This window comes from Salmo salar, chromosome 22 (genome assembly GCF_965601325.2).
Source record: "Salmo salar chromosome 22, fSalSal1, whole genome shotgun sequence".
Lineage (NCBI taxonomy): Eukaryota > Metazoa > Chordata > Actinopteri > Salmoniformes > Salmonidae > Salmo > Salmo salar.
Genome location: NC_138312.1, coordinates 36562340 through 36633245, shown reverse-complemented (window position 1 = coordinate 36633245; position 70906 = coordinate 36562340). Strand labels below are relative to the sequence as shown.

Below are 70906 nucleotides of genomic sequence, written 5' to 3'. Positions count from 1 at the left end.
CATTAGTGTGTAATCCCACATCCCCAGTGATAGAATTAAATAACTATGACGCGTTCCTAAACAATTTCCTGATCTTCACAGGTGGACCACTTAGAACTTAAATTATGGGGACATTTGTTTTTTTACCCACTGATTGAACATAGGCTTTCACCAAATTGACAGGAGTTGAATGATTTTTATTTATGGGAGTGGATTATCCCTTTAAGACTCCATAACGTTGTGTCTGTAGGTGCTACAAAGCAAATTTAGTGTCATGTGAAGATTTACCACTTGCTCTCTAATACACTATATACAGTGCATTGGGAAAGTATTCAGACCCCTTGACTTTTTCCAGATTGTTACGTTACAGCCTTATTCTAAAATTGATTAAATTGTCCCCCCCCCATCAATCTACACACAATACCCCATAATGACAAAGCAAAAACAGGTTTTTAGAAATGTTTGCATATGTATAAAATATAAAAAGCAGATTACATTTACATAAGTATTCAGTGATTACAGCCTTAATTCTTCTTGGGTACATGCTTTGATTACCTGCATTTGGGGAGTTTATCCCATTCTTCTCTGCATATCCTCTCAAGCTCTGTCAGGTTAGATTGGGTGCGTCGCTGCACAGCTATTTTCAGGTCTCTCCAGAGATATTCAATTGGGTTCAAGTCCGGGCTCTGGCTGGGCAACTCAAGGACATTCAGAGACTTGTTCCGAAGCTACTCCTGCATTGTCTTGGCTGTGTGCTTATGGTCATTGTCCTGTTGGAAGGTGAACCTTCACCCCAGTCCTGAGCAGGTTTTCATCAAGGATCTTACTTTGCTCTGTTAATCTTTCCCTCGATCTTGACTAGTCTCTCAGTCGCTGTCGCTGAAAAACATCCCCACAGCATGATGCTGGCACCTCTACCACGCTTCACCATAGGGATGGTACTAGGTTTCCTCCAGACGTGACGCTTGGCATTCAGGCCAAAGAGTTCAATCTTGGTTTCATTAGACCAGAGAATCTTGTTTCTCATGGTCAGAGTCCGTTAGAGGCCTTTTGGCAAACTCCAAGCGGGTTGTCATGTGCCTTTTACTGAGGAGTCGCTTCCATCTGGCCACTCAACTATAAAGGCCTGATTGGTGGAGTGCTGCAGAGATGGTTGTCCTTCTGCAAGGTTCTCCCATCTCCAGAGGAACCTGGATCTCTGTCAGTGACCATCAGGTTCTTGGTCACCTCCCTGACCAAGACCCTTCTCCCACGATTGCTCAGTCTGGCCGGGCGGCCAGCTTTAGGAAGAGTCTTGGTGGTTCCCAACTTCTTCCATTTTAAGAATGATGGAGGCTACTGTGTTCTTGGGGATCTTCAAATGCTGCAGAAAGTGTCACTGTCAACTGTGGACCTTATATACAGGTGTGTGACTTTCCAAATTATGTCCAATCACTTGAATTTACCACAGGTGGACCACAATCAAGGATGATCAATGGAAACAGGATGCACCTGAGCTCAACTTCGAGTCTCATAGCAAAGTGTCTGAATATTAATGTAAATAACGTAGCTGTTTTTATTTGTAATACATTTGCAAACATTTCTAAAAACCTGTTTTCTCTTTGTTATGGGATATTGTGTGTAGCATCATGAGGAAAAAATTTATTCAATAGATTTTAGAATAAGGCTGTAACGTAACATAATGGGGATAAAGTCAAGGGGTCTGAATACTTTCCGAATGCACTGTGTGGACACCCCTTCAAATTAGATGGTTCGTCTATTTCAGCCACACCTGTATAAAATCGAGCGCACAGCTATACAATCTCCATAGACAAACATTGGCAGTAGAATGGCCTTACCGAAGAACTCGGTAACTTTCAACGTGGCATCGTCATAGGATGCCATCTTTCCAACAAGTCAGTTTGTCAAATTTCTGCCCTGCTAGAGCTGCCCCGGTGAACTGTAAGTGCTGTTATTGTGAAGTGGAAATGTCTAGGAGTAACAACGGCTTAGCCACGAAGTGGTAGGCCCACAAGCGCACACAACAGGACTGCCGAGTGCTGAAGCGTGTAGCGTGTAAAAAACACTCACTACCGAGTTCCAAACTGCCTCTGGAAGCAACATCAGCACAATAACTGTTCTTTGGGAGCTTCATGAAATGGGTATCCATGGCCGAGCAGCCGCACACAAGTTTAAGGCTGGAATTGGACTCTGGAGCAGTGGAAACGCGTTCTCTGGAGTGATGACTCAAGCTTCACCATCTGGCACTTCGACAGATAAATCTGTGTTTGGCGGATGCCATGAGAACGCTACCTGCTCCAATGCATAGTGCCAGCTGCAAAGTTTGGTGAAGGAGGAATAATGGTCTGGGGCTGTTTTTCATGGTTCGGGCTAGGCCCCTTAGTGCCAGTGAAGGGAACTCTTAATGCCACAACATACAATGACATTCTAGACCTGTGTTTACCAACCGGTCGATCACGATCGACAAACTCTGCTTACCCGGCGGACCGGCAAATCTGTGACTAAATCGAGTGCACCTACTGCGCTGCCCAATCAGATAGCTCAAATCACCATGGACACAGAGCTACCATGACCCTGGCCACAGCCAAGTTTAATAGGCTACTAGCCTACATAAGATTTAATCACTTTTAAAACCATGACCACAGAGAGACTATCAACGAATACAGCAAAGAGCTGCTGTTTATATGAGCGAGTTTAAGTTAATAATCAACACTGTCACTGTTTTTATTCAACACTATTACAAAACGCTCTTCTCCGTACTTCTGCTTGGGCTGCAGCTGCAATGAATGAGTAGCCAATTATCGATATCGTTTTATTATTATTAGCAGCTTGTCTTGTCGATTTTAATATTAACGAACATTTAACTTTCTCCGGTCATAGGAACAACATGAATTTGTGCATGAGGGCAGATGCAGTGCGACTCGAGTTTCACCATCAGGTGGAAGACGGTGTCCCCTCTCTCTGAAGGAGAGAGCAGGGACCGTGAGAGGCGGTTGGGAAAAATAGTTTTGAATAGTCATCCAACTCGGAATTCCAAGTCGGAAACTCGGCCATCTTACTAGAGCTCAGACTTTTCAACCTGAAGATCACTGACGTCGTGGTTTGACCTCGTTGACCATCAGATGCAGTCCAGTAAAACAAAAAAAGCTAATTATTTCAATTCATGCTCCTCAGTGCCTCACAAGTGCTAAACCAACTGATCTATTTTGTTATCAAAGCTCCAGTTTTTAAATATAATATGGTCTGATTAACAATATTGACAAGGCGATTATATAGCCAATATGCTGTGATAATGTATTAGGCCTACTGCCCAAACCTCATTCCTACAAAATTGTTTGTGTGTGGACAATGTAAAAAAAAATATGAGCAGTAGACCTGCGAAAGTGATCTTGACTCAGAAAAGGTTGGTGACCACTGTTCTAGACGGTTCTGTGCTTCCAACTTTGTGGCAACGGTTTGGGGAAGGCCCTTTCTTGTTTCAGCATGACAATGTCCCAGTGCCCAAAGCGAGGTCCGTACAGAAATGGTTTGTCAAGATTGGTGTGGAAGAACTTGACTGGCCTGCACACAGCCCTGACCTCAACACATTTGGGATGAATTGTACCACAGACTGCAAGCCAGGCCTAATGGCCTAACATCCGTGCCCGACCGTACTAATGCTCGTGGCTGAATGGCTGAATGGAAGCAAGTCCCGCAGCAATGTTCCAAAATCTAGTGGAAAGCCTTCCCAGAAGAGTGGAGGCTGTTATAGTAGAAAAGGGGTGTTCACATACTTTTGGTCATGTAGTGTATCTAGCAGGCTAGCATTACATTTTGAATTCCATACTGTAGCTAGATCACCTGGCATGTGCTGCACAATAGTGAGTGACTCACAATGCTCCGGTCTCTCATTGTTGTGTGGTTGTAAACAAACGTCATGTGACTGGGGACTACCGGTAAGCTTCATAATGAAAAATGTGACAGGTGAAATGAAGAAAGCGATATTCTTTATCTCCAAGTTGACTGCAGGTATTTACTTAAAAAGTAGCTATAAATGTTCACTTTTTTAAAAATAAATATTTGACAGTATTGAAAAATCATCCTGTGTCTTTTTACAAATACCCTGGTATATGGAATATATACGGTATAATGCCTAAGCCTAATTGGAGCCATCTTGGGTTTGGCTGTTGGTGTGGCAGCCGGAGAGACTGTGGGTGCATCCCAAATCGGCACCATATGCACTACATAGGGAAAAGCCAGTGTCATTTAGGAGGTAACCTGTGCCGTCCACATCAAGGATGCTCCAGTCTCTGCTTTGGCTCATCTCAAATACATTTCTGTTGCACATCTTCATTATTGGAACCTCACAAGGCCATACAAGCACTGACCAGAAGGGTGCGAGAGTTCAGTAGCCCTGATAGCCTTGTTTACTTAGCGTTCTCAAAAGGTCATGACTGTTGCTTGAAGTGCTTCTCATCCTGGCAGCTTACTGAGGGTCATTCTTAGTTGCTACATATAGCCTAGCATTGCCGTTATGTTATAAAGACAAGAATACTCAGGGAATATTGTTTTGCCAGCTGCTATGTTCCCTTCAACAAAATCCAATCTGTCTCTCTGAGATTTCAAGTTGGTAAGTCCATAACATCCTCCATGTGAACCCAGGCAGGGTTGGTTTTGTGCCGGACACGGGCCTGTCTGTCTCTCTGCAGCACTGATATCAATGTCTTGGGCGTCTGTAGACCTCAGCTCTGGCTGAGACAGACTTCCCCAGAAGGAAATCACAGAGCATGAGAGAAAGGAGAGGGAGAGTGCAGAGACTAGTCACCCATGAGGCTTTTGTTGCCACATTTGAGTGAGTGGCGGTGTAAAAGCAGACTGTGCTACTCCCAGCTTTGTGCCGGGCCATGGTTCATCACCACACTCAGTACACGTGAGCTCCCTGTGTGAATGGGCAGGACTGTGGGGGAATCACCACAACAACACCCCCTCAGAGTCACCTGTGTACACTCAGTTCCCACCCATTGTAGACCCGGGAGGAGTCTAACATGGCACTCTATTCCCTTTTTATAGTGTGCTATTTTTTTTAACAGAGTCAAAGGGTGCACAGTAGTGCACTATTTAGGGAATAGGGTGCCATTTGGGATGCAGGAAGTGTGACAATAGAAATCATCAGGGCCTCAGAGAATATGGAGATGTAATCTTATACAAGGCTTAATGAGCAGGCTCTCTCCTCAATCCCATGGAAATCCTATAGATGTCAAACAAAGCTCTGTGTGGTTGTGCAACACATGACTTCCTTTCACTTCTTGGGCCAGTTGGATTTGCCTCACATGCCATCTTTGGACTTGCGTACAGTCTTTTAATTTGACAGAGTGAATTGTGGAATGTGCCAGTCTTTAAAACATTTTTTTAAATTGAAAGTATCTACAAAATATTTTCTTCTCTAGGCCTTCTATGCACTTAGGCAAGACCACAGATACTAGCCTACTTTTAGGTTGTAACTACTTTACTACCAGGCTCATTTATAAATGTGGAGCAACTGGGGTTTATACTGTGTTAATAATGGAATTGACTGAACCAGATAAAGGCCTCCTTCTTAATTGCTGCTGTCTTGGTGCTTGGTGTGTTGGTGAATTGATACCCTGCTGTCTGGGAATTGTGGGGGCTTGTTCAGGGTCCCTAAGCACAAGCATTCTTTGAGAGCCTGAGTGAATATCGGGATTCTGAGCGTATGTCAGCCATGCAGTGGTGAAGCAGGTGCTGTGTCCACACATTCTGATTCCCACCACAATGTTTCCCTCCCTGGTGGGCACTGTGCATTGTGGCTCCTCCGCTGGTTCACACACTCACTCATAATAGGCTATGCTTCCTTATACCAAAGATATGACTGCACTTGAGCAGTGAGTTCAACTGCAATCTCAGAGGAATACAAATATTACAGGAAATAGCCCAGTTATTTCCTTTATATTATTTCCTCTCACCTTGATACTGAATACTGCATTGTTGGGAAAGAGCTTGCAAGTAAGCATTTCCCTGTTCTGTTTTACATCTACTGTATACAGTGCATGTGACAAACGCTGAAACTTGAAACTCATTGAAAATGACTAATGTTGTTTGGTGGTTTACCAGGTCTACATTCTCCATGGAATAGCTCTCTGTGATGTCACTGCCAAATTATGTAAATAGTCTGATATTGGCAGCAGGTAGCCTAGCAGTTAAGAGCGTTGAGCCAGTAACCGAAAGGTCGCTGGTTCGAATCCCTGAGCTGGCAAGGTGCAAAAAAATCTGCTGTTCTGCCCCTTGAGCAAGGCAGTTAACCAACAACCACTGCTCCCCGGGCGCCAATGACGTGGATGTCAATTTAAGGCAGCCCCCCACACCTCTCTGATAAAAAGGTTCTGAGTTAAATGCAGAAGACACATTTCGGTTGAATGCATTCAGTTGTGCAACTGACTAGGTATACCCCCTTTTCCCTGTTATTTGAGGTTCTCTAAGCTGCTGTATTTTAAAACCAAATGCAGAACTAATTTGGAAAGGCCTCGTTCCAAGACAGTTAACTGAAATGGTCAGGAGAGGGCAGTAAATGTACATTCTAACAAATCAGTGAATGTTTGTGTTTTAAAAGTGATACAGCTTGTGTATAAACATGGTAAAGTAACTACTTATTAATATGTGTGTGGTTCTCATAAACAAACCTTTAGTATGCATGCCCTACTGAGCTGTTGCCAAAGCCCAAAGTTTTTGCCATGATAACATTTCTGTGAAGATATAGGGAAAAACAGACTTAAAGCTAACGAGGATTCAGTCTTATTTGTTCTGTTAACCTATGGCGTGCCGAGAACGTGGGGCGTGTCGAGAATGTGGAAAATAATGTTGAGTGTGGGTGAAGAGAGTTGATCAACAACAAAAAAAGAGTGCGCAGAGGATCATGTTGAGGAGCTGAGATGGAGTTAAGAGCTCAGACAACATTTTTGCATTCCCAGAAAATGTATTGCATGCAAATCCAATTAAATATCGAGCACGCAACTCCCTGCTCACGGTATACTTGCCTGTGCTTGCAAATCTACAATGATATGTTAATAAAATATGATTGGCAGCCTTGACCAATCATAGTACTGCTTTTTGTTACAATGCCATTGATTGGCTAGCTAAATGTAATGCGTGACCCATACATGACGTTTACATCCCCAGGTATTTTATTTTATCTTTATTTAACCAGGTAAGCCAGTTGAGAAGAAGTTCTCATTTACAACTGCTACCTGGCCAAGATAAAGCAAAGCGGTGCGACACAAACAACAACACAGAGTTGTGTCCACATGGAATAAACAAAAGTACAGTCAATAACACAATAGAAAGAATCTATATACAGTGTGTGCAAATTAAGTAAGATTAGGGAGGTAAGGCAATAAATAGGCCGTAGTGGGGAAGTAATTACAATTTAGCAATTAAACACCGGAGTGATAGATGTGCAGAAGATGAATGTGCAAGTAGAGATACTGGGGTGCAAAAGGAGCAACAACAAAAAATAACAATATGGGGATGAGGTAGTTGGATCGGCTATTTACAGATGGCTATGTACAGGTGCAATGATCTGTGAGCTGCTCTGACAGCTGATGCTTAAAGTTAGTGAGGGAGATATGAGTCTCCAGCTTCAGTGATTTTTGCAATTTGTTCCAGTTATTGGCAGCAGAGAACTGGAAGGAAAGGCGGACAAAGGAGGAATTGGCTTTGGGGGTGACCAGTGAAATATACCTGCTGGAGCGTGTGCTACGGGTGGGTGCTGCTATGGTGACCAGTGAGCTGAGATAAGGCGGGGCTTTACCTAGCAAAGACTTATAGATGACCTGGAGCCAGTGGGTTTGGCGACGAATATGAAGCGAGGGCCAGCCAACGAGAGCATGCAGGTCGCAGTGGTGGGTAGTATATGGGGCTTTGGTGACAAAACAGATGGCACTTTGATAGACTGAATCCAATTTTCTGAGTAGAGTTTTGGAGGTTATTTTGTAAATGACATCGCCGAAGTCAAGGATCGGTAGGATAGTCAGTTTTACGAGGGTATGTTTGGCAGCATGAGTGAAGGATGCTTTGTTGCAAAATAGGAAGCCGATTCTAGATTTAATTTTGGATTGGAGAGGCTTAATGTGAGTCTGGAAGGAGAGTTTACAGTCTAACCAGACACCTAGGTATTTGTAGTTGTCCACATATTCTAAGTCAGAACCATCCAGAGTAGTGATGCAAGTCGGTCGGGCACTGGCAACAATCGGTTTAAGAGCATGCATTTAGTTTTACTATCATTTAAGAGCAGTTGGAGGCCACGGAAGGAGAGTTGTATGGCATTGAAGCTTGTTTGGAGGTTTGTTAACACAGTTTCCAAAGAAGAGATAGAAGTATACAGAATGGTGTCGTCTGCATAGAGGTGGATCAGAGAATCACCAGCAGCAAGAGCGACATCATTGATGTATACAGAGAAAAGAGTCAGCCCGAGAATTGAACCCTGTGGCACCCCCATTAGAGACTGCCAGAGGTCTGGACAACAGGCCCTCCGATTAGACACAACTCTGAGAAGTAGTTGGTGAACCAGGCGAGGCAGTCATTTGAGAAACCAAGGTCGAAAGTCTTGGCCAGGTCGATGAATACAGCTGCACAGTATTGTCTTTTATCGATGGCGGTTATGATATCGTTTAGGACCTTGAGCGTGGCTGAGGTGCACCCATGACCAGCTCGGAAACCAGATTACATAGCGGAGAAGGTACGGTGGGATTCGAAATGGTCGGTGATCTGTTTGTTAACTTGGCTGTCGAAGACCTTAGAAAGACAGGGTAGGATAGATATAGGTCTGTAACAGTTTGGGTCTAGAGTGTCTCCTCCTCCGAAGAGGGGGATGACCGTGGCAGCTTTCCAATCTTTGGGGATCTCAGACGATACAAAAGAGAGGTTGAACAGGCTACTAATAGTGGTTGCAACAATTGAGGTGGATAATTTTAGAAAGAGAGGGTCCAGATTGTCTAGCCCAGCTGATTTGTAGGGGTCCAGATTTTGCAACTCTTTTAGAACATCAGCTATCTGGATTTGGGTGAAGGAGAACTGGGGTAGGCTTGGGCAAGTTTCTGTAGGGGGTGCAGGACTGTTGACCGGGGTAGGGGTAGCCAGGTGGAAAGCATGGCCTGCCGTAGAAAAATGCTTATTGAAATTCTCAATTATCGTGGATTTATCGGTGGTGACAGTGTTTCCTAGCCGCAGTGCAGTGGGAAGCTGGTAGGAGGTGCTCTTATTCTCCATGGACTTTACAGTGTCCCAGAACTTTTTGGAGTTTGTGCTACAGGATGCAAATTTCTGTTTGAAAAAGCTAGCCTTTGCTTTCCTAACTGCCTGTGTATATTGGTTCCTAACTTCCCTGAAAAGTTGCATATCACAGGGGCTATACAGTGCTAATGCAGTACGACACAGGATGTTTTTGTGCTGGTCAAGGGCAGTCAGGTCTGGAGTGAACCAAGGGCTATATCTGTTCCTGGTTTTGAATGGGGCATGCTTATTTAAGATGGTGAGGAAAGCACTTTTAAAGAATAACCAGGCATCCTCTACTGATGGAATGAGGTCAATATCCATCCAGGATACCCGGGCCAGGTCGATTAGAAAGGCCTGCTGGCTGAAGTGTTTTAGGGAGCGTTTGACAGTGATGAGGGGTGGTCGTTTGACCGCAGACCAATTACAGACGCAGGCAATGAGGCAGTGATCGCTGAGATCCTGGTTGAAGACAGCAGAGTTGTATTTAGAGGGCAGGTTGGTCAGGATGATATCTATTTCAGGATTTTTGGTGGCCTTTCTAAGCCAGGTTTCAGACACGGCTATGACATCCGGGTTGGCGGAGTGTGCTAAAGCAGTGAATAAAACAAACTTAGGGAGGAGGCTTCTAATGTTAACATGCATGAAACCAAGGCTTTTACGGTTACAGAAGTCAACAAATGAGAGCGCCTAGGGAATGGGAGTGGAGCTAGGCACTGCAGGGCCTGGATTAGCCTCTACATCACCAGAGGAACAGAGGAGGAGTAGTATAAGGGTACGGCTAAAGGCTATAAGAACTGGTCATCCAGTGCGTTCGGAACAGAGTAAAAGGAGCAGGTTTCTGGGCACGGAAGAATAGATTCAAGGCATAATGTACAGACAAGAGTATGGTAGGATGTGAATACAGTGGAGGTAATCCTAGACATTGAGTAGGTAGCTAGCCACATTGCAACATGGAGGACATGGAGCTAGCTTGGTAATTCAGCCTAATGCTTTTTCAACATGTTTTTGATGATCTCATTTGTGTAAAGATTTGCCAGTGGATATCTGTAATGGTAGAATCAGTTATTTCAGTTTAGCTATAAATCTTTTTCTGTTGTGATGTCATTCCTTCGGATTACATCTCACTCAATTATATAATGTCGCCCATAGCTAATGTCACACATTGTATTCATCCTAGCTACTGTACTATCAACTGGCTTGCTATATTAGGCAGCTCTAGATGCGAGACTAAAATGAATATATTTATATTCATCTATAAAGATTATAAAAAGGCCATTAGGTAGGTAGATAGGTAGCTAGCTAGGCTGAATCTGCTGGGGAAGAGCTAGCTAGATTGCTAAGTCCCACCATCAGCTGTGTTCATCAATGTAGCTAATGATAGGTTTCTAGAAACAAAACTATATATTTGCTAGTTATATTTAAGACTTAAGCACATAACACCCAGACAGATGTAGAACTTTAAGGACCTCCTGAGCACAAGGAAAATCTGAGGTTTATTCAGTAAGGTGTAACATGTTAGATACACATATAGGTAACTGCCAAAATAATGGAAACACTTGAGTAAATGAAGGATACAAATCATATTGAAAGCCGATGCTTCCACAAAGGTGTCATTCCTGAGTTAATTGAGCAATTAAAATCCCATCATGCTCAGAGTGATGTATAAAAATGCTGGGCAGGCCATTATTTTGGCTACCATGGAAATGCCCTCATAGGAAGACAATAACCCCCATCCACAGGGCACAAGTGCCTGAATGGTTTGATGAGCATGAAAACGATGTAAGCCATATGCCATGACCGTCTGTCACCAGGTCTCAACTGAATTTAACACTTATGGGAGATTTTGGAGCGGTGCCAGAGACAATGTTTTCCACTACCAACAAAACACCAAAGGATGGAATTTCTTGTAGAAGAAGGGTGTGGTATCCCTCCAATAGAGTTCAACACTTGTAGAAATTATGCCAAGGTGCAATGAAGCATTTCTGGCTCGTGTAGACCCAATGCCCTAGATCCTGTAGATCCACAAATGTTATTCACTATCATGCAGAATTGTCATCTCATTGTAACTTAGGGAATTTGTTCTATAATACAGACATGGGTGATTTCTGTCCCAGGTAGTTGCAAAAAATCTGGTAACTTTCTCAAAATTACCCAGTCTTCCAGAAAACCTGGTTGGAAGTTTCCCCGAATCAGCAGGCAATCTAGAATCGTCCAACCAGAATTTCTGGAAAACCAGTATTTTGGGAAAGTTACTGGATTTTTGCAACTCTAGTCCCAGGGGACTGAACTGTGCACATTTTTATTCCTGCCTCGCACGAACATCTCATTCAACTAGTCATGGTCTTCAATTTAGACCACAATTAGTTCTGTGAAGTGTTAGTGCTGGAACAAAAACCTGTACACTCCTGCTTAAAAGAAATGTCTGTCTTGACTACAATTGTCTAAATACAGGAACAATTGTATTTTGCTAATCCATGCAGATGTGTCATCTGATTTCCAAGGAGCCTGGTGCAGATAGATGCAACCATACTCATCCAGGTTAAGGTCTGCTACCAGCAGGAACATGGAGCACTGTGTCAGTAAGTCATGACGGCACACATCACTAACAGTTGAGACGAGCACAGGGTCAAGCTGCAGTGCAGTGCCCCTGGAAGGAGAGCATGTTGTGGCGTTAAGGGCCTTGCTCAAGGGCCCAACAGTGGGGGATGGTCTGTAGGATGTGAGCCCAGCAGCCCTCCAGTTGCCAGATCAATTCCCTCCTTTTTTTCTAGCACCTGGCCCGGGCTTTGAAGCAGCCACCTTTCGGTTATAGATCCAACTCCTTAGGCGCTGGGCTCCCTACCGATACGATTTGAACTAATACTCCAGGCATATGAGGAGCGTAGAATACCTATGCACCATAAACCTGTCTAGTGGACTAACTCCATCAGAGAGACTGATTAGGGGGTTAGACAGGAGACCCTATGCCAATGAGGGCTCACTGGTGAGGGCTTAGGGGTCAGAGAGTGGGCCAGTTCATTTAACATGGCCCAGTCCCCCGGGTGGGTAGTTTGCCCATTTTAGACCATTCCATTGGTTCTTAAGTGAAATCTCCACCCATCTGTGGCAAGTAAGAGCGAAGTTAGACATGAAGATGCAATTTCAAACAGAGTAAGGCTGCCTTCAAATCAAAATGCATGTCTGACAGCGGTGTGGTGAGGAGAAACACTTCTATATTTTCAATGGATACATCTTTGGACTTCATGGACAGCACAACACAATGCTAGGGCTTCCAACACACTCCTCCCATTGAAAACCATTGAGTTGCTGTGTCTCTTACACATCCATTTGTCTGATTTGAAGGCCCCTTTATATTCCTCAATAATGTAATACTTGTTACATATTAACTATTGCTCCCTTTCTTTCACACTCAGTACTTCTATCCAGCTCTCACCAGGTGCGACAGAGACAATATTCCAAGGGCCTCCAGAGCCTTCTGACCAAGTACCTGCGATCTCTCCAGAGTACAGAGAAGTAGGCTACGCTCGTAATAGTATACTTATGCACCTTCACTATTGCTGTCTGTGATATAGCGTTTAATCAATGGTCACTTTTACTGTACTTAAACTCATGCTCTCTCCTCCCTCAGTCTCCCAGACTTTAATAAAAAAAACTAACATGAATCTTTCCCCCTGTCCCCAGGTGAGTCTGCTGGGCCATGGAACTCTAGAGCAGCATATCAAAACATGCCACCATGTTGTCAGCAGGTTGTTCCCTGAGGAAGGATACAACGATCAAGGCTTTCAATGGCTCGATTTAGAGGGTTGATTAATTGCAATAAAGCTGTGTATAAATTGTATATATTTTTAGGTTACAATATGACTCTGCCTGTTGGTCTTCACCAATTTTTTGTTTTAAACTACTATGGTAACTTAAACATGCATACTATCAATCAAGACAACACTTAGAGCTTATGATTCAAGTGTCCAGGGTGAATACATTTTTGTTAATGTATGAGACATTACACAGATATGTCAACTAAAACAGCGTACAAAATATTAGGAACACCTTAATATTGAGTTGCACCCCTTTTTCCTTAACAGCCTCAATTCATTGGGGCATGGACAACAAGGTGTCAAGCGTTCCATAGTAATGCTGGTCCATGTTGATGCCAATGCTTCCCACAGTTGTTAAGTTTTCTGGATGTCCTTTGGGTGGTGGACCATTCTTGATACACACGGGAAACTGAGTGTGAAACCAGGCAGCGTTGCAGTTCTTGAAACACTCAAACCGGTGCGTCTGGCACCTACTAGTATACCAAGTTCAAAGGCACTTAAATATTTTGTCTTGTCCATTCACCCTCTGAATGGCACACATCCATGTCTCAAGGCTTACATTTTTTTTTTTAAATCCTTTAACCGTTCTGCTCCCCTTCATCTGCACAGATTGAAGTGGATTAAACAGGCGATATCAATAAGGGATCATAGATTTACATTTACATTACATTTAAGTCATTTAGCAGATAGATTTCACCTGGTCAGTCGGTTGTGCAAAGTTCCTAATGTTTTGTACAGTCAGTATATCAATGGGACAATAGACAAGTCAGTTATTGCATTTGTATGAATTAGTTAAAAAAAAATTTAAAGTACACCTTCCAAAACACAGAAGGGTGTTCTACACTAGCTATTGAACAATAGCTAAGTTCGAAGTGGACAAGTCCAAAAATATTAAATGTTAAAGTCCTATTTTAAAAGTCCTTGAGGAGCATTCCGTGGTCCCACCATGGCAGGCAACCTTTGAGGGATCCAAGCCAGTGTTCACAGCAGGCCTCTCCTGGGTTGTGTTGAATTGAGTAAAAGACAAATATTCTGTCAGCAGATTGTGCTGAGACACAGTAGGCCAAGTCCAATAAACCTCCACAATACCTCTCCAAAAATGATTAAACAAAATAACAATAAGCCACAATGGAATTCAGGAAATTAGTAATATCAAAGCAAAAACTAATTTTAATGGGGAAATGGTCAAAAGATTTAAACAAATTTAATGGGAAAGTCAACTAGGCTTGATACATTAATTTAAACCAAAATAAATGGAGGCAGGGATAGTGGCTCGAGTCATGTTATCTGGTGTCAATAAAGTCCAATCCAAGCTCAGGTTTTCAACAGTCTTTGTAATAAGAGCCAGTGAGGGGTGGACACCAGTGACTCAAATAGCCCAGATTTGAGCGGATAGTGTTCAAGGCAGAAAAGCTGTAATCGACAATGATTTCTCGAGTGCAATCGAAAGGAATTTTCCCCGGTTGAGTGTCTATACCGGTACGAATGGAATTAAAAGTGCAGGCTACTTAATTTAGGGAAAGGTGCACGTGCTTCCCCCTCCCAGTATACCAAAAGGCCTTCTTTCTTGTTCACAGTAGGCAGACTGGCATTGAGTGCATAGCTCACAAAGCAGTAGAGAACGTGGGCAGGCATTGCTAGCAGGTGAAATGTTGGAAATGGGTATGAAGAGGTACTTAGATTTGGGAAGGGTCAAGCATTCACCCTCCCAATTTCCCAAAAGGCCTCCTATCCATTCCTCTCGCTCGCAGCAGTCAATCCAGTCCACCGTGGCTTGTTGATTCATAGTTTATTCTTCTGTCAGGTCACGGCAGCTATTGGTTCAATCCACATGCACACTGGCATTAATGAGTGCGTAGCATGAAACCCAGAGAATGTCGGAATATAGCTCTATCTGGCACTAAATTAGAATTGGATACAGAGAGGTACTTAGCTTTGGGAAGGGTGACGCATTTACCATCCTAATTCCCATAAAGGGCTTCTCTCTCCGTTTCAACACTGGTCCCGGTCTGCTCCAGTAAAAGCATGCGTTTTCCTCAGTTGCTCTGGCTCTGCAGCCACACTGCTCACATCGATGGTGTGCTGCTTCTGGCGTTGACCTTAAATAAAGAACAGTGCAAGCAACTCCCAGGTCCCAATCAGGTCCCAGTGCATGAATTACTCCTGTGATCAACAGGGAAAAGACTTACCGGGGCAAAGAGGTGCACACCTTATATTTGTCTGGGTGAAACCCGTACCAGGTGAATTAGTTTCTGGGCATATAATGCAATGTACGCGGGTAGCTTCTACATAGTCACCTCTGTGACATACCTTTCATCACCAAAGCAGTGTTGGCATGTACAGCTCATGTTGCTGAACAATCAACCCTTTTGTTAGCATTGACTGTAATTCCTCTGCTGTGCAACTACAGCTTTCTTCCTGGTCTGTCAGCATGGTGCTGCCTTTTTGTCACTGGTGTTATCTATATTTTAGATGACAATTCAGGCTTTCCTGAATCTAATTTCACAATTAAATGTTCATATATAATCAGACAGAAAAGGTTAATACTAATATAAGACATTTTTTGATTAGTAATTTACTTTAAACCGGTATGTGTAAAGTTCTATTTTTCGACATTTTTATATTTCTACCACTTGGTTTTTCTTGTAAAATCTGAAATAATTGAGGTTGAGTCATCAATCAACACACAATACCTGGTAATGACAAAGTGAAAACAGGTTTAGAAAAAGATGTACATTTATAAAAAATAAAAATACCTTATTTACATAAGTATTAAGACCCTTTGCTATGAGACTTGAAATTGAGCTCAGGTGCATCCGGTTTCCATTGATCATCCTTGAGCTGTTTCTACAACTTGATTGGAGTCCACCTGTGATAAATTCAATTGATTAGACAGGATTTGGAAAGACACACACACCTGTCCTATATAAAGGTCCCACAGTTGACAGTGCATGTCAGAACAAAAACCAAGCCATGAGGTCAAAAGAATTGTGTCAAGGCACAGATCTGGGGAAGGGTACCAAAAAATGTCTGCAGCATTGAAGGTCCCCAAGAACACAGTAGCCTCTAAACAATCAGGGGAGAGAAGGGCCTTGGTCAGGGAGGTGACCAAGAACCTGATGGTCACTGACAGAGCTCCAGAGTTCCTCTGTGGAGACTGGAGAACCTTCCAGAAAGAAAACCATCTCTGCAGCACTCCACCAATCAGGTCTTTATGGTAGAGTGGGCAGACGGAAGCCAATCCTCAGTTTAAAAAAAAGGCACATGACAGCACACTTGGAGTTTGCCAAAAGGCACCTAAAGACTCTCAGACTCAAAACAAGATTCTCTGGTCTGATGAAACCAAGATTGAACTCTTTGGCCTGAATGCCAAGTGTCATGTTTGGAGGAAACCTGGCACCGCTCAACACCTGGCCAATACCATCCCTACGGTGAAGCATGGTGGTGGCAGCATCATGCTGTGGGTTTTTTTTTCAGCGGCAGGGACTGGGAGACTAGTCAGGATCGAGGGGAAAGATGAATAGAACTAAGTACAGAGAGATTCTTGATGAAAACCTGCTCCAGAGTTCTCAGGACCTCAGACTGGGGTGACATTTCACCTTCCAACAGGACAATGACCCTAAGCACACAGCCAAGGCAACGCTGGAGTGCCTTCGGTACAAATTGATTATTTACTGATGAATGTTAGATTTGGAATTTGTTGAAATTAATTATTACATAAAATGTACAGATAAAATAATGAAAAGGGCTGCCTGGTAGCCTCAGTGAATAGACAGATTTGTAGTTGAACAAGTCATTGTCTATATATTATTTTTTTTGTTTTAATTGATATTTGACTTGAATTTGTGACTGGACTCGACTTTACTTGCTCTTAGAATGCACGACTTAGTCTTGACTCGAGTCTCGACCCGTTCTACTTGAGACTGGACTTGAACCTTGTGACTCAAATAATAGTGACTTGGTCCCACCTCTGCGGACCACTCCCCTTTTGAGTGTGAGTCGTCCTTCTTCTACCTTACTTAAAATCAAGGCAGTTCGCCTTTCAATCACTTCTATTCAAGTGGGGAATACGAGAATAATATTAGTAAGGCAGTTTTCAAGAGTCGACTTTTGAACCAGGTTGATGAAAATGTAAGTGCATTCCCTTTTAATGCGCTTTAACTTTACGCAAAATGCTTTCCGGGGTGTTACATTGAAATGAACAGATAGTTTAACTATTTTTATACAGTCGAAATACTTAGGTTACGTTTCATGATTTAAAAAAAACTGGGTTGATTTTCACTCATTCTGATGGAATTCCCTGTCCTCTATCCTTTACTTGGAGAACCTCGTTGGGATTGAAAAGAGAACATTTGGTGTGTAATGCCCTTTTAATGAAAACTTAACATCTTCGTTTTAGTTGACTCCGTAACCATGGCTATTGGAAGTGTGTGGGAAGTCGTGTAGACATGTTAGATTAAACAGTTTCTTGAAAGTGACGGGGGACTATTGGCTCAATTGTTATACAGTCTTTATGCTTCATACAAGCGACCTGGGGAGATGATGGACACTTGATATGCGCGGAATCAATCGTTTCCTGATTAAAGTCTACGTCAGTATTTCGTTAATGTTTTGTCTTTTGTCTTGTATACTTTATCAATTGGCTTTATTAATATTACGGAGGTTCTAGTCTTTTACTCATGAACAGCCCATTCAGTCTCGGGTAATAAATGATGCCTCTTGTACCCACGCGTCATGAGTTTTATTATAACAAAGTTTATTCCATGCTGTATATTAAGAATTCCCTAATTATAATTATCGTGCTAGCGTTTCCACAAAACCTAACGTGCCTTGCATACTATAGATATGAGATTTAAATGTAATTCCATTATAATCTTTTCGGTCATGCCTCATGCGCTGAAAGTGTATTGCATTTGGATTCAAGCAGTTTCGGGACAATAAACGCATTGTTGTCAATAAGCCTTCAGCACACAGTTGCATCAGCCAATTAAAGCCCTGCTTTTTTTCTCTCTGTCAATCATTGCCTGAACTGAGATTGCAGTCTTAATGACGTGGAAGTTTCACAAACAGCTAGACAATCACAGGAAGCTCCCTAGACTGTATAGCAAGAAGTATGTGTCATACTAGTCAATACGACTGGTGCCACGTTCAAACGCCTGGGAACTCGGAAATCAACAACTTCAGTGCGTTCAAAACAACTGGGCAATTCCAACTCGGGAACTCGGGCCTCTTTCTAGAGCTCTGACCTGAAGATCACTGACCTCGTGATTTGACCTCATATTTTTCATTAGTTCCCAGTTATTTTGAACATTGCATTCAAACTCTGAAAAAAAGAGGTAAAATCATGACGTCAGTGATATTCAGGTCGGGATGTCGGCGCTCTAGAAAGAGGACGAGTTCTCGACTTAGAATTCCAAGTTGGATGACCATGCAAAACGATTTTTCCCAGTAAAAGCTGGACTTCCCAGTTGTCTTGAACGCAGCAATAGTGTATGGATCAAGGTAATGTCACCAGGATCATATCATTCCACCAACTGGCCTCTATCTGAGGGAACCAAATCGGCTGACTCGGCTTCAAGGACATGGTCAATCAAGTTAACATTTGGTTGGAGAAATTCAGTGGACAGACTGAATCTGGCCTAAATGGCCACATGTACTCCTGAATCTCTACCAGTACAGCCAGTAGAGGACAGGCCACCCCTTGGAGCCTGGTTCCTCTAGGTTTCTTCCTAGGTTCCTGCCTTCTTGGGAGTTTTTCCCAGCCACTGCCTCTGCATTGCTTGCTCATTGGGGTTTTAGGCTGTCTGTCTGTGAAGTTGATTGATTAAAATTTGACTGAATTTAGAGCTATCTCTATTGACACTCTCAAGTGTATCACTTTGATCAACCTTTTCCAGGACATAGATTACCGGTAAGACAATACCAGAGAATGTTCCATTTTCGTCTTTATTTGTAGTGCAATTAATAACTTTCTTTATATTTGCCACTGCAAGTTGGATAGTTTGGGATATTCGGTCACTGAACAACAATCAAGCCTCATTTCCTTGCATACAGTGCATTCGGAAAGTATTCAGACCCCTTGACTTTTTTCACATTTTGTTAGGTTACAGCCTTAATCTAAAATGGATTCAATTGTTTTTTTCTCATCAATCTACACACAATATACCCATAATGACAAAGCAAAAACAAGTTTTTAGGAAGGTTTTGTGAATGTATAAAAAATACAAAATTGATATCACATTTACGTAAGTATTCAGCCCCTTTACTCAGTACTTTGTTTGAACATCTTTGGCAGCGATTACAGCCTTGCATCTTCTTGGGTGTTACAAGCTTGGCACACCTGTATTTGGGGAGTTTCTCCCATTCTTCTCTGCAGATCCTCTCAAGCTCTGTCATGTTGGATGGAGAGTGTCACTGCACAGCTATTTTCAGGTCTCTCCAGTCCGGGCTCTGGCTGGTCCACTCAAGGACATTCAGAGACTTATCAAAAGCCACTCTTGCATTGTCTTGGTTGTGTGCTTAGGATCATTGTCCCGTTGTAAGGTGAACCTTTGCCCCAGTCTGAGGTCCTGAGCGCTCTGGAGCAGGTTTTCATCAAGGATCTCTCTGTACTTTGCACTGTTCATCTTTGCCTCGATCCTGACTAGTCTCCCACTTTTTTTTTTTTTTTTTGCAGTTTTACTTTTAGTGTCTTATTGCAGGCAGGCAGGATGCATGTTTTGTTATATTTTTATCCTGTACAAGCTTCCTCCTTTTCACTCTGTCATTTAGATTAGTATTGTGGAGTAACTACAATGTTGTTGATCCATTATCAGTTTTCTTGTCATAAGGTGTATTGGAGGCGAAGTCAGGTGCATGAGAGCAGAGTATAATGAACAGGCGCACTTTATTATAGTTCCAAAAAAACGAGAGCACGACATAAATCAAACACGCTCAAAAAACGGAACATAAAAGTAAAGCGCGTAAACTAACACCACATAACATGAAACAATTACACACAAAACATGATGGGAAACAGAGGGTTAAATACAAGTAGCTTGATTGGGGAAATGAAAATCAGGTGTGTATGGAAACAAGACAAGACAAATGGATATATGAAAACTGGATCGGTGATGGCTAGAAAGCCGGTGACGTCGAACGCCGCCCGAACAAGGAGGGGAGCCGACTTCGGAAGACGTGACATTTCGTCTATCAAAGGTCATTAAACTCTGTAGGCTGTTTTAAAGTCACCATTGGCCTCCTTCCACTCTGGCAACTGAGTTAGGAAGGATGCCTGTATCTTTGTAGTGACTGGGTGTATTGATACACCATCCAAAGTGTAACTAATAATTTCACCATACTGAAATGGATATTCAATGTCTGCTTTTTTTATTTTGACACATCTACAAATAGGTGCCCTTTGTGAGGCATTGGAAAATGCCCATGTACCTTAATAAGCACATTTTTACTCCTGAACTTATTTAGACTTGCCATAACAAAGGGGTTGAATACTTGTTGACTGAAGACATTTCAGCTTTTCATTTTTTATTCATTTGTAAAATGTCTAAAAACATAATTCCACTTTGACATTATGGGGTATTGTGTGTAGGCCAGTGACACAATCTCAATTTAATCAATTATAAATTCAGGCTGTAACAACAGAATGTGGAAAAAGTCAAGGGGTGTGAATACTTTCTGAAGGCACTATCAATGCTTTAAACAAAACATAATGGATAACTAATGTTTCTACAGTTGTTTGCAGGAACAAGGGATACTTGAATAAAGTCAGCCTGCATACATCAATATTCAATACAGATATTCAAAATACAGTTGATGAATTTAAACATGATTACATTAACTCATAATAAGCTTTTGACCTTTTTCGACTGCTCTACTGAATGTATCTAATGTCCTTTCCTTGGCGCTGTTCACACAAGCCATGGAGAGCTCTAGTGAAAGGATGTCAAGGAAGTTTTGTAGCTATTGAGTAATGCTGAGCTTATGTGGAGGCTTCCATCTGGTCACCAGCGTTCTTTTTGCCGCAGTCAGTCCGGACAACGATACTCATTCCTGGGTACTGTAAGACTTAGTGAAGCATCATTGTTCAACTATTTAAAAAAATCGAAACAGAAAATGACTGGGGAGACAGGGAATAGCAACACCTACTATGCTTGGCACAGACCTGGCAACCTGTGACCAAAAAGTCTTCTCACTGCAGAAGTTCCACATGTGCATGTAGGTTCCAATATTTCTTTGAGAACACAACAGACAATTTGGAGTAGGAGCAAGATTAAATTGGCACAGTCAAATAGAATCAGTTAATTAATTTGAATTGTACTGAATGTGATAATTCATATTTCTGGAGGACATTGAGATATTATTCCAGACTCTTTAAGTCTGTATTTTGTTGGTAGTCTTTAAGATAGGCCTATAAAATAATAAGACTAATTGTACAAAAAAATAAAATGTATGAAATGGATAAGAGCGTCTGCTAAATGACTAAAATGTAAATGTAAAATGTAATTGTTGTAATTGTTGTTGGACTGGCCTCTCCTCTCCTGTGTTCAGGCATTCCTCAACCTCTCCCTAAAGTAGCCAGCCCATTAGCTGCAGGCAAAACATTCACCTGATGAAGAACAGTGTGGGTTAGTGTCCCAAATGGCCCCCTACTCCTTATATAGTGCACTACTAGAGCCCTATGGGTCCTGGTCAAAAGTAGTGCACTATATAGGCAATAGGGTGCCATTCAGGACTGAACATGTGAGTTAGATGGTCACAGTGGGAATCCACTCTGGTTTGAACCCTGGTGAGGCTGTGCTGACAGGACGTAACAGGAGGGAATGGCTCAAAGTAATGGGAGGAGTGGCCCTTTTAAGCACCATTGTTTCCTGAGCAAAGTCTCTGGGAATTTAGTTTGACCCCTGTGACTTTCATGGTTGAAGGGTTAAGTGGTTTGTTAGAAGTCTAATCTCTCAATGGTGGATGGATCCCATTAACTATGTCTAAAATTAGATATTCTAATTGTGCTGAAAAGCAACAATTTAGTACTACAGTGGGGGAAAAAAGTATTTGATCCCCTGCTGATTTTGTACGTTTGCCCACTGACAAAGAAAGGATCAGTCTATAATTTTAATGGTAGGTTTATTTGAACAGTGAGAGACAGAATAATAACAAAAATATCCAGAAAAACGCATGTCAGAAATGTTATAAATTGATTTGCATTTTAATAAGGGAAATAAGTATTTGACCCCCTCTCAATCAGAAAGATCTCTGGCTCCCAGGTGTCTTTTATACAGGTAATGAGCTGAGATTAGGAGCACACTCTTAAAGGGAGTGCTCCTAATCTCAGTTTGTTACCTGTATAAAAGACACCTGTCCACAGAAGCAATCAATCAATCAGATTCCAAACTCTCCACCATGGCCAAGACCAAAGAGCTCTCCAAGGATGTCAGGGACAAGATTGTAGACCTACACAAGGCTGGAATGGGCTACAAGACCATCGCCAAGCAGCTTGGTGAGAAGGTGACAACATTTGGTGCGATTATTCACAAATGGAAGAAACACAAAAGAACTGTCAATATCCTTCGGCCTGGGGCTCCATGCAAGATCTCACCTCATGGAGTTGCAATGATCATGAGAACGATGAGGAATCAGCCCAGAACTACACGGAAGGATCTTGTCAATGATCTCAAGGCAGCTGGGACCAATGTCACCAAGAAAACAATTGGTTACACACTACGCCGTGAAGGACTGAAATCCTGCAGCGCCCGCAAGGTCCCCCTGCTCAAGAATACATATACATGCCCGTCTGAAGTTTGCCAATGAACATCTGAATGACTCAGAGGACAACTGGTGAAAGTGTTGTGGTCAGATGAGACCAAAATGGAGCTCTTTGACATCAACTCAACTCGCCGTGTTTGGAGGAGGAGGGATGCTGCCTATGACCCCAAGAACACCATCTCCACCGTCAAACATGGAGGTGGAAACATTATGCTTTGGGGGTGTTTTTCTGCTAAGGGGACAGGACAACTTCACCGCATCAAAGGGACGATGGACGGGGCTATGTACCGTCAAATCTTGGGTGAGAACCCCCTTCCCTCAGCCAGGGCATTGAAAATGGGTCGTGGATGTGTATTCCAGCATGACAATGACCCAAAACACACGGCCAAGGCAACAATGGAGTGGCTCAAGAAGAAGCACATTAAGGTCCTGGAGTGGCCTAGCCAGTCGCCAGACCTTAATCCTATAGAAAATCTGTGGAGGGAGCTGAAGGTTCGAGTTGTCAAACGTCAGCCTCGAAACCTTACTGACTTGGAGAAGATCTGCAAAGAGGAGTGGGACGAAATCCCTCCTGAGATGTGTGCAAACCTGGTGGCCAACTACAAGAAACGTCTGACCTCTGTGATTGCCAACTAGGGTTTTGCCACCAAGTACTAAGTCATGTTTTGCAGAGGGGTCAAATACTTATTTCCCTCATTAAAATGCAAATCATTTTATAACATTTTTGACATGCGTTTTTCTGGATTTTTGTTGTTGTTATTCTGTCTCTCACTGTTCAAATAAACCAACTATTAAAATTATAGACTGATCATTTCTTTGTAAGTGGACAAATGTACAAAATCAGCAGGGGATCAAATACTTTTTCCCCCCACTGTATTAAATGGAATCACTCTCTAGTGTAATGAGACCGTATAGAAGTGTTCTATTTGCATGCTGACTTTAAAATGAATTTTCATGCAGATGGACAATAAAGTATATTGTATCGTTGAAGAAGATGAACATAAATGTGTATTTCTGCAGGGCATTGTGAAAGTGGACTTTCCCCTTCTCCCCCCCCCCCCCCCCCCACCTATGAATACCACCTGACCCACATACATGGAGGGCAAAGAAGTTATCAGTGACACAGACAGTGGCATCATTCTCCACTCTGGTAAGCATCAAGCTACCAAATGACACTAACAGTTATTCACTATAATGGGATGCCTGTAGTGAGACATTAGTCAACATTCTTTCAAACTTGATATGTCATGGGTTGTGGCCTAGAAACCTATTTGTGTTCCAGTTATAACGAAGCAAGCCACACTATTCAAAAGTGGTTTATAATCCTGTTATTTATTATTTTGTTCTCCATTTCTAAGAAAATGCAGTGGCCACTACTAATATTTTCTATAAACCAGTAGCTGAGCTATTGCTGGTCACTTTCTTCACCACATGTCATTTAGTCACACACTGTCTGCTTCCCACAATGGGAGACTATACATACAGACAGAATACATTTTATTGTTGGCATGTTTTCTACTGTTTATTTTCTCCTGGATGGTTGCCGTTCCGGTGCAGTTACTGTGTGACCTCTTTGTTTCCCAGTCACACCTCCGGCGGCTTTCTCTGCTGTCTGTCAGTACCTGCAGGGATTGAGTTGATAATCTCTGAAAGTATGTGACACACAATGCAACTGGCCTGGAGTCATTAGTAGCCCTGTAAATTAACTCAGGGTTGTGTCCCAAATGGCATTCTACTCACTATATAGTGCACTACTTTAGGGTTACCCTTAGTGCACTACTTTTGACCACAGCCCTATGTAGGGAATAGGGTGCCATTTGGGATGCAACCAGTTGTCAGTAGTCACCGGCAGTGCTGGAGAGATGCCTAACTATTCCAGTTGTCAGTAGTCACCGGGAGTGGCAGAGAGACGCCTAACTATTCCAGTTGTCAGTAGTCACCGGCAGTGGCAGAGAGACGCCTAACTATTCCAGTTGTCAGTAGTCACCGGCAGTGGCAGAGAGACGCCTAACTATTCCAGTAGTCACCGGCAGTGGCAGAGAGACGCCTAACTATTCCAGTTGTCAGTAGTCACCGGCAGTGGCAGAGAGACGCCTAACTATTCCAGTTGTCAGTAGTCACCGGCAGTGGCAGAGAGACGCCTAACTATTCCAGCAGTAGAGCAACAACATATTGTTTATCGCCTTGGTTTCACTCACAGGTTGATCCTATCACACTTTCATGACAGTTTCAGTATAAATCAATAAAACAGGGCATTTTCATGGTAGCAGAGTGAGACTATTAAAATGTATGTCAAACAAAAACCAGTGATTGCAAAATTAAACAAACCATAAAATTCTATGCACAAAGAATACTTTTAAGTTTCCACAGAAAATGTAACAAAATGCATTTACTTACAATTTTCAGTGGGAATTTTTGTCATTCTGCATAGAGTTGTATAGTTTTAACTTTCCAATCATTGGTTTTTGTTTGACGTACATTTTAAAGTGAAAAATCTGAGGTTCAGTGTCAATCTGTTACCATGGAATTGCCCAACAGTACAAGTACAGACACTCATTATCTCTCAAAAGAACCTTGTCTTGTCTACTGTAGGTGTCATCTTGGCTCATTATCTTCATCGTTGCTGCTCACGAGTGGGCAGAAACAAGTCAGGATTGGAGCAACATTTTTGTTTGCATTTGTATTGCCACCTTTTCTCGATTTGGACACAGTTTATTCTCTCCAACCAGTTGGGTTATCTGTGTGACACAGCTGCAACCATATGAAATTGACAAGCAAGCATTACCAATTGTAAATGTGCCAAAATATTGTGTCCAGCTATCTATAGCCTTGCTGTTTTCAACCCTGAGATCTTACAGTAGCCTCTTTGTCACTGTGTGTCCAAGGCCCTGATAGTCCTTTCACAATTATGAAGGACGTGATCACTCATACCCGGGCCGTCAAGCTCAAGCATCAGTCACTGGAGGACCGGCTAGAGCTCTGCCTACTGGAGCTGAAGAAACTCTGCATCCGAGAGGCTGTGAGTACCCCTGGATATAGCACATACACTCTCCACTCCATCAGGGTTCAGATCATTTTCCCCATAATATCAGTGTGAATTTCCCCATAATATCAGTGTGAATTTCCCCATAAGTAATACTATGACTGTGATGGGGCAGCAGGTGTTAGAGTGGTTAGTGGTTAGAGTGTTGGGCCAGTAACCGAAAGGTTGCTAGATCGAATCCCTGAGCTGACAAGGTAAACATGTGTCGTTCTGCCCCTGAACAAGGCAGTTAACTCACTGTTCCCTGGTAGGCCGTCATTGTAAATAAGAATTTGTTCTTAACTGACTTGCCTAGTTAAATAAAGGTTCAATAAAAAATGTCAACAGTTACACATTATTTAGACGGGGTGGTTCGTTTCATAGTAGAATAGATGGAGGAGTGACGTTAATCAAGATCTGACAAGGGCAGAGAGGCTGAAACTTAAGCTTTATAAACTAAAGTGCCAGCTAGAACAGTGTGTGTGTTTTTTTTATTCTTTCGAGATGTTAATCAATAATTGCCTGGCAATCAAACTACTTAGCCAATAAAGGCTGCCTAGTCTGAGCTGAAAACATTCTTTGGTTTGGTGCTCTTGACCAATGAGAACACAACTGTTCCCTTTCAGTCAGGCTGATTTGTTGGGACTTCAAGTGAGAGGCAGCCAATGGACCTTAAGTGTCCCTATTATACCACACTAGATTATCTCTCCCATATCTGTCTCAGAAACGAATTCAGCCCTAAGAATGTCACTGTGCCATCCGTCATCGTTACGAGCTATGGGGGAGCCAGTCCCCTGTTCAGCTGCTGTTGAGGGATACATTGAGTGGGTGTACCAAATGACACCCAATTCCCTATATAGTGCACTACCTTTCACCAGAGACCTATGTAGGTAATAGGGTGCCGTTTGAGACGCCACCCAGGTCTGATCATTCTTTTCTGTTGACAATTGGGCGTGGCTCTCCTGTCGGGACTTGTCCTGTCGAGGTGTGCTGCCTAGAAGGCTCTCATAACTCCTCTTCCTGCTCTGAGGAACACGACAGCGACTGAGATCATGAACAGCACTATTGTCTGTGGGGGGATATACACCTTTTATGTAGATTAACTCAAAACAAACACAGGGGGTGTGTCATGTCTGTTCCCAAATGAAATAAATAATATGCACTCTCGCACGCTCAGGTTGAGTGTAGGTTTAGCTAGAGGGCAGGCCAGTTTGGTTGCATTCACTGGGCAGGTGAGGCCCTGAGAATGTGTTGTGAAAGAGTAGGATTCTATGGAAAGGCAGCATTGCCTAACTGACACTTGAGAACGATCTCAAGTGTCATTTGGGAAGCAAAGATTTTTGTACAATATTTCAAAATGAACTCAATGAGGGTTCATCAACCTGGTTGATTTGAAAGGAATGGGGACACATTACCTCACATTACCTTCTTTTCCAACTGAGTGGGCTCAAAGTATTGGGATAGTGACCATTTTTCTGGTTTTGGCTCTGTACTCCAGAACAAGGACTATGCGGTTAAAGTGCAGACTGTCAGCTATAATTTGAGTGTATTGTCATTTTGGAGTCACATTTATTGTAAATAAGAATAGAATATATTTCTAAACACGTCTACATTAATGTGGATGCTACCATGATTACAGATAGTCCTAAATCAATTGTGAATAATGATGAGTGAGAAAGTTACATGCGCTCTAATATCATACTCCCAAGACCTCTCATCATTACAATAACAGGGAGGTTAGCATTTTTGGGGGGTTATGATATTTGTGCGTCTAACTTTCTCACTCATCATTATTCATGATTCATTCAGGACGATCCGTAATCATGGTAGCATCCACATGAATATAGATGTCTTTAGAAACATTGTTATTTACAATAAAAGTGACTGCAAAATGACCCAATACATTATTTACCATTTAATTTATTTTGGGCACAAAATAATCTGAAACACAACCAAAACAAACAGCAAATGGCATCCAACAAGTTTGTAGACTCACAAGCTTGACATAATTATTTTGTGCTAGGAATATGTGACCAAATTCTAAACTTTTGACTACTTTAATAAACATCAGTGAATTTGTCCCAATACTTTTGGTCCCTAAAATGGGGGGACAAGGTACAAAAAGTGCTGTAATTTCTAAACAGTTTACCTGATATGGATGACAATACCCTCAAATTTAAAGCTGACAGTCTGCACTTTAACCTCACTGGATTTAAAATGCTACAATGCCTCAATGCTGGAATCCAGAGCCAAAACAACAAAACGTGTCACTGTCCCAATACCATTGGAGTACACTGTATATTAACATACAGCACATGATTTGTTGTGTTGCATTAAAATAATATGATTCAACACATTTTACTTAAATCTAGTGCCTTCTTTCCATGTCATATAGGAGCTAACTGGTCGGCTGTCTGCAGATTACCCAGTGTTGCCTGGGGAGAAGCCGCCTCAAATTCGCCAACGCATCGGAGCGGCCTTCAAACTAGACGAGCAGAGCATCCCACAGGGAACAGCGGTAAAGAGCCTGACAGGGGTTGGACATGGACACTATTGTCATTTACACTGACTCTCCCTTTAACAGTGGTTGTAAAAGCCCCACACACAGGTGTACTTAATACTGAAGGCCACTCCTGTGGTTCCCCTTAGGGAAAAATTACATTTCTCAATTCAACCCATCGGCCTACCTTCCTTGACACCAATCATCATCAGTCAGGCTTCTGTCATTGTAAGAGCCAGGAAGAGATATTTGATTTTCAGCCATTCACTTCTGCCCAACGTCTTTTTGTTGCTTCTTGTAGGACTCAGAGCTGAACTCTGTGGAAGCTGAGTTATCTCTTCAGCTGCAGATATACAAAGCGGCCCGAAGACTGTGCCATGAGGAACACCTCAGCAAGGCGGTGAAGAGAAGCCGGTTACAGCAGTGCAAGCGTGAGGAGAAGAAAGTCAAACAACTGCAGGAGACAGCATTTCAGCTGTCTTCACCACGGCCAGGCTGCATCAGCACACGGAGAGGTGAGTGACGATCTACTGGCCGACTAATAAAACAACATTAACATCTCTCCTCTCTGATCTGAGAGGAATGTAATTCCAGTGCCATTCCCGTGGAAAAATACGGTTGTTTGCTTTGCTTTTGTTTCCAGATCAGGGCACTTCTGATGATAGCTCTCTGTCCAATTCGGCGCTGCTCGATGAAGGTTAGAGAGTTACTAAGCAAAAATGACTCTTGTGAAAGTTGTATAGATAGACATGCTCTGACAATAGCACCAGAGTACTGTCTTAACTTCATTATTTATGTTTTTCTCCAGAAGAGCTGATCAGTCAGTCATCTCAACCATCTGTGGAGGCCCCTCACCCAGGAGGACCAGCAGACCCTCCCCAGCCCCCCCCAGGCCCCTCACACCTCCCTGGGCCTACCCTCCACCAGCCAACCCATACTACTCCAACTCTGGAGGAGTTACAGTCCAGCTTCAACACCAACCTGGAATTGGAGCCCCCTCCCATCGAGCACTCCCCTTGGACTGAGTCTAGTCTGGACCAGCCTTACCAGAAGACCAAGAACAATTCACACTTGTATAGCAGCAAGTCAAGGTAAAGGCCAAGGGAGAACCCAGCGTGCCTCCTGTAATTTTATATTAACACTACCCTTTAATTTATTGTACAGGAAAGCCCAAGAATAGCCATAATGGAAGCCACACGGGTTGGTGAAACCTCTCTTATATACAAGCCATTATGTAGCCTAATGTAAGATTGCCTTGACTTTTTGAATTAATGAATTTGTAGTGCTCTAAGCTTCATAGTTGAACTCAAATACAGAGTATACCAAACATTAGGAACACCTTCCTAATATTGAGTTGCACCCCCAATCCCCCCACACACTTTTCTTCGGGGCAGGGACTCTACAATGTTTCGAAAGCGTTCCACAGGGATGCTGGCCCATGTTGACGTCAATGCTTCCCATAGTTGTCGAGTTGGCTGGATGTCCTTTGGATGGTGGACCATTCTTCATACACATGAAACGTGAAAAACCCAGCAGCGTTGCAGTTTTTGACAAACCGGTGCACCTGGCAGCTACTACCGTACCCCATTCAAAGGCACTTAAATCTTTTGTCTTGTCCATTCACCCTCTGAATGGTGCACATACACAATCCATGTCTCAATTGTCTCGAGGCTTAAAAATCTTTCTCTAACCTGTCTCCTCCCCTTCAACTACACTGGTTGAAGTGGATTTAACAAGTGACATCAATAAGGGATCATAGCTTTCACCTGGTCAGTCTAAGTTAGTGTTGTTAATGTTTTGTATCCTCAGTGTCTACAAAATATGCTTTGGCAGCACTTCTCTGCAACTTAAACTCCATTTGATATTTAAAAAATGAGTTCCTTTTGAAGTGGTTTTGATTAAGTTGGCATTAAGGCTTACCTTGTTATTTCGGGGAACATTCTGATTCAGTCACAACTTGTCTTTGAGTGGCAGCGCAAATAGACTGAGATAAGGGCACATGGAACAGGTTTAAGCATGGAAAGCACATGCACTCATTTGGCCCCTTCATGGCCTGTTTTCCATCTGAATGATAACATCTTCAGGGTTTAGTCATTAACCCACTTATCTCTCCTTCCTGTCCATGTTACCTTTCTGCAGTAGTCCAGCCGTGACCCCTGTGTTGCCTCCAGTGGAAGCCTGTTATGAAGACACTGCTCTGCCTCTGCAGTTCTCCCATCTCAGACTGTGCCCAATCCAGTCAAACAGCGCCCCCTCCACCCCAGAGATGCACCTTCGCCGTCAGATTTCTCTCAGGTCAGCACATTTTTTTATATTTACATTTTGGTATTTTAGCAGACCCTCTTATAGAGCAATTTAGTCAGTTCATTCAAATAAGGTAGGTAAGACAACCACATATCACAGTCACACAGCACCACCACACACTGTCCCCACACTGCTTAAATCTTGAAACTGTCTCACTTTATCTTACAAATGATTTTCATTTTGTACGGTTTTGGCCTAGTTTGTAATGCTTCTATGTGATATTTTACAGGCTTCCCAACAGTGAGCCTCCGTTGAACCTGGATAAGGACCGGGGTCGTACCCGTGTTCCCAGGAGGCTACTGATGGATTACGTGGTAACGTCTCCATGCGAGTCCCCCGTCCAGAGGGGAGGCTACAGAAACCCCATTTACCACTCCAGCTCTGAGACTGAGGACAGTAACTCTGAACACTCTGCCCCATCCTACACTAGTTCGCTGTGTCGTGAGATGCCCTGTGACCTGCCATGGCAGTGTCAGCCCACCTATAGGTACCAGTCCAGCCCCAACGACAATCGTGGACCAATGGCCTACCCCCCAGGCCCTGGCTTCTACCAAACTCACCAGCACCAGTCCACCCCCAGCTTCCACAGGGGTTACTATGACCACGGGATGGTCTACCCTTCAGAGATGGACATGGCCAGGCTGTATCACGGCCCTCCATCCCCCTGTCACTCCAGCCGATATGAGCACTGGTATGAGGAGGCCCCTGTGCACCCCCAGCGGGCTCTCATGTCCCTGCCCCCCCACGTCAGACTGTCCCGCGCCCCCTCGCTCAGAGAGTACCCCCACCACCCCTCCAGAGGCTTCCCCCGGCAGGTGGTAAACGAGGAGCTCAAGTCATGGCACCAGCGCAACCAGTTCAGACCTCACTCCCTGGACCGACAGACTGCGATCAGGGTGAGGAACGTACCTGGCCGCGAGTCACCTCTCTCCCACCACCACAAGTACCCTGAACAGGTAAACAGCCACGACACCACTTCACTCACTACATGATTACAATGTAGTTGCGCCCAATCTTAAGTTATTGCCTTTGCGGAATTACTGTCAGCACCACCCTAATAATGAATATCACTGAAGTATAACAATCTTTATTTATCCTTATTTTACCACATAAGTTGACAGAGAACATATTCTCATTTACAGCAACAACCTGGGGAATAGTTACAGGGAAGAATGAGCCAATTAGAGGCTGATGGTTAGATTGGGAATTTAGCCAGGACACCAGGGTCCCTAATCTTTGATAAGTGCCATGGGCTCTTTAGTGACAACAGAGAGTCAGGACACCCTGTTAAAGCCAGCAGGCTTTAACAAGAGAAGGGCATTTCTAATCAGTTAAGATGATACTGAGGTGCTGTGTCCAGGCCTTTTTGCAAGTTCCATGGAATCAACAGAATTCTTTAAAATGTTTGTGCCGTATGTTAATACAGTCTTTACAAGCCAACTTACTTTGTGTTCTACTGAACTGTGTGAGTTTGGCAATCACACCTGACACACAAACAAGTATTACCTCCGTGAACTAGTAAGCACACTATGACAAAACGCAACTGTTCAATGATACTTGTCTCAGCACGTTTTATGACTTCCAATGGTTCTTTTGAATTGTTCAGGAACCACTGTTCACACAATATTGTTTTTTTCTGGTCCCATTGTCCAAGGGCAATATTCACGCTCGCTGAATTGCATTGAGAGAGAAACTATGATACACTTTGTGTACATCACAAATGGCACCCTATTCCCTATATAGTGCACTACTTTTGGCCAGAGCCCTATGGGCCCGGGTAAAAATAGTGCACTATATAGGGAATAAAGAGCCATTTGGGACAGACACGGTTTTCCAGTCCCGCCCCATGGCCTCCTTACTGCTGTTTTGTCAGCCTCAGATAACTCGCACACTGTGCGTCATAAAACGCTGCGAATGACCCTGAGTTTCGCTTCAGGACGAAGCCTATTTCGTTACATACTTTATCAATCTAAAATTAACCTCAAAATGCCTGATAAAGAACTGCCACTTATATTAACTACAATTATTTGTCATCTTTTGAGCTGATACAGTTTAAGAAAATCTATGGAGGCAAGTGGTGAGTCAATGTGATCTTGAGACATTGAAATGGTTATAATATGAGAGGCAATTGGTATCCTGAGTTTTGTTGATCTCTCCAGAGGGCAAGGCATGGGAAAGGTCTTGCGTAAGTGTAAAACCCAGGTGCCACATTCCTGTATCGTTTTACTGTCTTTACTCTTCAGCGACGATTTATATCGCATGGGGTTCAAAACGCATGGGCAGCTGTAGTACAGTAGGGGATCTAATATTTCTCAGTAGCTTTTGGGTTGAATATTTCTCAGTAGTAGTGGTGACCATTCTATATTTGAGGGGAGGTTCTGATCACAGAAAGTAAACCACGCAATGTCACGCTGAGTCACAGTGTGGTTCACTGTAGAGAAAAACACCACACCCTTGTTGTGGATCAGCTGCTAAAAACATAATGGCTGAACTCAAATTAGGTTTTGATTTGGTTTGAACGTTTATGACCTTCTCATTATGGAGCTCTAAATGGTGAAGTTATACCGCACAGTGCTATGTACTGTACTTCCTTTAACATCACATTTGTGTCTCCAACTTCCTTGTGTTGTGAGAACTGAGTAATATTGCTGCTGAGGGCACAGTCTCTGCTGTCACTCCTGGCCCTTAAGGGTTGCAGGGAACCACAAGCAGAAATATCATTGAGCTTGTATCGCACGGATCTACTTTGTTGCCTTCTTTCCATACTGTGACCTTCCAATAATGTTATTGCTAGTGATATTTAAAAGTATAACTCTGTTAGTACTGACTTGGTAGACTTGACAAACCAGATGTTGAAATAAATGTTCCCTGTTTTTGTTATTCTGCCTGCAGGCTCCCCAGAGACAGGTCCTCCGGAGGGCAGCGGATGGGACCCCGGTGCAGTGGTTTGTGGGTGACGAGTCAGAGCTCATCAGTCAGGTGTAGGACTAGGGAGAGGGCCCCAAGTGCCACACCCTCTCTGGAACACTGACCTCTGCCCCCAGCCCACAAAGCCCTATTTATTAATGAATTTATTACACCAATGGACCTGGTGCAGATATGAGATGAGGGTTTATACCATTGACCTCAACATGTTACCCGGGCAACAACAAATGATCAACTGAAGGCAGGAAGTAACAGACCACAATGCTAAAATTGTGCCTCCTCTTTACTGTGAAAGAGCTACTGTTTTGAACATTAATTCATAGTTAGCTTTTTTTTTGTACGGATCTGTTTAGTACGATGAAAAATGTTTCTAAACTGTTTTTCTAAAAGAAAATGTTTCTCTGTAGAAGTTAATAAATAAAGATTTATACTGTTAATCCTGTCAGTGTCATTCTGTTATGAATGTAATTTTCTTCAGAGTTGGGAATTCAATTCCAACAGGAATGTGGACCAGTCTTTTGTTTCATAGGATCAGAATAAGTACCAGTATTATTTTTGTCATCAATCGGCCATTCAGCAATTTCAGATGCACTATCCTTTATCAATTTACTATTTACCTGGCAAACATTTAGAGCAAAAAGCTACTTGAATGGCAACCGAGTTCAACTGATGCCTTTATTTCTTACCTTTTGCCACCTGGTTGTGGACGTTAATTACGCCATTGATAAACCATTTTATTATGCATATGAATACACTTTCTGTACATGGATAAATGATCATTCAAAGTTGTACTATTTTACTATGGATGTCACATTGAACAATACATACCACAAAACACAGCGATCCTATATGTAATTATCTCATATTGTTCCACGTATCCTATGAATGATATTAATAGTTGTACTGATCTGTTATCAGGTTCTGGCCTTTTTCTGTTTACATAAGATTGTAATTTAGCTGGATGGCTAAAACTGGCACTTTTACAGTAATGTTGATTAATGTGCACAGTCCCTGTAAAACTAAATGTAATAAATTAAAATATTTGTTTCAATAAATAAAGTTCGTATCTCTGAATGTCTTCTGAAATGTATCAATGTTATTTGTTGCCAACTCATGATTGGACCTCATTTAGGGGTTCCCGAGTTGTGCAGCGGCTTTTAAGAATTTGTTATTAAAACTGACTTTTAGGGGCGCTTTTGAGCAGTAAATCCATACTAAATCCAAATCCAAAACAAGCGTTTTTACAGCTGCAAGTTTTTTTTCTTCACTACATCGGAAGTTACAGACGCGGCGACAGCTAATAGTTTGAGGAAGAATCACATTTACCCATTCATTCAATATGGAAAAATCTCTCAAGCTGCACTCCGATCTAGCAGAGGACGTGACCACGTCTTCGAGCTTTCGTCAATTCAAGATAAATCACTTCCACTTGGATCTAACCGAGAACTTTGAGAGGAACTGAAACGCTAAAGCTGAAATGCATCCAAAATTCTCAAAGCGAGCTATTGTTGGACATTCACCCCTCTTTCAATGCAAGAGGTGTTCTACAGCCGAAGCGAAGATGATTTGGTTAAAGTATAATTTCTACCGCGCAACTTCATCACTTTTGGCGCCACCCTCGTTGTAAAATTCCCATCACCATGTAAAATTCAGGAGGAGTTTCGATTAGTGGTCAAGTATGTTGCATTCGATGGACCAGGGGTAGGATAATGTCATTCACCCGTCCTAATTCGAACCAATCTACCTATCAACCACGGCAGTAGACCTGTTATTAGAGATGATTGGTTCCTCAGAAATGATTTCTATAGAGTCCCACAATGGAGGTGTCATAATACCCATAAAACCTAGCGATCAAACAGGGAAAAGGTTCCAATCGTTTTTCCACCTTTCATTGTTCACAGGGAATTTTCTAAAGACTTAAAATAAGGGCTGTGTTTTATGTTGGTTTACCCTGGCGTGATGTTTTGATAACCATGTAAATCTCTCTCGGACAAGGGGGGGGTAAATACAGGTAAATATATTGATAAATATAGAGAGATTTACACGGTTATCAAAACATCATGCCATGGTAAGCCTACACGAAACACAGCCCAGTGTTTCTGAATTCCCTATGGGAAAAATTAATGGTGGAAAAACGATTGGAATCATTTCCTTGTTTGACCGCTAGGTTTTATGGGTATTGTGATTCATACTGTGGAACTCTATTAGAACCTTCTTATAGCTCAGTGATTAGAACCTACAATCCCTGGCATTCAGCTAGGGGTACGCGGCCCTGCGGTACTGCAGGGGGTCCGCAATTATACTTATTGTTACCCCAAAAAAAAAAAATTATATACACTGCCTTCGGAAAGTATTCAGACCCCTTGACTTTTTCCAAATGTTGGTACTTTACAGCCTTATTCTACAATTGATTTAAAAAAATAATAATAATCCTCAGCAATCTACACACAATACCCCATAATGACAAAGCAAAAACAGATCTCAATTGTATTTGCAAATCTATTAAAAAATAAAAACAGATACCTTATATACATACAAATTCAGACCTTTTGCTATGAAACTCGAAATTAAGCTCAGGTGCATCCTGTTTCCATTGATCATCCTTGAGATGTTTCTACAACTTGATAGGAGTCCACTTGTGGTAAATTCAGTTGATTGGACATGATTTGGAAAGGCACACACCTGTCTATATAAGGTCCCACAGTTGACAGTGCATGTCAGAGCAAAAACCAAGCCATGAGGTTGAAGGAATTGTCCGTAGAGCTCAGAGAAAGGATTGTGTCGAGGCATAGATCTGGGGAAGGGTAGGTAAACATTTCTGCAGCATTGAAGGTCCCCAAAAACACAGTGGCCTCCATCAAGACTCTTCCTAGAGTTTGGAACCACCAAGGCTCTTCCTAGAGCTGGCCGCACGGCCAAACTGAGCAATCGGGGGAGAAGGGTCTTGGTCAGGGGTGACCAAGATACCCATGTTCACTCTGACAGAGCTCTAGAGTTCCTCTGTGGAGATGGGAGAAACTTCCAGAAGAACAATCATCTCTGCTGCACTCCACTAATCAGGCCACTCCTCAGTAAAAGGCACATGACAGCCCGCTTGGAGTTTACCAAAAGGCACCTAAAGTATGATTATTTTCAATGTTATGAATATCACTAGCAACAACAGAATAACTAAATGTTTAATTACATACATGCAATAGAAAAGAGGAGAATATATTATTTCAACTTTATTTCTCAAGTCCTAATATTGATCAAATTATACTGAGTGGAATATCTGACATTGGCTTTGAAAAATACCCACAAAAGGCTACCAGTCCATCAAGTGCCGCTGGCTGCTTTAAGCGTTCTTGACTTGGACATTCATTTTTGCCAACACATAGCTAACCTTGGTTTAAACAGCTGCCCTTAGTGAAAATGTTTTTGGAGATACCTTTGGAAGCTAATAAGTTGTGTTAGTTTACACTTCCTCTTCCAATTATAATGTGGGAAAGTTTTCATTATTTTGACCATCTCCAAATGTATTCATTGGGATGTTGATTGCTTCTCCTTGCCATTATCATTCAGCTGATAAGATGTGAATATTTTTTTTAAAATGGTAACGTTTGATTGGGGTCCCTGGGCCGCCGGTTTGCCTAGCAGGGGGTCCCTGGGCTACCAGTTTGCCTAGCAGGGGGTCCCTGGGCCGCCGGTTTGCCTAGCAGGGGGTCCCTGGGGAAGAAAATGTTGAACACCCCTGCTATAACCCGTACATTAAAAATGATTGAAAACCTTTTTCCTTTCAAATTAGATCAACTATGTTGTCTATCCATTATATTTATAGCCAGCAGCATTACATAATTTTAGTTTCACTTCATATCTTGCAAGTATTTTTTACATCTGTGCAACACATTAGAGCCTATTCATGAATAAACAGTGGTTCTCCCTAAACCACTGCACCACCCTTATTAAACCCAGCGTACATCTGTAGATGTCATGGCTGGAGCCTGCTCAGACTGGCGAGTAGAAAGAGCTCTTGACTGAGCGCCCCTACTTGGCTGCTGTGAAGATAACGTGAGCCCCTACCATCCAACTCAAGCCCTAGTCTCTCTGCTCCCCCTGACCCACTAGGTGTGCTGGCTAGAACCAGAGCAGACTGCTGAGAAAGCCAAGCCCTACATCTTCTCCCAGGGCCAGGCCGTGCTCAATCGCTCCTTCTTCCCCTGCTTCGACACGCTGGCCGTCAAGAGCACCTACTCAGCCTCCGTGAAGGTGAGCCCTTGGACTGGACTCTGACTGAGCCAAATGTCCAGGGGAAGATGACCACAGAAAAACATTGTGTGCTGCTGTATGTAAATCTTATTTTTCTTTTTGCAGAGTAAACAAGCTTTTTTCATTTTCTGTCTATCATCCTGTTGACTCAATTTTGTGGTGTTATTAAACCTCATACTCTGCATGATGTGTTGTGGTCCAAGAGTACAGTACTCTGAATAATAGGTCTAGTCCACCACTACTACTACTCCATGTCTGTATTAGTAATGGATTATACCATCATCAGTCATGTTGTTTCTACATCTGCATTGCTTACTCATTGGGGTTTTAGGCTGTGTTTCTGTATAAGCACTTTGTGACATCTGCGGATGTAAAAAGGGCTTTATAAATACATTTGATTGATGATTAATTGATCTTGGCACAAGACTGCCCTGTCTGCCTCTCACAGGTTCCTGATGACTTCACGGCAGTTATGAGTGCCAGTAAGGGAGAACACGCCGTCGTTCCCCCTCGGGAGCATGGAGAACCCCTGCCTCACCTTCGTCACAACCTGCATCCTGGCCTGAGACTGCTCGCTTGCTGATGTCATTGTGCGCGAGATGGACAACACCGGAGAGGACCACCCACTCAACAAACTGCGTGTGAAGATCAAACCAGGTCAGACTTGGCTTACATTTACCCTTTACTGCTAAGGCCAAGTCCAATTTAATTAGTAGTTCAACTGACTGAGATTTTGCCTTAAGCTGCAGACCCAATAGAACTGATACACTCGATCATGACTGCTTAAGTTAAAGCAACAAATGTCATCTGTATTTTCTCCCCTCCCTCAGGTGTTGACCCTGATGACACCTACAATGACCAGCCCTATGAGAAGTGCTTCTGTTTCGTCTCCTACCTGGCCCACCTGGTTGGAGACCAGTGTTGTTTCGATGCCTTCCTCAAGGTTGCTGTTACTTCTCATTTTGTATATATTACTGTGCTACTCATCAGTAAATACACGGAGTGTCTGCTTGATAATTTTTTTTAAAAGGTTAATACATAAGCACCATCCCTCTCTCGACTGTCCGACTTGACAGAAATGAAGGCTTCTTGCATGTAGTAGGCTATTTTGCAGAGAGGGTATGAGGGTAGCAGCCTGACATGTTGGTGTTTTTTCTCACAGGCCTACATTGACAAGTTCAAGTTCTGCAGTGTTATGGCAGAAGATGCCCTGGAGTATTTCCCTGAACTGAAGAAGAAAGGAGTGCACAAGATTGAGGTAAAGGGCAGTGTAGTTGACTTTAGACTCCTGTTACAAGCTCACTCTCATGCATGCTTAAAGACACAATCTGACCTCTCACTCTCCCAGTGGTTCCTTTGCTAGGTCTGGAGTTTGATAGCTGTCTCAATGTGCCTGGTTGGCCTCTCTATCTCCCTGACTTGTCGGCTGGCCAGAGCCTGATGAAGCCTGCCGAGCAGCTGTCAGAGCTGTGGGCTGTCGAGGGCTTGGATATGGCCAGCATCATGAAGACCAACATCCAGGCTTGGAAGACTTACCAGGCCATCTACTTCCTGGAGAAGATCATAGAGAAGTCCCCACTTCCTAGAGGTAAGACACGATGGTAATAACACTTCTGCGCTGATACCCCTAGCACTATCATTGTACTGGATATACAGTACCAGTCAAAAGTTTGGACAAACCTACTCATTCAAGGGTTTTTCTTTATTTTTGCTATTTTCTACATTGTAAAATAATAGTGAAGACATCAAAACTATGAAATAACACATATGGAATAAGGTAGTAACCAAAAAATAGTTAAACAAATCAAAATATATTTTCTATTTTAGATTCTTCAAAATAGCTACCCTTTGCCTTGATTACAGCTTTGCACACTCTTGGCATTCTCTCAACCAGCTTCATGAGCAATGCTTTTCCATCAGTCTTGAAGGAGTTCCCACATATACTGAGCACTTGTTGCCTGCTTTTCCTTCACTCTGCGGTCCAACTCATCCCAAAACATCTCAATTGGGTTGAGGTTGGGTGATTGTGGACGCCAGGTCATCTGATGCAGCACTCCATCCCTCTCTTTCTTGGTCAAATAGGCCTTACAAAATCAATTAAAATTGTATTTGTCACATGCGCCGAATACAACAGGTGTAGACCTTACAGTGAAATTCTTACTTACAAGCCCTTAAACAACAAAGCTTTAAGAAGTTAAGAAGAAAAACGTTGTCGGTAATATGTACATGAACGTAGAGTTAAAGTGACCATGCATAGATAATAAACGGAGAGTAGCAGCAGCGTAAAAGAGGGGTCTGGGTAGCCCTTTGATTAGCTGTTCAGGAGTCTTATGGCTTTGGGGGACTTGGCGCTCTGGTACCGCTTGCCGTGTGGTAGCAAAGAGAATAGTCTATGACTAGGGTGGCTGGGGTCTTAGACAATTTTTGGGGCCTTCCTCTGACACCGCCTGGTATAGAGGTCCTGGATGGCGGGAAGCTTGGCCCCAGTGATGTACTGGGCCGTATGCACTACCCTCTGTAGTGCCTTGCGGTTGGAGGCCGAGCAGTTGCCATCCTAGGCAGTGATGCAACCAGTCAGGATGCTCTCGATGGTGCAACTGTAGAACTTTTTGAGGATCTGAGGACCCATGCCAAGTCTTTTCAGCCTCCTGAGGGGGAATAGGCTTTGTCATGCCCTCTTCACAACTGTTTCGGTGTGTTTGGACCATGATAGTTTGTTGGTGATGTGGACATCAAGGAACTTGAAGCTCTCACCCTGCTCCACTACAGCCCCGTCGATGAGAATGGGGGCATGCTCGGTCCTCCTTTTCCTGTAGTCCACAATCATCTCCTTTGTCTTGATCATGTTGAGGGAGAGGTTGTTGTCCTGGCACCACACGGCCAGGTCTCTGACCTCCTCCCTATAGGCTGTCTCCTCGTTGTCGGTGATCAGGTGTACTACTGTTGTGTCATCGGCAAACTTGATGATGGTGTTGGAGTCGTGCCTGGCCATGCAGTCATGAGTGAACAGGGAGTACAGGAGGTGACTGAACACGCACCCCGTGTTGAGGATCAGCTTGGCGGATGTGTTGTTACCTACCCTTACCACCTGGGGGTGGCCTGTCAGGAAGCCTTGTGAATGTTGACCTGTTTAAAAGGTCTTACTCACATCGGCTATGGAGAGCGTGATCCCACAGTTATCCGGAATAGCTGTTGCAGAGGGAGGTGTTTAGTCCCAGGGTCCTTCGCTTAGGGATGACCTTTGAGGGCACTATGGTGTTGAACACTGAGATGTAGTTAATGAATAGCATTCTCACATAGGTGTTCCTTTTGTCCAGATGGGAAAGGGCAGTGTTGAGTGCAATAGAGATTGCGTCATCTGTGGATCTGTTAGGGCGGTATGCAAATTGTAGTGGGTCTAGGGTTTTCTGGGATAATGGTGTTGATGTGAGCCACGACCAGCCTTTCAAAGCACTTCATTGCTACAGATGTGAGTGCTACGGGTCGGATGTCATTTAGGCAGGTTACCTTAGTGTTCATGGGCACAGGGACTATGGTGGTCTGCTTGAAACATGTTGGTATTACAGACTCAGTCAGGGACAGGTTGAAAATGCCAGTTGGTCAGTGTATGCTCGGAGTACACGTCCTGGTAATCCGTCTGGCCCTTCAGCCTTGTGAATGTTGACCTGTTTTAAAAGGTCTTACTCACATCGGCTATGGAGAGCGTAATCCCACAGTTATCCGGAATAGCTGATGCTCTAATGCATGCTTCAGTGTTACTTGCCTCGACGCGAGCATAGAAGTAATTCAGCTCATCTGGTAAGCTTGTGTCACTGGACAGCTCGCGGGTAAAACGGATTTGATGAGGTAAAACGGATTTGAGTTTCCCTGCATTAAGTCGCTGGCCACTAGGAGCGCCGCCTCTGGATGAGCATTTTCCTGTTTGCTTATGGCCGTATAAAGCTCATTGAGTGTGGTCTTAGTGCCAGCATCGGTTTGTGGCGGTATGTAGACAGCTACGAAAAATACAGATTAAAACTCTCTTGGCAAATAGTGTGGTCCACAGCTTATCATGCGATACTCTACGTCAGGTGAGCAATACCTTGAGACTTCCTTAGATTTCATGCACCAGCTGTTGTTTACAAATATACATAGACTGCCACCCCTTGTCTTACCAGAGGCCAGTTTTCAAAAAAAAAAAATGCTTGAAAAAGCTTAAAACCCGCTAGCTATATGTTATGTTGTCGTTCAGCCAGGACTCGGGGAAACATAAGATATTACAGTTTTTAATGTCCTGTTGGTAAGATATATACGTGATCGTATTTTGTCTATTTTATTATTGATTGATTGTATGTTGGCTAATAGGACCGATGGTAAAGGTAGATTACACTCTCGGCGACGGATCCTAACAAGGCACCCGGATCTTCATCCACAATACCTCCGTCTCGTTCTCCGGCAAATGATGGGGATGAGGGCCTTCTCTGGCGTCTGAAGTAAATCCTTCCTGTCTGACTTGTTGATGGAAAAAGTATTCCTCCAGTATGGGGTAAGTAATCGCCGTCCTGATATCTAGAAGCTCTTTTCGGTCATAAGACACGGTGACAGAAACATTATGTACAACATAACTTACAAATAACGCGAAAAAACATGCACAATTGGTTATAGGATCGTAAAACGGCTGCCATCTCCTTCGGCGCCATTCTTAAAACAGCCTGGATGTGTGTTGGGTCATTGTCCTGTTGGAAAAACAAATAATAGTCTCACTAAGCGCAAACCAGATGGGACGGCTTATCGCTGCAGAATGCTGTGGTAGCCATGCTGGGTAAGTGTGACTTGAATTCTAAATAAAGCACCATCACACCTCCTCCATGCTTCATGGTGGGAACCACACATGCAGAGATCATCCATTCACCTACTCTGCATCTCACAAAGACACGGCGGTTGGAACCAAAAATCTCAAATTTGGACTCATCAGACCAAAGGACAGATTTCCACTGGTCTAATGTCCATTGATTGTATTTTTTAGCCCAAGCAAGTCTCTTCTTCTTATTGGTGTCCTTTAGTAGTGGTTTCTTTGCAGCAATTCGACCATGAAGGCCTGATTTACGCAGTCTCCTCTGAACAGTTGATGTTGAGATGTATCTGTTACTTGAACACTGAAGCATTTGTTTGGGCTGCAATTTCTGAGGCTGGTAAACGCTAATGAACTTATCCTCTGCAGCAGAGGTAACTCTGGGTCTTCCTTTCCTGTGGCTGTCCTCATGAGAGCCAGTTTATCATAGCGCTTGATGGTTTTTGCGACTGCACTTAAAGAACGTTCAAAGTTCTTGACATTTTCCGCATTGACTGACCTTCATGTCTTAAAGTAATGATGGACTGTCATTTCTCTTTGCTTATTTGAGCTGTTATTTCCATAATATGGACTTGGTCTTTTACCAAATAGGGCTATCTTCTGTATACCGCCCCTACCTTGTCACAACATAACTGATTGGCTCAAACACATTAAGAAGGAAATAAATTCCACAAATGGACCTTTAACAAGGCACACCTGTTAATTGAAATGCATTCCAGGTGACTACCTCATGAAGCTGGCTGAGAGAATGCCAAGGTGTGCAAAGCTGTCAAGGCAAAGGGTGGCTACTTTGAAGAATCTCAAATATATTTTGATTAGTTGAACACTTTTTTATTTATTTTTTTGGTTACAACATGATGCCATATGTTATTTCATAGTTTTGATGTCTTCACTATTATTATACAATGTAGAAAATAGTTAAAATAAAGAAAAACCCTTGAATGAGTTGGTGTGTCCAAACTTTTGACTGGTACTGTACATGTGATTTACCAGTATGTGATTCACCCCAATTCATCAGTGTGAGGATATCTATCTATTCTTTATTTCATTACTTTACGTTTTGTACCTTGCACCTGTAAGTCTGGATGTGCTTAAAGTACTTTTGAAATTAGTCACTCCAATCATGTACCTTCACTTTGATAAGGTAATATAGAGAAACAGGAGGAGCAGTACCCTCACATCGTGAAGTCAAACAACGCTGAGCTACCACTGCGCTGGGCCCAGATCATTGCCAAGAATCAGCACCAGCCAGGATATCAACATGTGCGCAGCTTCCTCAGCTGCCAGGTTCGAAAAACAAATGCATTTGGTCTTCAACCATCAATTACAGTATTTGTCAAGCAAGTGCTGTAGGCCAGTTGAATGTCTTATTAGGGTAAATATAATGTATATATTTATGATATAAGATGTGTTTTTATAGTGTCAGTTTAAAGTTAGATTAGTGTCTTTACACACCATGTAAATAGTACTATCTTAGCAATAATATATGAATAAATAGATTGTTTCATTGTATCTTGCTCCCAGGGGAAACAGATGTACACTCTGCCTGTGTACCGTGCACTGTGGAATGGATCGGAGGAGACCAGGTCTCTGGCCACAGATCTTCAGTGCCACCTCACATCAGCTCCATGTCAATGTCCGCAACTACGTCAAGAAGATCATCGCCTGAGTGCCGTCATAGGAGCTGAACATGAGATCCAGAGTGTAGTCTAGCTGACCCTGGCCTTGAGATATTATAGAGAAGGAGTAGCAGTAGTGGTCTGCCCCAGTACTTTTAGATGGCCTCTGTTCCTTAAATGTACTGTACCAGGTCAGGTTGAGATGCCAACATTATCTTGTTTTTTTTTACTGTACACCAGCTTCAAAGACCTAAAACAAGGAAGTCGTATTGAGACTTAACTCTCTTTTACAAATGAGCCCTGCACGATACAAAAACAAGCACATACAACAGGCAAGTATCGAAAAAAACAAATATAGACAATGTTAAGATACAAAACACAGTCAATTAAAACCAAGACATTCTTCATTTAAAAAATCCTCTGTCAGCTGTCTGAATTGACCTAGGGCCTTCAAAGCATCCAATCCAAATGTCTTTTGGCGATTATTCCAAACAGGGTGCAAGGCAATTAGGGTGCAAGGCAATTAGAGGCAGATTTACCTAACTCTGTAGACACCAAAGGACTATCCAAACTTAACCAACTCTGTGAACAAGTCACTTGTGGACTCTACTAATGAGTTAAGTGAACGCATCAACTGTAATCAGGCTAGTTGTTGTACCTCAGCTATGTGAAAATACACTGTATTCATTCTAATTTACACTTAACACTCCTCCCCTTTTGTTGTTCTATTTTTCAGCTCTGGTGTTTTAGAAGACTGATATCTTCTTCTTAATCTTCATCGTATTCTTTATCTTTTGCTATTCAGTACTATCAGCATTATTAATGACAAATAAATTGCAATATTGACACTTTGGCTTTGTTGCATATTCTGTTAGACAGGATGGATGGTTCACTTAATGACATGCCAAATATTGCAACTGAATACCTCCATACCTCATACATCTCGTTCCAGGTAGGGTTGAGGTTCTCCTTGATCACATGACTCTTAAACTTGACCCCTCCGATGTTGATCTTGACGTACGGGTCACTCTTGCCCTTCTTCAGGCCCCCTATCAGGTAGTCCTTGGCGATTTAGATTCTGGGCCTCCAGTAGGTGGATTCTCAGTACCCCCTAAAAACAAACACTAGTAACAAGACTGTACAAAACACAGCGGTGTAGCATGAAATACCTGATTCACACAGTACTGTACATAGTATTAAATATCTTATTCACACAGTAAATGGTACTGCTCGGCTATGAAAAGCAAACTGACATTTACATTTTACTCATTTAGCAGATGCTCTTATCCAGAGCGACTTACAGTTGTGAATGCATACATTTCTTTTTTTACGTACTGGTCCCCCGTGGGAATCAAACCCACAACCCTGGCGTTGCAAACACCATGCTCTACCAACTGAGCCACACGGGACATTTACTCCTGAGGTACTGACCTGTACCACCCTCTACAACCACTGTGATTATTATTTGAACCTGCTGGTCATCTATGAACATCTTGAAAACAATCTGGCCTTGACAGCCATGTAATCTTAAAGTATCCACCCGGCACAGCCAGAAAAGGACTGGCCAACCCTCAGAGGCTGGTTCCTTGGCTCCTGCCTCACATTAAGCATCTCCAATCCAAAATAAAATCTAGATTCGGCTTCCTATTCCGCAACAAAGCATCCTTCACTCATGCTGCCAAACATACTATCCTACTGATCCTTGACTTCAGCGATGTCATTTACAAAATGGCCTCCAACACTCTACTCAGCAAATTGGATAGCGTCTATGAAAGTGCCATCCATTTTGTCACCAAAGCCTCATATACTACCCACCACTGCGACCTGTATGCTCTCGTTGGCTGGCCCTCGCTTCATATTCGTCGCCAAACCCACTGGCTCCAGGTCATCTATAAGTCTTTGCTAGGTAAAGCCCCGCCTTATCTCAGCTCACTGGTCACCATAGCAGCACCCACCCGTAGCACGCTCTCCAGCAAGTATATTTCACTGGTCACCCCCAAAGCCAACTCCTCCTTTGGCCGCCTTTCCTTCCAGTTCTCTACTGCCAATGACTGGAAAGAATTGCAAAAATCACTGAAGCTGGAGACTCATATCTCCCTCACTAACTTTAAGCATCAGCTGGCAGAGCAGCTTACAGATCATTGCACCTGTACATAGCCCATCTGTAAATAGCCCACCCAACTACCCCATCCCCATATTTTTTTATTTTTTTTTTGCTCCTTTGCACCCCAGTATCTCTACTTGCACATTCATCTTCTGCACATCTATCACTCCAGTGTTTAATTGCTAAATTGTAATTATTTCGCCACTATGGCCTATTTATTTCCTTACCTCCCTAATCTTACTTCATTTGCACACACTGTATATAGACTTTTCTATTGTTATTGACTGTACGTTTGTTTATTCCATGTGTAACTCTGTGTTGTTTTTTTACTGTAGCCTGGTCAGCCTGGTCAGTGGTCACAGGAAAAGAGGCAATTTTACATATTTCACATGCAGCTTGAAAGGTAAATTCTTTGCATTTACACAGCCCAGCATGAAAGGCTCTGCTCTGGGCATATCTTAGGTGTGGCTCAGTTGGTAGAGCATGGTGTTTGCAACGCCAGGGTTGTGGGTTTGATTCCCACGGGGGACCAGTACGGGGGAAAAAAATGTATGAAATGTATGCATTCACTACTGTAAGTCACCTCTGGATAAGAGCATCTGCTAAATGACTAAAATGTAAAATCTTGCCTAGAGCATAGATATGCCCATGCTAATTAAGCAGTATGTGACAAAAAAAAATCACAAGTGGATTAAGGAAAAATAAAATTACTACTTTAGATGTAATGAGTATGTATAAAAACATTTTGATAGTTTTTTTCATCCAAACTAAGCTGTATTTTAAAAACTGTTCCAAACAATAAAAATACAATATTTTCAAGTAAATCTGTAGTGGTTGGTGTTTTTCCTCCTGAAAGATTCAATGTATCTTATTGCTTTTATTCGCTGTTCACTGTATACTTTATTTTATTACACTGAACAAAAATATAAACGCAACATGTAAAGTGTTGGTTTTATGAGCTGAAATAAAATATCCCAGAAATGTTTCATATGCACAAAAGGTTATTTCTCTCAAATGTTGCGCATAAATTTGTTTACATCCCTGTTAGTGAGCATTTCTCCTTTGCCAAGATAATCCATCAACCTGACAGATGGGGCATATCAAGAAGCTGATGAAACAGCATGATCATTACAGAGGTGCACCTTGTGCTGGGGACAATAAAAGGCCACTCTAAAATTGTTGTTTTGTTAAAACACAATGCCACAGATATCTCAAGTTTTGAGGGAGCGTGCAATTGACATGCTGACTGCAGGAATGTCCATCAGAGCTGTTGCCACATAATTTAATGTTCATTTATCTACCATAAACTGCCTCCAACTTCGTTTTAGAGTTTGGCAGTATGTCCATCTGGCCTCCCAAACGCAGACCACGTGTTTGGTGTCGTGTGGGCAAGCGGTTTGCTGATGTCAACGTTGTGAACAGAGTGCCCTGCCCCATGGTGGCGGTGGTGTTATTGTATGGGCAGGCATAAACTACGGACAACGAACAAAATTGAACTTTATCCGTCGCAATTTGAATGCGCAGAAATACGGTGACGCGGTCCTGAGTCTCTTAGTAGGGCCCATTTAAAAAAAAAACGTTTTCTGTATTCCCAGTCATATCCAGGGCGGCGCACCATTGGCCCAGCGTCGTCCGGGTTTGGCCAGGGTAGGCCGTCATTGTTCTTAACTGACTTGCCATGAATGTATTTCAATTGACTGATTTCGTCATATGAACTGTAACTCGGTAAAGTCTCTGAATGTGTTCCATATTGCGTTTATTTTTGTTCAGTATACTTTCATGGTAGAATATATAATATGACTTGAGAAGAGAACAAATCTGGTATACTCCCTATTGTTGTATCATAATCGTGCTACTGTATAAATTGGTGGCATTTCCGCTTATCTCCAACGGATGTTGTACAAATTTGGTGTAACCGCTAAATACGCCCTCCGTCAACTAAATCTTTTTTGGGGGGTGTGCCTTCTCTGATGAGAAGCTAACTAGATAGCCAAGTAGTTCTTTGCTTCACCAATGTGTCCTTGCGCTGAGGATTCGGAATCGCCATGAAGTACGCATTGGTAAGAATGTCCTGTCGAAATTATTTCCAGGGTTGCTTTGGTTTCCCCTTTTGTCTGTGGTGGTAATAGAAAAGTAGCCTGTCAGCTAACGCGGTACTTTGATAAGTTAAACAGAGAGCAGTAACAAGGCACCGCAGCTGTCACTCCCTGTCAGATAATTTATCTGCCCTGAACTGGTTATATTATGTCAAATTAAATGCACAGAATTGGAAGATTTGGCTCTGAGATTGACCTGATTAAAAGATCATTAACTCGCCTAGTGCAGTTAGCTAAGTGACTCAAGTACAGTAAGCATTTCGTTGGACAGTGTATACTATTTGTATCCTGTACATACGACGAAAAGAAATTGAAACTCATGTTGTAAACTTGTGCAGGCAACTCATCTTGGCTAGCAGTCTGCCAAGCAACCAACTGTCCTGGTACATCTGTCAACGTGTTAACAGCCTTCTAAGCAAGCAAGTGAAGCTTATTTCACCTTAGAGAATAGCAAAAATAATTGCAACATGTAAAGTGTTGGTTTCATGAGCTGAAAGAAAAAAATCCTAGAAATGTTCCATGCACAAAAAGCTTATTTCTCCCAAATGTTGTGCACAAATTTGTTTACATCACGGTTAGTGAGCAGTTCTCCTTTGCCAAGATAATCCATCCACCTGACAGGTGTGGCATATCAAGAAGCTGATTAAACAGTATGATCATTACACAGGTTCACCTTCTGCTGGAGACGTTACAAAAAATGCCACTCTAAAATATGCAGTTTTGTCACACAACACAATGCCACAGATGTCTCAAGTTTTGAGGGCGCGTGCAATTGGCGTGCTGACTGCAGGACTGTCCAGCAGAGCTGTTACCATAGAATTTGATGTTAATTTCTGTAGCATTCAACGTTTTGGAGAATTAGGCAGTAGGTCCAAACGGCCTCATAACCACAGACCATGTGTAACCCCGCCAGCCCAGGACCTCCACATCCGACTTCTTCACCTCCAGGATCGTCTGAGACCAGCCACCCGGACAGCTGATGAAACTGTGGATTTGTACAACCGAATAATTTCTGCACAGACTGTCAGAAACAGTCTCTGGGAAGCTCATCTACGTGCTTGTCGTCCTCACCAGGGTCTTGACCTGACTGCAGTTTGGCGACCTGACTGCAGTTCGGTGTCCTAACTGACTTCAATGAGCAAATGCTCACCTTCGATGGCCATTGGCACGCTGGAGAAGTGGGCTCTAACTGGATTAATCCCAGTTTCAACTCTACCGGGCAGATGGCAGACAGCATGTATGGGGTCATGTGGGGGAGTGATTTGCTGATGTCAACATTGTGAAAAGAGTGCCCAATGGTGGGGTTATGGTATGGGCAGTCAAAAGCTATGGGCAATGAACACTATTGCATTTTATTTATGGCAATTTGAATGCACAGAGATACTGTGACGAGATCCTGAGGCCCATTGTCATGCCAATTATCCATCACCTCATGTTTCAGCGTGATAATCCACAGCCCTGTGACGCAAGGATCTGTACACAATTCCTGGAAGCGGAAAATGTCCCACTTCTATGGCCTGTCACCCATTTGAGCATTTTTGGGATGCTCTGGATCGACGTGTACGATCATGTGTTTCATTACCCGCCAATATCCAGCAAATTCGCACAGCCATTGAAGAGGAGTGGGTTCCTTTCCACAGGCCACAATCAACAACCTGATCAGCTCTATGCGAAGGAGTAGTGCCGTGCTGTGTGAGGCAAATGGTGGTCACAACAGATACTGACCTGTTTTATGATCCACGCCCCTACCTTTAAGGTCTCTTTGACCAACAGATGCATATCTGTATTCCCAGTCATGTGAAATCCATAGATCAGGGCCTAATGAATTTATTTCAATTTACTTATTATCTATATGAACTAACTCAGTAAAATCTTTGACATTGTATATTGCCGTTTTATTTTTGTTCAGTGACGCAGTAAACTTCTAATTCTCTGACATTGGTTGTATTTAAAGAACTACTCAAGTACTGTTAGTAGCCTACACAAGCTGATTCCCTTTTTTACTTTATCCTTAAACAGATGTATTGTTCTGAGACAGAATGTTATGCCTGACAATGACTGCCTTGAAGTAATTTAATGTATAATAGCAGAGCATTTGCAATATGAAAATTCCCCTTATGAGTTTGGTTTCTGAGTTTATCATCTTTTTTTTATTTAAAGGGCCAATCCTTAGTTGAAACAATAACAAAGCAAACACTCTGCCTGTGTTTTGGTAAAAAGCTGAGGGATGGGCCTGGAGAAGTGTAACCTCCTTAAATTTATAAACTGCGCTTTGGATGCAAGGACTGACCATCCACTATATCAAAATGATAGTTTCAAGCATGTTTTGAGGCAATACAGTTTGTAAACATTGTAAATGTAAACCAACATTAGTGTAAATCATGGTTATATTTTGGGTACTGAAGGGGTTTGACAGTTGAACTAAGTTCATCAGGCATTTGTAAGTGATATTCTTAAATTAATGATATATAGATAATGATTATTGAAGTCCAAAAATTGATGTACGAACTGCAGATTGCCCATTTAAACAGTCCAATATCTGTTTACATCTGCTTCTCTTATTTTTGTTTTATTCTTTCAACAGTAGCCATGTTATACATTGTTTTGACATAATCAATCTCCTTTCTGTTTTGTATTTAGTTCTCGCCGGTAGCTGTGACTGCTGGGGTGTTATTGCTGTCCACTGTGGGCATAATTATAGCCCTCTACCTAGGCAAGAAGAAAAAGCCTCCAGTCACCTTGCTTGACCCTACCCAGAAATACCACCTTACGCTCATCGATAAAGAGGTACATGTGTGCTATTGAAATAAATTAGACATTTTTGCTATGTGCGTCAGAGGCCTGTGCTTAATTCAATTATATACTCCATGGAAATCATTTGTCTAACATTTAACCAAATGTTTCTAGTAGATGTCTTTGCATTGAATTTACACACTATTTGACAAAACCAATGTATGAATAGTTGGATATGTCTTTGGCCTCTTTCCATAGGTGATCAGCCATGATACTCGCAGGTTCCGCTTTCGACTTCCCTCAGCAGAACATATCCTGGGGCTGCCTGTAGGTAAGTCTTTTGTCAAGTGACAGTGTTTGATAATTGATTATTATTTGATACAGTGCCATGCCATTAATAGAAATACATTTTAGAAATTTAGCAGACCCTCTTATCCAAAGAGACTTACAGGAGCAATTAGGGTTATGTGCCTTGCTCAAGTTTACTTCTACCTGTTATTCACATAGTCGTCTTGGGGATTCAAATCAACGTGTGTTTTGGTTACTGTCCCAATTCTCAAATAGTCCTTTAGCTCAACAGCATTATAACTACCCTCAACTTAATACTTGATGGCGTTGTATTGCGCTGATGGAAACTAGAATGCTTAGCTTCCCAGTCCTTGAATGCTCTCTAGTGTATGAGTCATTTAGCAGAACAACCAGAGGATAAAGCCACACCAAATGACCCTATCAGTTTTCAATCAGTGTTGTCTTTGTGTTTCTAATCACCTTATTTGTTTCCTCTAGGGAAGCATGTATACCTCTCTGCCCGTATTGACGGCAGCCTGGTAGTCAGACCATACACACCTGTGTCCAGCGACGACGACAAAGGATATGTTGACTTGGTTGTGAAGGTATGTTTGGTTTGTCAAAGTAATCTTATATAATATACTGAAACTGAACACTAGTACTACCATATGTATCGAGCGTGTCGTAGTAGGAGTGATGACACGCTGGACCTGTTAGTAGATCATCTTATTCTTTGGGATCTAAAAGAGAAAAACATATCCTAAATAATCACTGCTACTGTGAGGTGCTTGATATATACGGACCCTGATCTGCAAACCATATTTAATGTATAAAATTCCTCCCCAGATCTACTTCAGTAATGTGCACCTCAAGTTTCCTGAAGGAGGTAAGATGTCCCAGTACCTGGAGAGTCTGCACCTGGGAGATGTGGTGGACTTCAGAGGACCAGGAGGACTGCTGGAGTACAGAGGGCATGGTACGACCAGTCCACTGCCCGGCACACCCTCCTGATATTTACTAATGATGTGTCCCAAATGGTAACCTATATACACTGAGTGTACAAAACATTAAGGACACCTGCTCTTTCCATGACAGACTGACCAGGTGAAAGTTATGATCCCTTATTGATGTCACTTGTAAAGTCCACTAAAGTCTGTGTAGATGAATGGGAGGAGACGGGATAAAGAAGGATTTTTAAGCATTGCAACAATTGAGACATGGCTTATGCATGTGTGCCATTCAGAGGGGTGAATGTGCAAGACAAAATATTTAACTGCCTTTGAACATGGTATGGTAGTAGGTGCCAGGCACACTGGTCGATACAGATACATATCGCAATGTTATTTTTGGATGATATAATATCGATATTTGACTAAGTATCAATTTGTTAACCAAAAATACAAGTGAAACATGTTTTTTTAAAGTGTTAATGTAAATGGCATTAGCTAGCGCTAGTTGGCTGTACCTGTGCCGAAACTCTTTTATTTCCCTCATTGATCAACTCATTTTCTCATGCCCTCTCGTCTCTTTGCAGCAAACGTATAGTGAGCAATATGTTTGGAACATCAAACCGCAATACATATAGAATCATGAGAATTTCAATACATATAATTTTTTTTAATTACCCCTTTTTCTCCCCAATTCTGTGGTATCCAATTGGTAGTTACAGTCCTGTCCTATCGCTGCAACTCCCGTACGAACTCAGGAGAGGTGAAGGTCGAGAACCGTGCGTCCTCCGAAACACAACTCAGCCATGCCGCACTGCTTCTTGACACAATGCCCGCTTAACCCGGAAGCCAGCTGCACCAATGTGTCGGAGGAAACACCGTACACCTGGCGACCGTGTCAGTGTGCGTTGCGCCCGGCCCGCCACAGGAGTCGCTAGTGCGCGATGGGACAGGAACATCCCTGCCGGGCCAAACCCTCCCCTAACCCGGATAACACTGGGCCAATTGTGCACGGCCGGCTGCGACAGAGCCTGGACTCGAACCAGGATCTCTAGTGGCACAGCTAGCGATGCAGTCCCTTAGACCACTGTGCCACTCAGGAGGCTGCAATACATATCTTATCGACATCTACGTTTCGTGAGGTCCCTGGCAATTCCCAGCCCTAATATTAGTGCATTCTTTTTTTACCATGGCCCATAAGGCCCTGGTCTTTAGAGAATCTGGTGCCATTTGGGACGCACACCCAGTCTAATGGAATGGGGGTTTTAGCTTTGTGTACACAGTCTCTAATGGAATGGGGGTTTTAGCTTTGTGTACACAGTCTCTAATGGAATGGGGGTTTTAGCTTTGTGTACACAGTCTCTAATGGAATGGGGGTTTTAGCTTTGTGTATACAGTCTCTAATGGAATGGGGGTTTTAGCTTTGGGTACACAGTCGCTAATAGAATGGGGGTTTTAGCTTTGTGTACACAGTCGCTAATGGAATGGGCGTTTTAGCTTTGTGTACTTGGGTGTGGCTGGCTGAGAGTGATTGTGTGTACACACTTATAGTCAACCTTAAGTCTACTGAATAAGTCAACAGTAGATGTACAATATCTCCGAGCAATTTGCTGGCTTGCTGCATTACATTTTGAAACTTTCATTCCCCAAAGGTTCCAGAAAAGCACTGCCTAAAGAATATACTTTTACTTAAAATGTTCCACAACATAGTTGTGAGTGTGTCCATCATCCTGTCTTCCATTTGGGACCAGATAACTGTTGTTCATTTGCTCCCCAAGCACACTGGAAAAGGAAAATAATCTCTGGATTGTTTTGGCATAATTTGTCTCATTGCTTTCTCCCATTCCATTCAACAGGGCAGTTTGCAGTTCAGACAGACAAGAAGTCTCCTGCGGAGATAAAAGTTGCCAGTACTGTGGGTCTGATAGCTGGAGGAACAGGTGAACTTTCCCTTCACAACCCTGCACTCTGAACCTAAACACTTAAATGTTGTCTTGTTATAGCCCATGGGTAAATGTAGAGTGAGCGCTTTTAGTTCCTAGTGCTGAACTCACGTCCCTATTTGTAGGCATCACCCCTATGCTACAGCTGGTGCGTGCTATCATGAAGGACCCCAGTGACAGGACCACCTGCAGCCTGCTGTATGCCAACCAGGTGTGTAGCTGCTGCTCACACTGGCCTCTCTCCTAAAAGAGACTTTTAATATCAATGGGTTCATCTATAGAAATAAAGAACAGATACTGTAAATGCTTTGTACTAGCTTCACTGTGGCTGTAGTTCATAGGTTTTCTTAGGTTGCGAGTTAACACTGAACTGTCTGTGTGTGGTGTGTGTTCATGGCAGACTGAGAAGGATATCCTGCTGAGGGATGAGCTGGAGGAGGTCCAGGCCAGACACCCAGACCGCTTCAAGCTGTGGTTTACAGTGGACAGGGCACCCGAGGGTATGTGCCTTATGGCTTTTGCTTGCATTGCTCAAGTGTTGACATCAAGATTTCAGAAGTCTGAACAAAATGTGTACATATTTTGAATTTGTTTTAAATGTGTATGAATTTTTTATTTTTTTTATTTTCATGTCAAATTGGCAACCCGTCCCAAATGGAATTAATTGAAACATAAACAAACATTACAATAATTCACTGTGGAATTCAATGATAATTCTTCTTCCAGTTTTCTCTGCATTACGCATCACATAAAGAGTGAAAATATAGTAATTATATCCCTAGAGCAGTAAAATAACACATGCAGAAGGTGTTTGAACCCAGCCTGGCACAAAGAGAAGTTAAAAATGGGAGACAAGCCTATACACAATCTATATACACATGTATCATTTACCACAGAAGCTAAATATTTTTGCAATTTGTGCGGTGTTTTATGGCAGAATCATTAAGCATATTGGTACTTGTTTGCGACCCCATGAAAGACTGAATTATGATGAATTTGTGTGGCTCAGGCTGGGAGTACAGTGAAGGCTTCATCAATGTGGATATGATCCAGGAGCACCTGCCCACCCCCAGTGAGGACACCTTGGTGCTCATGTGCGGTCCACCCCCCATGATCCAGTTTGCTTGCAACCCCAACCTGGATAAGTTGGGCTACCGGCAGAGTCAACGCTTCGCCTACTAGTCACCAGCCTAGGAACTATCCTCCCAGCCACCCCCAGCATGGGCCTTCTCAATGCAACAATGACATCAATTCAGTGCTTGATTGGGCCGGAACTACTGCTTGAGTACTGGCATCTCTTATAAAATATTGGCTCAACATTTTGCAGAGTTCCAGCACCTAAATATATACAGTACTGGCACCCAAAATAAGTATGGGCACCATTTTCAGTCCGCTTAAAGCACTGCATCAATCTGCTGACAAAAGCCCCATATGGTAAGTGCAGACAGGTTGCGTGTTAAATGCTCACTTGAAACCAAAGTCCTACCTTTGTTAGCCTCCATCTCCTGCTGATATCTACAATTGTATTTTTAGGTGAGGTTTTAAAGCTTTGATTTATTGATGTTCTTAGCCTTGAGCAGTCCTCCTAAAAACGGGACAGGGCGAACATAACTTAAAGATAAAGCCGCATACTGAACTGAATTATGCCCAGGGATGCAGTGCTGAATATAAGCCCAGGGATGCAGTGCTGAATATAAGCCCAGGGATGCAGTGCTGAATATAAGGAGGCTGCCCAGGCAGCTTTGCTTTAAATGCGCACACAACAAATGATATGCACTTAAGTATTACAGCTTCTGTAGAGATGTGTTATAATGTATTTTGGCACGTGGGGCTTTTTGATGTGGGTATGGGATCTGACTCCATTTCTTATTGTATTTCTGTGAGACTGCTTGAGCATAATTATTCAAGGCTCTTTTTTTTTTTAAATATATATTATAATTTCAGAGTTTAATCTGCAATGCACTACAGTGTTTGTAAAAATGGATTGTGTTTATGAAAAGAAAATACAATAAAATTTCTGCCACCACTTCAAATTGCCTCCACTCATATACGTGATCCATAATCCTGTTCTCTTTATGTATTGACTGGACCATTCCTTAGATATTATCCCTTGTTGCAAAATAGAGTATTGTGGAGGTTAACAATTTGGACATTCAGTTTGCCGGAACAACGTGGCTCTGATTGTGACAGTTGAATGCTGTCACGACAAGGAGTAATCTGTGCTTGGTGCAGACAATGTAGTCTGGTTCAAATGCTGGGACAGAGTGGTAGTTGGAAAAATTGTATCTAATTCCACTGCCTACTACAGTACAGTTCCCCTTTGTTGACAGGGATTATTGAGGATTGGAGTTGCTGGTGGTAGTTGGTTTACAGGTAGGAGTAGCTCTATCCACAAGTAAAGAGCTGGATGAGGGTATCTTACATTTTTAATTGAGCCTTTCTTGCGCTGCTAAAATGTGGTTTAGGCAGCTCAGTGCTGAAGACAACTTTTCACATACTGTACATGCACTACTGTTAAGTTTGGGGGTTCATGCAGGCACCATTATGGAGGTAATGTGATTCCACTCAATCATTTATAAGAGAAGCACGTGCATGACCTGGGAATAAAACAGTGTACCACTTAAGTCTATGTTGATTTGATATAATGGCTACGTAGACAGTATTTTGGTGTTACTTCTAAAACATTTTACATTTGTAATTTTAACCACTAGATGGAGACGCTGTTACGTTGTTTGAGGACAGTTGAAACTCTTTGCTTGGCATTGACTTGTCATTTTCGTTAACCGTGCTGCGTGACTGTTCGTTCGGGGGTTCGGCTTGTTTTTGTGAGAATCGGGAAGGGATCACATTTCCTTTAACGTCTGGAGTATCAGGTAGCTACGTCCGCTGAATGAAAATGCAAAAGTTAACAAGCTACAACAATGAACAATATTGTAGCATTGTATTTGCAACTGTGTCCGTGTGTTTGGTATTGGTTCGAGACAGCCAGACGTGACCAGTTTTCTTCGAGTATGCGAAAGCTAACTAGCTAGCCTATAATGCTAGCTAATGGCATTAGTATTGCTAGCATCTGCGGTTAGCGTACGTTACCTTGGTGCTCTAGCTAGCTATAATTTTCTGGTGTACGTCAGGAATCATGTCAGCCAAATCATATTATTGAAGGAGTCGTTATCTTGCTATTCCAGTTCCATGTTTATTCGGATGCTATTGTATGATTGCTTTGTTCTAAGGTAGCCAACCAGCTGACAAAGTCTTTGCCAGTTTTGTTTGTTAGCTGCCAGCTAACGTTACCGTTAGCTAACTACATTTTTCGGCCGTCTCGCAAGAGCAATTTTGGTCTTCCTGCCATGTTAGCCGAGTAGCTTATTCGTCATAACTGTTGTCAAATACTCATTTAACGAGTGAATATTTTCACGACATGGTATTATAAGACTTTGTTGATGGTGTAAAAATGTAACGTTATGTCAAAGTAATACTGGAAGCTGCAATTTTTACTTCAGTGCTGAATGCAAGGACCATCTGCCGGTGGGAAATATAGACCTACCAAAGTCCACATCAGGTCCAATTGTCACAGGTGAAGTTAGTTACAATTTGGAATAAAGTTATTTCAGTGAAAAACTACATTAACTAATGTATTTACTTGTCATTATGATTTCTTGACTCCTCAGCACTGGGCCAACTGCGGAATTAAGTGCCAGGCTTTAGTAGTACACACAGGCAGAGGACAGGTCATCAGGCAGTCTCCCTATGTCAGGCCGAAACGGGTCTGCGAGTGATGCAGACTGTCGGATCTCAGAGGACTGCCGGGTCCCGGATGTGGAGCTGATGGAGCTGGGACCCCTGCTGGAGGAGACGGGACGGCAGACAGCGGGGAAAGGCATGATGTCAGAAGTGAGAGTGGGGGAGACAGGTTACGTCCCATATGGCACCCTATTCCCTACACAGTGCTCTAATTTTGATCAGCGCCCTAGTCAAAAGTAGTGCACTATATAGGGTGCCATTTGGAATGCTACCTGACTCAACTCCTCGATTACCACAGGTATCAGGTATTTTCTAAAGCGGGCGCAAAATCTTCCAAATCAACATTTGGAAGATTCAGGTGATCAGCCACCACCAACGTGTCTAGTGAACCCAGGGGTGTATTCAGAGAGGTGAAAGTTCAGAACGTTGCAGATCTCCCCATTGGCCTATTCTACATCCAAACAAACTGGTTGTTGTACAAAATGAGTTTCTATCTAAATGTTCTATAGCATTGCACCCTCGTGAATATGCCCCAGTTGAAGACAAAACAAATCTAAGTGGTCATTGGGCAATAGAGCTAAGCTTTGGTGGGGTCGCAGCTAAGTAATGGTCAGGGAAATGTAGACCAAACCAACTGGGATTCGTTCCCATGTTTTCACTTTTATCCTGCACTTGCAAAGGCATATGCTCTACTTGCCTAACTAAATCACCTTCTATCTCTGCAGGGGGCCTCAGTTCTGCCTGATGATGAAGAGGTGGAAGAGGTCCTGACACTGCCCCTCCAGGCTCACCACGCAATGGAGAAGATGGAGGAGTTTGTGCACAAAGTAGGCATCATTGGGCTGTTCCAGATGGCAGGATCAAAAAGTTAGCCAGCTAACTTTGATAAGCAGCCAAAGTATCTCTTGATTTTCTGATTCATTTAGAAAGCTAAACTTGAATATGAGTTGTTGGTTGTCGAGTACATTATACCATGCCCATTTCAAGTCTATATTTCTCGAAAAGATGAAGTTATTTCAGAATTTCTGGGACAGTTAGCTGGCTAACTCATTGATCCTGCTTTCTGGAACAGCCCCCATGGCTGCTCTGTCTAACTTCATACACAGAGATAATAAGAGAATCAGAGTGGGGAGATGAACAGGACATTCATGGTAGCCTTAAACCCTTGTGTTTTAAGGTGTGGAAGGGTAGCTGGAGGGTCATCCCATTTCATGTCCTGCCGGAGTGGCTGAAGGACAACGACTACCTCCTGCATGGACACCGGCCCCCCATGCCCTCCTTCCGCGCATGCTTTGGAAGCATCTTCAGGATCCACACAGAAACAGGCAACATCTGGACCCACCTTCTGGGTGAGTGAGTGTGTGAGATATCTGAGGAGACTGAGTCCTCACATGTTGAACCTCACACCATTGCCTATAAAGTTGCAGTGAAGCACAAGTCCATGTTCTCCACAACTAGGGCACATTCACTAGGTCCTAAGTTCAGCATGCTGCCATTAAGCAATGTACAGTTGAAGTCAGAAGTTTACATACACCTTAGCCAAGTACATTTAAACTCAGTTTTTCACAATTCCTGACATTTAATCCACGTAAAAATTCCCTGTCTTAGGTCATTTAGGATTACCACTTTATTTTAAGAATGTGAAATGTCAGAATAATAGTAGAGAGAGTGATTTATTTCAGCTTTTATTTCTTTCATCACATTCCCAGTGGGTCAGAACTTTACATACCCTCAATTAGTATTTGGTAGCATTGCCTTTAAATTGTTTAACTTGGGTCAAACGTTTCGGGTAGCCTTCCACAATAAGTTGGGTGAATTTTGGCCCATTCCTCCTGACAGAGCTGGTGTAACTGAGTCAGGTTTATTGGCCTTCTTGCTCGCACATGCTTTTTCAGTTCCGCCCACACATTTTTTATAGGATGGAGGTTAGGACTTTGTGATGGCCACTCCAATACCTTGACTTTGTTGTCCTTAAGCCATTTTGCCACAACTTTGGAAGTATGCTGGTGTCATTGTCCATTTGGAAGACCCATTTGTGACCAAGCTTTAACTTCCTGACTGATGTCTTGAGATGTTGCTTCAATATATCCACATCATTTTCCAAGCTGTTTAAAGTCAGTCAACTTAGTTTATGAAAACTTCTGACCCACTGGAATTGTGATACAGTGAAATAATCTGTCTGTAAACAATTGTTGGAAAAATTTGTAGATGTCCTGACCGACTTGCCAAAACTATAGTTTGTTAACAAGAAATTTGTGGAGTGGTTGAAAAATGATTTTTAATGACTCCAACCTAAGTGTATGTAAACTGCTGACTTCAACTGTATGTATTGTGCAGTCACTTATCTATACTACATAGCAAAGAACTGTGCCTCTTTTACACAACACATGTCCATATACAATGCTCCGATTGTGTCCCCCATTGTGTATATATAGTGTCCCCCATAGAGATCCCTTCCTATTGCTAATATTCATTTGTCATGATATGCCCTATATGATTACTGGTCCACAAATGATTGCCTCACCTCTCCAACCCCCAGGGCTGATCCTGTTTATTGGTCTGGGCACGTACACCATTCTGCGGCCCAACATGTACTTCATGGCCCCGCTGCAGGAGAAAGTGGTGTTTGGGATGTTTTTTCTGGGTGCCGTGCTCTGCCTCAGCTTCTCCTGGCTCTTTCACACTGTCTACTGCCACTCTGAGAAAGTGTCCCGCACCTTCTCCAAGTAAGGCCACATGCCCCCCTCCCTCTTGCTCATACAGATTTTTTTCTTGATTAGCTCCCCTGTATTTCTGAAAAGAAATGTGACTTTTCATTTCAGATTTTTTTACTTTAAAGTGTCATTTAAATGGATGTTCCTCTTCTAACCTCAGTGTTTTGTTTTCCCTCAGACTTGACTACTCTGGTATCGCCCTGCTGATCATGGGTTCATTTGTTCCCTGGCTCTACTACTCGTTCTACTGTTCCCCACAGCCGCGCCTCATCTACCTCACCATTGTCTGTGTGCTGGGCATTGCCGCCATCATAGTGGCCCAGTGGGAACGCTTCTCCACGCCCGCGCATCGGCCCACACGAGCAGGTGCTGCACCACATATTAACCAGCCTGTTAGAGAGTGTACTGTGACATGGATACAGAGCAATGACATATGTGTTAATACAACATACCATATAGCTAAAAACATGAGATAATCATCAGGAAATGCTTTTTTCTTCTACTTGTGTGTGAATAGCTGGTATAAGTTTGACTATCTTATTGTATCCTATATTATGACTGATCCAGCTGCTCCTGCTTCCACCAACCAACCTTTCCCCTCCATGTCTCTCACAGGAGTGTTCATGGGCCTGGGACTGAGCGGCATCGTCCCCACAGTGCACTTCACTATCGAGGAGGGCTTCGTCAAGGCCACCACTGTGGGACAGATGGGCTGGTTCTACCTGATGGGCGCCATGTACATCACTGGCGCCGGACTGTACGCCGCCAGGATCCCCGAACGCTACTTCCCTGGCAAATGTGACATCTGGGTAAGTGTGTAACGGAGGCAAAAAATGTAACCCTATTCCATTTATACTGCGCTACTTTTGGCCAGGGCTCATAGGGGGACCCCAGAAAGAGTGTGACTAATTGGGGATCATAAGAAAATACTAAATAGGGCTCTGGTCAAGTGGTGCACTATATAGAATATAGGCTGCCATTTGGGATGTAGATGCAGGCTTGTAGATAGCTCCTGAACTAACCCCATGTCCTCATTTATATGATGATGATGATTATAATATTATATTATTATAATGTTATCGTCATTTAATGAGATGTGAGTTACGGTCACACATGTTCTGCACTGTGGTTATTCCCTATATAGTACGCCACATAGGACTCTGGGTATTCCCTATATAGTACACCACAGACGACTCTGGTTATTCCCTATATAGTACTGAACTGTACTGTAGGAATATGTGGCCCATGTAGTAATCAAACTGCTATAACTTGTGTTGCAAACACCATGCTCTAACCAGAGGAGCCTTTGGACAAACATTCCCTATTTAGTGCACTACTTTTGACCAGAGCCATATGGGAATAGTGCACTAAGTAGAGAATAGGGTGCCATTTGGTAAGCAACCTCTGACCTCCCTCTCTCCTCAGTTCCACTCCCACCAGATCTTCCACGTCCTGGTGGTGGCGGCAGCCTTTATCCACTTCTATGGCGTCTCCAACCTGCAGGAGTTCCGCTACGGCCTGGAAGGAGGGTGCACTGACGACACCCTTCTCTGAGAGGCCTATCTGTGGCCCCCTCAGCCATTTCCTGGTCGTTCCCCGTCCCTATAAAGTGCTGCTGGAACACCCAATTGTCCTCCGTAGCTCCTTTTCTCCGATCTCCCCCCACCCACCCCGATTTGCTCATGTCATTTTTGGTTTTCTTGTGGTGTGTTTTTCTGCTTGTGCTACTTTTTCTCCATTAAAGTAGCTTTAGCCAGTGAACTATATAGAGGGGCATCCCGGTGATGCAGCAGCACTTTTTTTATTTTATCAAAAGGGAGCTCTAGGCTCCACTTTAGCTCATGAAGAACAACAGGGGATTTTGACCAGATTGATTACATGTTTCCTTCAAGGATGGGAACCTCTGGGACGCATTGCCCTCCAGAGCTTCCCAAATCAAGCTGTAGGAGGCTTATGTGATAGAATGGGTCCGGGTTGGGGTCAGTTAGTTACATTTTTATTCTGTCATTAAGAGGAATTAATCGAAATTCAATGCATTCACTTTTTTAATGTAAAAGTCATAATTTAAAACAGTGGGCAATTCCAACAGTTGATTAACAGTATTTTGTTGATTTAAATTTAGTTGACATGCAATCAACCCCAATCGGGGTATGGGTTATGGAACTGAAAGTCAAACAATTGAATGACTTACCTAAAAGACACCCTGCTTGGTACCCTTACCCCTCATGTCCCTTTTCAATGGAACAGGATCTTGTATGATTGATAGCTGGAATGAAACTAACCGGGAAACGCACAATGGGCAAATCTGGGAATAGGTGAACTCTTTCCCTTCTCAGCCTGAGATTTGTTTAATTTTAAGGCTATATTTCAGAACTCTAAAGGTCAAATTATTGCACCTTAACAATATGTTATTACCATTAAACTTTGTCACTGCATGGGGTCCACCATGTAGTGAGTAGGAAATAGGAATAATATTTTAGTATTCCTGTGCCTTAGGCCAATGGAAATAGTTTTTAAATACATGGGCCAATATTGCAGTCAAGTGAACTTCATTAGGATCTCCAGATATAATGATGATAACAAACTTTTTTGTTTTCTTGTCCTTATACCCAATGAAATCACTATTAAACTTTTGACCTCCAATAGTTTTCTCAAACTGCTGTTTATTTATGATATTTTTTTTTTAAGCTGACTTTCTGTGGCTTTATTACAAAGACTAAACAATCTGTGTATTCTTGACTTTGTGTTGTGTCCTGTGTAGACAAGTTGATGGATCATACATTTCCCTGAAATGTAAACACATAATAAATATTTATTAATGTTAAAATGGGAAACTAACCCAAGTCATGCATTTTCTGTCCCATATAGTGATATGACACTTCATCACACTTTACTTATCACACACATGAACATGGTTTGTCGTTGTCAAATCAAATTTTATTTGTGACATAAGCCAAATACGCCAGGTGTAGACCTTACAGTGAGATGCTTACTTACAAGTCCTTTAACCAACAATGCAGTTATATGAAAAATAAGTGTTCAGTAAAAATGAGATATAACAAATAATTAAAAATAACAGTAGTGAGGCTATATACAGGGGTTCAGGTAAGTTGACGTAATATGTACATGTGGGTAGAGTTAAAATGACTATGCATAGATAATAACAGAGTAGCAGCTTTTAAAGGGGGGCAATGCAAATAGTCTGTAGCTATTTGATTAGCTGTTCAGGAGTCTTCTGGCTTGAGGGTAGAAGCTGTTTAGAAGCCTCTTGGACCGAGACTTGGTGCTCCGGTACCGCTTGCCGTGCGGTAGCGGAGATAACAGTTTGACTAGGGTGGCTGGAGTCGTTGACAATTTTTTGGGCCTTCCTCTGACACCGCCTGGTATAGAGGTCCTGGATGGCGGGAAGCTTGGCCCCTGTAGTGCCCTCTACCCTCTGTAGTGCCTTGCGCTCGGAGCCGAGCAGTTGCCATACCAGGCAGTGATGCTCTCGATGGTGCAGCTGTAGAACTTTTTGAGGATCTGAGGACCCATGACTAATCTTTTCAGTCTCCTGAGGGGGAATAGGCTTTGTCGTGCCCTCTTCATGACTGTCTTGGTATGTTTGGACCATGATAGTTCGTTGGTGATGTGGACACCAAGGAACTTGAAGCTCTCAGTCTGCTCCACTGCAGCCCCGTCAATGAAAATGTGGTAATGCTCGGTACTCCTTTTCCTGCAGTCCACAATCATCTCCTTTGTCTTGATCATGTTGAGGGTGATGTTGTCCTGGCACCACATGGCCAGGTCTCTGACCTCCATATAAGGCTGTCTCATCGTTGTCGGTGATCAGGCCTACCACTGTTGTGTCTGTCGTCAGCCAACTTAATGATGGTTTTGGAGTTATGCCTGGCCATGCAGTAATGAGTGAGCAGGGAGTACAGGAGGTGACTGAGCACGCACCCTTGAGGGCCCCCAGTGTTGAGGATCAGCGTGGCGGATGTTGTTACCTACCCTTACAACCTGGGGGCGGCCCATCATGAAGTCTAGGATCCAGTTGCAGAGGGAGGTGTTTAGTGCCAGGGTCTTTAGCTTAGTAATGAGCTTTGAGGGTACTATGGTGTTGAACGCTGAGCTGTAGTCAATGAACGGCATTCTTACATAGGTGTTCCTTTTGTCCAGGTGGGAAAGGTCAGTGTGGAGTACAATAGAGATTGCATCATCTGTGGATCTGTAGGGGCTGTATGCAAATTGGAGTGGGTCTAGGGTTTCTGGGATGATGGTGTTGATGTGAGCCATGACGAGCCTTTCAAAGCACTTAATGGCTATAGACGTCGGTAGTCATTTAGGCAGGTTACCTTAGTGTTCTTGGGCACAGGGACTATGGTGGTCTGTTTGAAACATGTTGGTATTACAGACTCAGTCAGGGACAGGTTGAAAATGTCAGTGAAGATACTTGCCAGTTGGTCAGCGCATGCTCGCAGTACACGTCCTGGTAATCCGTCTGGCCCTGCGGCCTTGTGAATGTTGAACTGTTTAAAGGTCTTATTCACATTGGCTACGGAGAGGGTGATCACACAGTCGTCCGGATCAGCTGATGCTCTCATGCATGCTTCAGTGTTGCTTGCCTCGAAGCGAGAATAGATGTAATTTAGCTGGTCTGGTAGGCTCGTGTCACTGGGCAGCTCGCGGCTGTGCCTCCCTTTGTAGTCTGTAATAATTTGCAAGCCCTGCCACATCCAACAGGCGTCGGAGCTGGTGTAGTACGATTAATCTTAGTCCTGTATTGATGCTTGTCCTGTTTGATGGTTCGTCGGAGGGCATAGCGGGATTTCTTATAAGATTCTGGGTTAGAGTCCCGCTCCTTGAAAGCGGTAGCACTACCCTTTAGCTCAGTCATTATATGTTTTAGAGTTACCAATGCTGCTTCAATGTAGTCAATTCCATATTTGACCATATTTATGCCACATTTTGTTTATATCCACAGCTTTACAAATCATATTTTATCTGTGGTGTTGCATAGCAGTTAATCACTCATTCTATATGTTATGGAATGTAATTGTTACTTTCATGCAGGGGGCTATTCACCTGGGCTAGTTATGTAGCTAGCTGCGTGCATGGTCACAAAAAGTTGGAACATTCTCTTTACCCAATGCAAACGATGTCTCTTGAGACCACACACCTTGGGAGTTCTAAAATTCTACCTGAAGGTACCAGAGATGGGGAGACTGGTTGTTTGCAATGACTTCCACTGATTATAAATACAGTATCTTAGAACTTGCAGAGAGGTACTGTCTATGTATGATAACTCAAAAATCTGGTTCAATTGGATGTCAAATCAGGTAGCTTAGCGGTTAAGTAACTGAAAGGTTGCTGGTTCGAATCCCCGAGCCGGCAAGGTGGGAAAATTGCTGTTCTGGCCTTGAGCAAGACAGTAAACCCCCAACAACAACTGCCCTAGGTGTATATGTCGATTAAGGCAGCACCAGCACCTCTGATTCAGAGAGGTTAGGTTAAATGCGGAAGACATTTCGGTTGAATGAATTCAGTTGTGAAACTGACTAGTATCCCCTTTCCCTTCTAGGGTGCCCTTTCACTATGAATGATGTGTGCGGTATCAGTCACATGATGGCACCTTCTATATTGTTGACCTTACTCTGACGAATTGGTAAACTGGGTGGATATGGTTATTACTCAGATTAATCCGATTTTATCACAAGTGTATGTCTATTTTGATCTTATCCAATGGTAAAAATTGTTTGGTTTTAAACATATGCGATATAGTAGACTATTTCCCCAAAATATAGATGAAATGACATTATTTGTTTAATTGTAGATAAAGAACAACCTAGCAGCAGTTATTTTAAAATCAAACCAATCAATCATCATTTATGACGAAGGAACTATATAATTGAGCGATGTGGACTCTGAACGGAAGTTTTAGCGGGTGCACACTCCAGCAACGCTTGTTCGGTTGGTCTTTTTGACGAAATGTTGATATGGCCGAGTGCTTTTACTAGTTACATTACTTGTACTAGCCGCTTGGTAATAGTTTAGGTGTACTCTTTCTGAGCAGGTTATACAGCAGAGGTGAGTTGACGCCTCAAAATTCACATTACATTAGCTAGCTTGGTTACATTAGTTGAAAGAAATATATAGAGCAGTGGTTTGACTATAGCTAACCATCTTAGCATTCGCTTTATAAGTGTAGTATAGTCACATAAATTGCGTTCAACATGGACAACCAAGAACAGTGCTCTCCCTCTGAAGGGTGCGTCGATCGGTCTACGCTGGTGTCAGGGGTTGGAAAGAATATCAAGTCAGTTTTGTGCCAACGTTGTGGATCGAAGGTCCTCTGCCCAGGGATGGCGGTGTTTGCAGAGAAGGAGGTAAGGTTCACCTCAGACAGGAGTAACCCCTAAAGACAAATGACCCTTTAAATTACGAGTTATATGATTCACAATAGACGTATTTTCCTATCTGAATGGGTATTCATCAGTTGTTTTATTTCAAGTCAGTGCAATGTCTAACCACCACCTAAACTACAGCTCAAAATTATATTTTGCATACGATGTGCAATTTGCTATGCCATGATGTGACTAAACAATGTCAGGGAGTGGAAAATCACTTCTGTTTATCTATTCATATTAATGGACATTGTCATGATGAATCTGGCCTTCTATTTCCTCCCCAATATCCACCAGCTGTTCCTGCCCTCAATGCGCAAGAAGACCACTATCACCCAATCAGAGGGATCCGTGGATGGAGACACACTGACTACCCACTGGTTAGTCGACGACATGTACACTTTTGAGAATGTGGGCTTCACAAAGGATGTGGGGAGAATCAAGTACCTCATTTGTGCAGACTGTGAGATTGGACCCATAGGCTGGCACTGCCTGGATGACACAAAGAGCTTCTATGTTGCATTGGAAAGAGTCAATCATGCCTAGTGTGGCCCACTTTAAGAACCTGGGGAAACTTAAGAGGGTGTACACATTTGGAACTGAAGGACAAGACAGACCAACACGAACGTCAGCCGTGCGCAGTAGATTACTTGTTGGGTGTCGACAGACAGTGCCAATTCAACATGTAGAATTGTAGAGAAATCAACAGAAAATGATGGCAAATGTTCTGTGGTCAGAGGCAATAGGACGGCCACCCACTGCGCATGGGCAACATGCATTGGTCTGTCTTGTCCTTAATTATTTTCGGCCTTCACTTTCCCTCTGGCTGGTGCTGGATGACTCTTCAAGGCTAAGTGTTCTTCAATTCCTTTGTTTTCTACTTTTCAACAATGGTATTGATGTGGTTCTCTGAACAAATGTCTTATCAGTCTATAAAACTGTTATTCGATCTAATACTGTAACTAACCCATATTCAGATGTTATGCCTTGGTCCGAGGTTAACCCTACAGCCTTTGGAATTGTATTACATGTGTAGGCCTACTTGTTGTTACCTTGTACTTTTGAAATATTATCAGACTATCTCTGATTCTATGAATGTGGCCCATTTGGACTTCTACTGTTTGAATGATTAGTGTGCTTATCAGCATAGCACACCCTTCGCATTCTGAATAATGGGAGTGGTTGTATTTGTTGAGTGTGCTGTATGCATTTGTTGCTGATACACTTCAAGTCACAGTGTTCTGTCTGTTGATATACCACATTGGCTTTGACTGCTGCTCTGCCACTATGTTGGCCCTCAGCTATTGCCATTAACTCCAGAGGACCCCATTAGAATTCCACAGTCCATGCTCATCATGGACATGTGTTCTGAAATGCATTTCATTCCATCTGCATTTGAGGACTGGATTACCCTTGGCTTGACTGTGAGCTCTATTGTTTGTTGCTTCTTAAGCTGCATTTCGATGCTCTTTCAAACGGTTATTAACTCTGTAAAATAAAATGTATCCCTGTGATTTTTGACCTGTTTGTAAGTTCTAGTTCTAGAATGGAGTTCACCCTCATTGACTTGACTGCATGGGAAGTTGAAAAGTCAATTTCAAGACCCCTTTTAGCTGATGGTTCGGGACATGTATTTTATCTAACTTAAACATATTCTCTATTGGCAATGGCTTGTCATTTTTACATATCACCTGTAAAGTCGGTGGCCCCTCTCTGTGCACTCTCTCACACCAGAATCCAAGGAACTACACCCAATCATCGAGCCCATCGAGTCCATTTAAAAAAAACAAGTCCCGGTCACCACGAGGCTTTAGTATGAATGCGCTCATCTGTTTCACTTCCACTAGAATGCATAACTCAAATGTAGCCTATACATTTGTGTACTGTAGGATGAATAAATAAGAATCAATATATTTTTGGGGGGTATATTTATTCGTTTTTTAAACTGTACAGGCCTAGAGGACAATTATTTTCACTTCAATATTTATCTTCAACGAATTGTGAATTACAAAGGGTAGGTTGTGTACACCATATTTTGATTTACGTGGGGTTTTTGTTTTGTGTACTGACCGCTTGTTTCTTATTTACAGTAATCAATTTAGTTTTTTTCGTTGCTAGTGCATTGAAGTATTTTTATTTATATATATATTTTTTTAGACAAACCCCAAACCCCGAAAAAATGGCATGCCATGAATTTACCTTCCATGTGTAGTTATTTATTCAAACAAATATTTTATGTTTTGTAGCTTGTGTGTGTGTGTGTGTGTGTGTGTAGGGATATCTACTTTCTGAAGCGGAAGCAGCCTAGGTGCTGTCCACCGACCAGATAATGCGAGTGCGACTTCAATGAGTGTGTGGTGATGTTCTTAATTGACGGAGTTAAAGGGAGCAGTTCTTCAAAGGGGACAGCTTTCGTTGAACTTTAATTAAAATACTTTGACTCGTAACTCTCCACTATTTAGAACGAAGATGCAACGATGACCCAATCTCGGCCAAACGAGTTCATTGCTCCACCGGAGTGTCCTGTTTTTGAGCCCACTTGGGAGGAATTTGCCGACCCATTTGCGTATATCAACAAAATACGGCCTATTGCAGAGAAAACTGGCATTTGCAAGGTCCGACCGCCGAAGGTGAGTGTCTTTAATTAGGGTATGATTTCAAACTCCGGCTTAAAACATTTTCTTACTGTTGTTGATGACATTTGTGGTCGTTTAGTTATCTTTTTAGACATATTTTCAACATGGCGGATTGCGGCTTGAGTTGAATTGCCAGCTTCTATGCGAGCGTAGGTTGTGTGTGCCTCTGTGTAGGTGTGCAAGTACACGCACACGCCCAGTGATCTCTGTGCAGACAGACTCACGACAAAGTTACAAAGTATCGCTTATGTTCAATAGAACGTTCAACCCAAGTACAATGGATCTTTAGAGGCTTTTGGTCAAATTGATGGGTGACAAGGTTGGTTACCTTTTCTCTTCCCGGGAGTTGTTAATTGTAAAATGATACGGAAATAAGACATTTCACTAAGTCACTTTAATGCTTTCCAGCTTGTTATCAATTCCATTTTCGAATGTGAAATTGTAAAATGTGTAATATATCATATCATATTGCATTTTATATTCACTTGTATTGACATCACAATGTTTTTATGCTGGATTTCCGTGTGACAGCTACGTGCACAATGACGATCTCTTTATGGAGTGTGATTCGTTGTAAATGAAAACCGATTAGTTGGTGAGAACTGGATTGTCGATTAGTGCTGCAATTTTCATACATGGGTTTACTTGTTTCTTGAACATGGGGGAGGAAGGTTGCTGGTTCTGTATTGGTCTACACTACTTGTGACATTTCAAGCTTTCAGCCCATTGCTTATTTGACCACATTAGGTAATGGTGAGCACTGAGCGCCCTCAAATCTCAAGGGTATTAGGGACAGCTTATTGTGCTGACTGAAATGTTGTTGCCTCTTGCCTACACAACCTCGATTATTTGATCACAACTGAGAGTGGGGCTGATTTGAGGCCTGTATGTTGTAGGCCTGCTGAGAAGACTCTTCTAGCTTGTTAATGTCCTCCATGTTGTCTTTGTCGTTGGGTGTGGACAGGATTGTGTACCAAGTGGATTTTTCTTTGGAGTGTATTAACATTTATATTAAAGAATAATACAATTTTGGTAGGGATAATTTGTTTTAATTC

General features: G+C 42.7%; 5 protein-coding genes and 1 pseudogene across 8 annotated transcripts in view; all 6 read left to right on the top strand.

Annotated features, from left to right (window-relative positions):
* The first annotated feature begins 17065 nt into the window (after positions 1–17065).
* Positions 17066–34005, top strand: LOC106583255 (innate immunity activator protein). 2 transcript variants are annotated; one of them, XM_082967576.1, is made up of 10 exons: positions 17066–17189; positions 23838–23967; positions 25703–25836; positions 28235–28357; positions 28641–28854; positions 28983–29036; positions 29151–29430; positions 30479–30634; positions 30873–31599; positions 33536–34005. In XM_082967576.1, the coding sequence occupies exons 2-10, from the start codon at positions 23913–23915 to the stop codon at positions 33626–33628; spliced, it is 1836 nt and encodes a 611-aa protein (XP_082823702.1). In that variant the 5' UTR covers positions 17066–17189; positions 23838–23912; the 3' UTR covers positions 33629–34005. The 2 variants fall into 2 exon arrangements, with proteins under 2 accessions (XP_082823702.1, XP_045561267.2); XM_045705311.2 differs by having other exon boundaries at positions 17067–17189; positions 29148–29430.
* A 902-nt stretch (positions 34006–34907) lies between these two features.
* LOC106583257 (aminopeptidase B-like) lies at positions 34908–44951 on the top strand (annotated as a pseudogene).
* Positions 44952–48271: 3320 nt separating this feature from the next.
* LOC106583258 (NADH-cytochrome b5 reductase 3) lies at positions 48272–55829 on the top strand. The gene is made up of 9 exons (XM_014167208.3): positions 48272–48427; positions 51104–51250; positions 51455–51527; positions 51983–52089; positions 52331–52460; positions 54288–54371; positions 54500–54585; positions 54775–54874; positions 55384–55829. Exons 1-9 carry the CDS (start codon positions 48413–48415, stop codon positions 55554–55556), a joined length of 915 nt encoding a protein of 304 aa, XP_014022683.1. The 5' UTR covers positions 48272–48412; the 3' UTR covers positions 55557–55829.
* Positions 55830–57110: 1281 nt separating this feature from the next.
* adr1 (Adiponectin receptor protein 1) lies at positions 57111–63656 on the top strand. Of its 2 annotated transcripts, XM_014167186.3 has the most exons (9): positions 57111–57247; positions 57875–57948; positions 58043–58265; positions 58841–58942; positions 59293–59464; positions 60655–60841; positions 61008–61195; positions 61445–61638; positions 62255–63568. In XM_014167186.3, the coding sequence occupies exons 3-9, from the start codon at positions 58122–58124 to the stop codon at positions 62381–62383; spliced, it is 1116 nt and encodes a 371-aa protein (XP_014022661.1). In that variant the 5' UTR covers positions 57111–57247; positions 57875–57948; positions 58043–58121; the 3' UTR covers positions 62384–63568.
* A 3087-nt stretch (positions 63657–66743) lies between these two features.
* LOC106583260 (guanine nucleotide exchange factor MSS4) lies at positions 66744–68729 on the top strand. Its single transcript, XM_014167211.3, has 2 exons — positions 66744–67197; positions 67513–68729. The coding sequence occupies exons 1-2, from the start codon at positions 67045–67047 to the stop codon at positions 67759–67761; spliced, it is 402 nt and encodes a 133-aa protein (XP_014022686.1). The 5' UTR covers positions 66744–67044; the 3' UTR covers positions 67762–68729.
* Positions 68730–69515: 786 nt separating this feature from the next.
* LOC106583259 (lysine-specific demethylase 5B-B) overlaps positions 69516–70906 on the top strand; it is a 36158-nt gene continuing 34767 nt past the window's right edge. Inside the window, exon 1 of one of the 2 annotated variants that reach the window (XM_014167209.3) lies at positions 69516–69845. In XM_014167209.3, the coding sequence (XP_014022684.1) occupies positions 69693–69845 (153 nt within the window). In that variant the 5' untranslated portion in view covers positions 69516–69692. Of the gene's footprint in view, positions 69846–70048; positions 70171–70906 lie in introns of those variants that run through there. The other variant, XM_014167210.3, reaches the window with a different exon arrangement.

Coding starts and splice junctions, on each gene's coding strand:
- LOC106583255 (XM_045705311.2), top strand. CDS start 23,913: ATGGAGGGCAAAGAAGTTATCAGTGACACAGACAGTGGCATCATTCTC. Junction 28,855..28,982: donor CTGCATCAGCACACGGAGAG/GTGAGTGACGAT, acceptor TTTTGTTTCCAG/ATCAGGGCACTTCTGATGAT. Junction 29,431..30,478: donor TTGTATAGCAGCAAGTCAAG/GTAAAGGCCAAG, acceptor ACCTTTCTGCAG/TAGTCCAGCCGTGACCCCTG.
- LOC106583258 (XM_014167208.3), top strand. Junction 51,251..51,454: donor TTACGCTCATCGATAAAGAG/GTACATGTGTGC, acceptor CTCTTTCCATAG/GTGATCAGCCATGATACTCG. Junction 54,586..54,774: donor GCCTGCTGTATGCCAACCAG/GTGTGTAGCTGC, acceptor TGTTCATGGCAG/ACTGAGAAGGATATCCTGCT.
- adr1 (XM_014167186.3), top strand. CDS start 58,122: ATGTCAGGCCGAAACGGGTCTGCGAGTGATGCAGACTGTCGGATCTCA. Junction 58,943..59,292: donor TGGAGGAGTTTGTGCACAAA/GTAGGCATCATT, acceptor TTGTGTTTTAAG/GTGTGGAAGGGTAGCTGGAG. Junction 61,196..61,444: donor GCATCGGCCCACACGAGCAG/GTGCTGCACCAC, acceptor TGTCTCTCACAG/GAGTGTTCATGGGCCTGGGA.
- LOC106583260 (XM_014167211.3), top strand. CDS start 67,045: ATGGACAACCAAGAACAGTGCTCTCCCTCTGAAGGGTGCGTCGATCGG. Junction 67,198..67,512: donor CGGTGTTTGCAGAGAAGGAG/GTAAGGTTCACC, acceptor AATATCCACCAG/CTGTTCCTGCCCTCAATGCG.